At 34.4% G+C, this 72089-nt stretch overlaps 5 protein-coding genes and 1 pseudogene across 10 annotated transcripts; 3 read left to right on the top strand and 3 right to left on the bottom strand.

The window, feature by feature from the left end:
- The first annotated feature begins 6252 nt into the window (after positions 1 to 6252).
- LOC145636576 (berberine bridge enzyme-like 10 pseudogene) lies at positions 6253 to 8118 on the top strand (annotated as a pseudogene). The gene is made up of 2 exons (XR_014114140.1): positions 6253 to 7069; positions 7303 to 8118. The product of XR_014114140.1 is annotated as a berberine bridge enzyme-like 10 pseudogene (transcript).
- Positions 8119 to 23828: 15710 nt separating this feature from the next.
- Positions 23829 to 29654, top strand: LOC145635738 (uncharacterized). Its single transcript, XM_081687079.1, has 8 exons — positions 23829 to 24172; positions 24275 to 24396; positions 24687 to 25794; positions 26326 to 26417; positions 26837 to 26911; positions 27002 to 27063; positions 28336 to 28405; positions 28513 to 29654. The coding sequence occupies exons 1-8, from the start codon at positions 24052 to 24054 to the stop codon at positions 29323 to 29325; spliced, it is 2463 nt and encodes an 820-aa protein (XP_081543205.1). The 5' UTR covers positions 23829 to 24051; the 3' UTR covers positions 29326 to 29654.
- A 755-nt stretch (positions 29655 to 30409) lies between these two features.
- On the top strand, positions 30410 to 32555 carry LOC145634411 (putative glycerol-3-phosphate transporter 5). Its single transcript, XM_081685832.1, has 2 exons — positions 30410 to 31442; positions 31548 to 32555. The coding sequence occupies exons 1-2, from the start codon at positions 30473 to 30475 to the stop codon at positions 32081 to 32083; spliced, it is 1506 nt and encodes a 501-aa protein (XP_081541958.1). The 5' UTR covers positions 30410 to 30472; the 3' UTR covers positions 32084 to 32555.
- A 2017-nt stretch (positions 32556 to 34572) lies between these two features.
- LOC145635737 (putative protein phosphatase 2C 27) lies at positions 34573 to 37835 on the bottom strand. The gene is made up of 4 exons (XM_081687078.1): positions 37443 to 37835; positions 36361 to 36564; positions 35871 to 36082; positions 34573 to 35361 (listed from the first exon to the last, which is right to left on the bottom strand). Exons 1-4 carry the CDS (start codon positions 37578 to 37580, stop codon positions 34797 to 34799), a joined length of 1119 nt encoding a protein of 372 aa, XP_081543204.1. The 5' UTR covers positions 37581 to 37835; the 3' UTR covers positions 34573 to 34796.
- A 3936-nt stretch (positions 37836 to 41771) lies between these two features.
- Positions 41772 to 47156, bottom strand: LOC145635736 (small ribosomal subunit protein uS17x-like). Its single transcript, XM_081687077.1, has 6 exons — positions 46999 to 47156; positions 46850 to 46890; positions 46665 to 46765; positions 42357 to 42501; positions 42170 to 42259; positions 41772 to 42066 (listed from the first exon to the last, which is right to left on the bottom strand). The coding sequence occupies exons 1-6, from the start codon at positions 47008 to 47010 to the stop codon at positions 41976 to 41978; spliced, it is 480 nt and encodes a 159-aa protein (XP_081543203.1). The 5' UTR covers positions 47011 to 47156; the 3' UTR covers positions 41772 to 41975.
- A 2120-nt stretch (positions 47157 to 49276) lies between these two features.
- Positions 49277 to 62632, bottom strand: LOC145635734 (ubiquitin-like domain-containing protein CIP73). Of its 5 annotated transcripts, none has more exons than XM_081687076.1 (16): positions 62388 to 62632; positions 61105 to 61234; positions 60869 to 60986; positions 59254 to 59334; positions 54018 to 54139; positions 53846 to 53917; positions 53067 to 53234; positions 52743 to 52812; positions 52467 to 52639; positions 52063 to 52227; positions 51903 to 51974; positions 51700 to 51814; positions 51215 to 51613; positions 50055 to 50461; positions 49909 to 49983; positions 49277 to 49641 (listed from the first exon to the last, which is right to left on the bottom strand). In XM_081687076.1, exons 2-16 carry the CDS (start codon positions 61222 to 61224, stop codon positions 49633 to 49635), a joined length of 2166 nt encoding a protein of 721 aa, XP_081543202.1. In that variant the 5' UTR covers positions 61225 to 61234; positions 62388 to 62632; the 3' UTR covers positions 49277 to 49632. The 5 variants fall into 5 exon arrangements, with proteins under 5 accessions (XP_081543202.1, XP_081543200.1, XP_081543199.1 ...); XM_081687074.1 differs by having other exon boundaries at positions 51230 to 51616; positions 51700 to 51829; positions 62388 to 62631; XM_081687073.1 differs by having other exon boundaries at positions 51700 to 51829; positions 62388 to 62630.
- Between the last annotated feature and the right edge of the window lie 9457 nt (positions 62633 to 72089).

Below are 72089 nucleotides of genomic sequence, written 5' to 3'. Positions count from 1 at the left end.
GTGGTGGCGGGCGGCGGTGTGGCAGCAGCAGGCGGCAGTTGGAGGTGGCAGCAATGGTGGTGAGTAGTGAAACTCACGTAGGAAAGAAGGAAAAAAAAAAGAAAGAAAAAAAAAAGAAAAGAAAAAGAAAAAGAAAAAGAAAAGAAAAATAAAAGAAAAATAAAATAAATAAAATAAGGGAGAAAGAAAATTAGACTAACCTTTTGTGTGGGGAAAATTTTGGGGATGTATGGTGTATTTATAGGAGAGAGAGTGGTGTAGGGTAAATAGTAAAATTGAGTCTCATAAAATTAATGGGCCAATTAGGAAAGTAAACTGGGTTAGGCTTTGATTGTTTGGACATGAATTATAGAATGAATGTATGTATAAGAAATTTGTACCAAAATAATTTTCGACCCAAATTAAAAATTGAAACTTTTGAAATTAAATTCCGGAAAAATACAAATATATATTATAAATGAAATAAAATCCCATTTATAAATTATTTAAAAAAATACGGGGGATTACACTATACTCCCAGTAAAACTAAAAATAACATAATTAATTAGCAAAGCTCATAATCCTACCCCCACCGTTTAATCCATAGATTCACCAAAATCAACATCAATTAATTATCATAATAACCTATCCTCACCACAAATCACATAATAGAAAATTGAATCAACAAAACAGTTGGAATTTGTAACACAGAAAAACCTGTATTTACTCCCGACAAAACGCCCAATTTTGGTAACCCTAGAAATTTTAAAGAACGACGGAATTTACACAAATTGAAAATACCCCTTACCTCTCCTTCCATTCACCGACTGTTAAAACGCAGCAGCAGAGTCAACCCTCGGAGTACTGGAATCGCCTATCGCTCGGAGTACTAGATCGCCATTAACAGTGAGGAAGCTCTTATTCTAAGTTCTTTTTTTTTTAATGTCGGGGTGAAGGGTGAAGAAGCTGCTAGGATTTTTTTTTTTTTTTTGAAACAAATCGATTCATTAATAAAAAAAACCATCCGGCATCTACAAATGAAATCTAAATTAACAAATACATAAAATTGAATCAAATTAGGTTTTCCTTCATCAGAGCTACGATCGTTGAAAAGATCTTGCACTGTGGTACATCTCTCGCACACATCGCTAGAATATACAACCTTTTCGGAGAGACGATCTAACGATTTGTTGTAGCCGTAAGGATGATTCTCATCTGATTCGCCTGAAGGCATTTGAAAATTTGACAATCTTTGCGATCTCGAACAAATCTTTACCAAAGAACTGACAATAGGGCAAAAGATGATTACTTTTTTTATGAACCCTAACACACAAACAAACCCTAAACAAAAACAAACAACTAAACTAACGAAAACTAACGACTCCACCATAGGGAGACACTCCACCATAGGGAGACGGACGAATATCTACACTACTTGTGTAGATTTATTGAAATTCAAATTGCAAAACTAAATAAAATTATAGGAAAAGAGTCGGAAATAGTCTAATTTCCGAATAAATTAGACTATTTCCGGCCTAAACGGCCAAGATTTTGGAGACTAGAAGAGAGGTGGAGAGGAGAAGAGAGTTTGGGTGTGATTATTTAACTTTAGTTGAATATTAAGAAGCTGCTAGGATAATATTGGATAAGTTGTTAAAAAATCAATTATTTAGTGGTCCCAATTTTAAACGTACCATAATTTAACGACATCCAACATACAAGGCAAGCCTAGCCATTTCAGTGTAGACACCCATTTGTGTCTCCCCAAAACCAAACCCAGTGATGAGTACCTTTCACGTCGAATCATAATCGAATGAAGCGAAAGTGTGGAAAGTCTAGTGTTGCGTAAAGTTTTATTTTCTTTTCTCTTCTCTCTGTTTTTGAAAACTTATTTTAAGAAAACACTCAATCCAGTTTGGTTGGTCCATGATATGGGTCCAATAGTAGTGTCGTTGGATGGGGCTTGCAAAGACCTTTCCAACGATATATTATAAGCCCAATTCCGATGAATATTGAGGAAATTATGGCCAATTTACTAAACTGGCCCGGTTTGAGCCTTATATGCGGCCCAATGATTTAGGGGAGGGCCTAATATGATTTATCATTCCTAATGCAATTAGAAATGATTTTAGTCTTCTAGATTCTTCTAGAAGGTTCTTTTCATTCCTAATTCAATTAGCATTGATAAATTGACTTTTGTTGACTTTTCAGAGTTTTAATCAAAATCAAATAGCATTTTCGAGGAAATTATATGATTTTATCCTCCAGTACGGTAAACTTATCTGATTTTCGAAAACGCGTTGGAAATAAGCTTGGCGCCTAACCCCAGGCCTTGGCGCCTGGAACCAGGCCTAGCGCCTGGCGCTAGCCATTGGCGCCTGGCGCTAGTGTTGGTGCCTGGCGCCAGTTAGCCAAGGGTGGCGCCAACTCTGTTTTTTATGCTCAGACTCTTTTTTGTTTATTTTATCTTTTTGGCTGATTTTCTCTATAAATATCGTATTAAAAACTCCGTTTTCATTCACCAATTCTCCTCATTCACAAATTCTCACCTACAACCAATTTTCACCAACTCTCATCAAGATTTTCTTGATTATTCTCTCTCTCTCTTTTTCTAAACTAGCCTTTTTTCAAATACAAAATTCCGCATTCGCAAGACTTAGATACACCTAGCCATATTCGAAGTTACCTTCGCCCTAGACGTGAAAGGTTTAATTTCTGAGGGTTTGGTCCCAAATCTCTCTTTCAATTACTTAATTTAATTGTTTGATTATTATTTTCCTTGAAGTTACTAACGCGTGTATTTTGTTATTAGAAAGAGGTACGAAGCATCAAAGTAAGTGCTTTAATTGTTTTTATTGATATTATGATGTAGAAATCATGTTTACATTGTTATTATGATATTCCTAGTATCATGTCTAGGGTAATTTTAATATTAAATATGATTCCTGCGATGCTTCCTACGTTCTTCTTAATATTTATGATTGTTAGTATCATGTTAGGGTTAAAGATTTGATTTTTATTGTTTAGTGACATGCTAGGGTTTGTTATTAATCTTGTTAGTATCATGCCTAGGATCTTGCTATTTTTATTATGATTTAATTTAATATTAACATGAACATGATTATGATTATAATTGTTATAATTTATGATGATTATGATTATTATTATTATTATTATTTTGATGATGATTATTTTATGATCATGATTTATTACATTGCTTGATGCTTATTTATTATTTATTGCTTGATCACACTTTTATGCATGTTAAAGGGAATTGGTACTTGTAATCACACTTAATAAGATATTTAATAATCTTGTTAGGGTTAATCTTGATTATAATTCAAGTGATCGCCAATAATAGATTTATTTGTGCATTAAATTCAACCAATATAGATAAACAGGTTTAGGGCTAAACTTATTGATTGCATGTTAATTTAAAAGCGCACATGAATACGATCATAATAAAGTAGAGGCCTATTATTAGGGCAGGTTCAATCTCTTTTAGGTTGGATTTGTACCTTCATCCCCGAACCCTTATTTGGTTCTAGACCTTATGGAGTTGATGATCTCTTGGATCGTTAAGCAGTGTAACCTTCACCTCGTGAACGGTTTACAAGTTCCTAAAACTTGTTGGCGACTCTTTTGCTCTATCTTCTTCCCTTTTGGACGCCACCGTACTTTAGTGTATGATCACAGTGGGGTTCAAGCTAGTGGGATTAAAGCTTGAAATTTATTCCCTACAATCAGCAATGCCCCACAAGTGCCTACTCAGCAGCTCACAAACAAAAAAAAGTTGAAAATATTTACAACACTGCCATTAGAGAAACAAAACTCGTTTCTCACGAGTAACTGGGGGCGCCTCATATATAATCTAATATATATATATAAAGGGGAGTTTTTCCCCAAGTTTTTAGAGAGCCACGTAGGATTTAATTTTCTTAGCGCGCCATGCAGGATTATAAATTTAAGTTGTAGCCAATTAAATGAAAGATTATTAATTTCTTTTACAATTAAATAATTCAAATACCACGTAAGCAATATTGACGAATGAGATTTTAAAGTTTAAATTAATTAATTACAAACTATTATCTTTTGAAATTAGGAATTTTATCTAATATTTTAAAACTAATATAATAACAATTTTAATCACATAAATATGAAAAATATTTTTTATAAAAATACTAACAAATCGTGCATCGCACGGGCTTCATCTAGTTATATATATGTGCATGTATAGTTTAGCAATTGAACAATCTATTATTCTATAGGTCAGAGAAGTGGTTAATGTTGCTGTAGCCCCACTACATGTATCATCATATAATGAAGGATCAGTAAAGTAAAGTAAACGTAGTAACTTGTGGGAGTAAACAAAAACTAACATGATTAAGTTAATTAAGAAGTTAAACGGCTTGTTTGGTAAATGACTTTTCATTGGCTTTTGACTTTTGGCTTTTTCAGTTGTTCAAATATCCAAAATTTGTGTTTGGTAAATGACTTTATCAGCCAGCTGAAAAGCTGGCTTTTAAGCCAAAATGAAAAAGCTACTTTGAGTAACTTTTGGCTTTTAGCTACCCAAGTTACTAATAAGATCTAACAGTCAATTTTAACATACATGTTTTTAGACTAATAAAAAGTCAAATAGCCAACAAAAAAACTGTTAGTTTAAACGAATACTACAAGAGGGGGGGTGAATTGTAGTTAAGTTCCTAATGATTACTTTTGCAAATTTAAAACAGAATATAAAAGGAACTTGATAGTGCACACACAGTTTTACGAGGAAACCTTCCAAGGCCCAACTGGAAGTAAAACCTCGACCCTTCTAAGGGATTTCAAACACACAAACAATCCACTATAATAGGGCAATGCAGAAATTACAAACCTATTATAATCCAAACCTTTAAACACAAGTTCCAACTAGAACTTGTAGCACGGTAAGACTCAATCCTACCCAATTCAAATCCCCTGACTTGAATTCACTCGTACTCTCACAGTACCAATGTACTCTTTTTACAAAACAACTTCTACTGTATGTGATAACAAATCTCATACACTCTCACCCAAATACCCAATCAATTACAGTAAAAAATATGTCTAGAATATGTTAGGCAAGCTATGCATAAAACCCGAAACTAATATGACAAGATAAAGCTTGGCAAACTTACACTTTGATAAAGCTCACAAGTTTTTCTTTATGCATAAACTTACAAAAATCGAAAGCAGTTTTACCTCTACTATTTATACAAGTATAACTTGTATAGAAAGTAGGTTTTCAAAAGATAAAGATGTTAACTTTCCTTATCTCTAAATACGATTTTTGGTAAATCATTTTGTTAAAGAAAAATCCTTTCCGAAAAATAAAAGAAGATATATATTGGAGAATAATATCGTTTTGCAACTGATTTTAGGAAAATAAATTAAAACAAAATCTTTTTTCCAAAATCTATCTTTTTATATTTTTTTCAATTTTATCTTTTTGCCAAATTATCTTGTCACGTCTCTAATAGATTTCATGCATATCTTATTAACATATTTAACAATAAATCTAGAAGATAAAATCTTAACTAAATTAATATCTCAATGCCGCGCTTCTATAATTCTGAATATCTTGGGCTTCACGCAGGCCAGGAACAAGTTCCTGCTGTCACTTGGTCTCCAGTTCACAATTGGAACTTCGCAGCCTAAGTTCCTTGTAGAACTTACTGTCTTCAGCTTACAACCTTCAAGTTCCTGTTAGGGAACATTCCTGTTAAGGAATTTAGTTCTTGTTAGAGAACTCTTCTTCTATTGATTAACTCTTTAAAGATTCTTCAAGTCTTCATAATACAAGATGTTCTTCCTTCACCAACATCCATTTCTCCTGTACTTAAACACTTGTAAACCTTTAGTTGAGTTTGCTTTAGTTTAAGTTCATCATCATCATCAAAACTTATAAGCTTCAACAAAAACCTATATAAACAGCCAGTCAAACTAGTGAATCTAACCAGCCGACAGCCAATAGCCAACAGCCAGCAACCAATTGTCAAACAAGGCCAAAGTTAAGAGATATGAAATTGTTAATTATAATGTGATTATAGGAAAATCATACAATAGTCTCTTGGTGACTAACCCTCGTGCAGCACATGGACAAGAGGAATTAGTAGTAGATGGGAGCTAATGAGCTACTAATCATTTATTTAATTATTTTGGTACAACTACTACTACTCGTATCTTTTTATTTAAATGTAACATATATGTATGTTCCGAACTGAAAAATAGTTATTAACTCATAAAGTTATGGCAAATTGGAATTTGGTGTCACACATCATCATTTTTATTCTTGTTGTCGTACCATCATCTTCATCATTAGCTAATAATATTGTTGTTGATGATACAATCATCGATGCCTTTATCCAATGCGTAGGGAAGCAATCCCGTTCTTTAAGTTACCCTATCTCCGATGTTATATATACTCCAACTAACTCCTCCTTCCAGGAACTCCTCGACAACCGTATTTACAACCTTCGATATCAACAGTCCACCACTCGCAAGCCCTTGCTCATTCTAGCTCCTAAGAGCGAGCTGAATGTGCCTGCTGTGGTCACTTGCGCTCGAGCCAATGGTCTTAAGATCAAGACTAGGAGCGGGGGCCATGACTTCGAGGGGATCTCTTACACGGCCCCCTTTCCTTTCATCTTACTCGATTTGTTCAACCTCAACAATGTAGAGATCGACATCAATGACGAGACGGCATGGGTGCAATCGGGGGCTACTTTAGGCCAGATTTACTACCGTATTGCGGAGAAGAGCCCTGTCTATGCCTTTCCTGCAGGAGTGTGCCCCACCGTCGGTGCAGGGGGACACTTTAGCGGGGGAGGATATGGAGCCTTAATGAGAAAGTATGGCTTGTCTGTCGATAACATTGTCGATGCTCGTGTTGTGGATGCCAATGGGAAGATTCTCGATAGGGAAGCAATGGGCGAGGACTTCTTTTGGGCCATTCGCGGTGGTGGAGGCTCTAGTTTCGGGGTCATCTTGGCTTGGAAGCTTCGTCTTGTTCGTGTGCCTCCTACCGTCACTGTCTTCAATGTCGACAAAGATGTCAATACTCCAGGTACGTGCTATAATATAGGGAGCAATTCGTACATGTTTGATACTACAAGGTTATTGTTATCACTCCTAGGTACCTTATGCTAGAAGTTGTTGAATTAGTACGTACTTTCTCTTATAATCACAATGTAAATTTCGTATTTGCATTATTTTAGTAAGTCTCTCATTAATTTTATATACTTGAAATATATACTTGTACTATACATTTATTTGACAAATTTTATTATATCTTAACAGGAGTAAATCACATCTTATACAAATGGCAAAACATAGCTCACAAGCTCCCCAAAGATCTTCTGGTAAGGGCAGAATCAAGCGTCTATGCAACTACATCGGGTAACCTTTCAATAAAAGCGTCCTTCATCTCGATGTTCCTTGGAGATAGAGAGAGCCTCCTTGAGATCATGGACAAAAGCTTCCCTGAGCTAGGAATAACGCGAGAGGATTGCAAGGAGATGACATGGATTGATTCCGCCATGTTTTGGCATCACATTCCTCAAGGCACCCCTCGCGAAATCTTACTAAACTACGACATAAAACATCCATTTTATCGTAAGATCAAGGGGGACTTCATCAAGACGCCAATCCCTGAAGCAGCTCTACCCAAAATTTGGGAAAAGATCATGCAAACGGGCGTTGTGTATATGGAGTGGACTCCTTTTGGAGGAAGGATGGATGAAATCGACGAATCTGCAGTCCCTTTTGCTCATCGAAAGGGGAACTCGTTTATGATCTTCTATGACTTGTTATGGGTTGAGGATGGCATGGATGAATTTTACTTGAATAAGGCTAAGGAGTTGTATGAATTTATGGGACAGTTTGCGTCTGATTCTCCAAGAGAAGCTGTCCTTAATTATGTGGATTTGGATATTGGATCTTCTTGGGAGAAATACTTCAAAGGTAATTTTCCCAAGTTGGTGATGGTTAAAACTAGGGTTGATCCTACTAATTTTTTCTCCCATGAGCAAAGTATCCCGACACTCTATATGTTGTTGGATAATACGGACTTTAAAAAAGGTTACAACAATCTTTTACGTTTGCCTGTGTAATAATTATTTTACTCCTATTACCTTATAAATTTACTATTCTCCTAATTCTTAATGCAATAAGAAAAATGATACAATCATTTGGTATTATATTACATACATATGTAATATGGCACTTGGTATTAGCTTACACTCGTATAAAATATGCTATATATTTAACCATAATATGTTTGAATTAATAGAATAATGTATTCAAAAATCTACAAAATATATAATACTATTGACCCTGATTCTATAATGGCTTGATTTCATTCATAGTATATCATTGGGCAATATTAGCACATGAATAGTTATTTTTATATTCCAATATCACGTACTAAAACCAAAATAATGGGGGGTTGCACATGATAGATCACAAGGCACTAAACATGAGCTGATGAGCATGTCTTGCGGAGATTGAACGTAAGTGCGGCCCATGTTCGACTAACTAATAAGAATAATATCGTGGAAGTTTATACTTTTCAATGCATGTCTATAGATACGACATGTGTATATATTTTTTGTTGATGAATTGCTCTTATTTTTGTATTCTAAGTCGTCCGTACTCTATAGTCTATTACTTCTGTCTTTCATACAAACATTAAGTTAATCTTTGGTGTGTATAACTAGGTTAAATTGTTGGAATTATTAATTGAACATCGAGAGTGGGATTAAAGCTTGCCATTCTTATGGAGAGGGCAATAGAACATTGGACTACTAGCAAATAAAGAAGTTGCCCAATCTATCAATGCAAAGAAGAGCTTATTCAAATTCCACCCTTGGACTTATGCCCAATGTTATTAAAATCGCGATTTGGATCGTAGAATCGTACGATTCTACGATCCTAATCCACCTAAACGATGTAAATCGTTGGTAGAATCGTTGTGCGGTGAAATCGCTCATAGAATCGGTAGAATCGGTTAGAATCGGTGGAATCGGTACCGATTCCACCGATTCTACCGATTCCACTCCTGCAAAAAACCTGATTTTTCAATACCCATAACTTTTGATTCCGAAGTCGAAATTAGGCTTATAATATATCATTGGAAATCTCTTGAAGTCTACTTTCTAATAGAATTGGTTTCGTACCCATATCATTTATATAATTTATGTTATAAACTAAAGAGTGTAAGGGTGTCATAGTCGAACCTAACTTTAGTCAATAACATATATTATTCAATCTAAATCATAATAAAGCTTATGAAACATCAATTTAAATAACTTTTAAGATTCCATCCAACCAAATAAATTTTTTGGGCATAAGAATGTATTCACGAGTCTTATTCACTCAACTTTGGGCATATAAAAAGCACTTTTATAAATGAGTTTGTTGTAGTTGTCATTCTTTAGCTATCTCGTTAAATGACCTAACTTGACACTTAGTTTTCTATTATTAATGGATTTTTTTATTATGCATGGGTCTAGGGGAAACAATTTTACGAGTCAACAACGTTATTTTTTCATAATTTAACCACAATTGTCGTGTACTCTCATGGTTAAAAATGTGTACCAATAATAGGACTTTATAGTTTATAGTGTACTGTTTGAGTTATGCGCATGCGGAATTACTTCAAAAACTATTTTATGTTTGTATTGTCGATATTATGTTATTAACAATACATATTATTATTATTTTCATTGCTGTAAAATTATGTATATAGTCATTTGTTACATTTTGAAGCCCAATTTTACATTTTGGTAGAATCGTACGATTCTACGATTCGATTTTACCGATTCGATTCTACCCCACTCACCGATTCAAAGTAGAATCCCGATTCTGATAACTTTGCTTGTGCCAAATCCTTTTGTCAAGAGATTGTTACATATCTCGGGTGCATGATATATCCATGAGCATTTTTTCTCATTTTGATGATTGTTTTACATTTTTTATCATTTTGATGATTGTTTTACACATAGATGTGCTATAAAATATTTCACACATCATGGAAATGACAATGTCACAAATAGCGCAATTTCTACCCTACTCCTGGAGTATGTGAGCATGATACTCCAGGGTCAAACGACGTCGTTCTGTTATCCCTTCCTTCTTCTCTGTTTTCCCCTTTTTCTTCCGCTATACTTTGTTTCCTGTATTTTCTTTCAATTTCTGTGAATTTCTTCACCCTTGTTTTCCACTTTTTCTTCATGCTATTCTTTTTTTCCTCTATTTTCTTTCAATTTTTGTGAATCCAATCAATTTTTTTATTCCAATTGTAATTTCTGAAAATTAAAAAGACACTAATTTAAAATAGAATAACAAAAGATACGGTTTATTTGAATATCACATATTCACATGTTTAAAACAAAATAACTATAGACTTTAAATAGAATAACATCAATTTGTGTATGAAGTAACTCAAAGTTTGACCTAAAATAACACATAACTTGATAACTGAATAACTTAAACTTCTATTGAAAATAACATAAGATATTAAAAAAAAATAACAACTTAACTCAAAGGTTAAGTAGAATAATAAAGGATACATTAAAATAACAAAACAACATAAAGTTAGGATTTCATTAAAATAACACATGATAAAAATAAAATAACATTACGCTTAAAACAAAATATATCATTTAAATTATGAAACAAATTAAAAAATGATGTTTTAGAAGAACGTTAAATAATTCCGTCAAAACAAATCTACTTTCAAAGGCTAAAACAACACATGATGATCAACCCAAAATAACATTAGATTTCAAGTAGAATAACATTAGATATTAAGCAAAATAACATCATTTTAAAGAATAACAGTAACAAATTAAAACACATTTTAGAAATATAGATCTGACTTCACAATCAAAATAACATAATATGCAATGTTGAATAACATAAGCCTAGAAACAAAATTGATCAAAATAACAAGAACTTATCTATAATTTTTGTTTTTAAATATACAATTTCATCTAGTTTTTCATTATCATTTAATTGGTTTGCCATACTTGCTTGTTTTTATTGCAAATTTCATGTTATAATTGTACAATTGCAAAATAATTTATAAATAATTAAACAAATACTTACTTCCCTTGATATGCATTTCGATAATTTATGTTGTTTTTGGACATGATCTTGAAGTTGAATTTGACCTTTAATGGACAAGAAATTTGCAGGACTAGTTCAAATGGGGAGAGAAAGTGAAGATAGTGGAGAAGAAATGAAATGATTTGATATTTTTTTCATCCACCTTTACAAGTATATGGAGTTAGTTTCATGTTATTTGTTTTTCCTAAGTTGTTATTTTGTCAAATTTAGCCTTACATGCTTTAATTTCGTTAATTGTGTTTTTATCCCATTTATTAGATTGGGCTGGGCCCTGGAGTAAAATCCTAGGTACTCCAGGAGTACCTAATACTAATTGCACAAATAGTTTCTATTTAGTTTTCATATGTTTCTTTTTTAATTTTCTTGTTTAGCTCTTTTTTATTTTCGTTGAGGTCATGTCTCCCCCAGTATCCAAAGAAATATTAAAATTCAATCCATTATTATTTACTCTTTACATCCTTATCTCAATTGAAATGAAAGTTGATATATTAGGGGATGTTAGTTACAAGTATATTTTTTGTTTACGGTTGTTAGTTTATTAAATCAACATGATTAGTACGTGTATAACTAATTTTTAGTTTATGATTCTATTATTTATGACTTTCAAAATCATATATGTAACCCAAAAAACCGAAAATAGTTGAGAGTGATACTAATTAAACATGTCTTTACATAGATACTTTCATTTTAATACACTATATACTTGTAAATGGACCAAATGTGAATGTATAGATTTAAGTCAAATTAATACTACCTCCGATTTTTTTTAATTGCAACTTGCAACTTTGTAATATTTTATATCTCTTAAATAATACGGAGTACCCCAAAGTTACAAATCGGAGGTAGGCTTTCATTATCAAAGCAAATTACTCTTGATATTGAATTGCACGATTGCAACACATTAAAGTTGCAGGAACTTCATTTCCAAGCTAGCAAATTACGACGTACGGAGTATATGATAATATGATTGATTATCAGATTTTTCATACAGTACTAATTTTCATTTCACACTAATAAACCACTCGAAAAAAAGCCCGTAAAAAACAAATACAGTGCATAAAGAGTGATATAGGAGTTGTAATATTCAAAATAATTGACATATTCAATCATGCATACCACAAATTCCACAAAAAACTAGCAATTTCATGCTATAATTAAGGCAAAAGCATGGGTCCCATTGCTATAATTTGCCCCGTTAACTAACGCTGTCACTGTATTACAGATCTCATCGGCTTTTGACGCCTCATAATTCAAAATTCAAAATAAACCCCCAAAATTTATAATATAATCTCAATTAATCAGATTATATTTAACTCGATCATTAGCACAACAAACATACAATTATGTAATCAATCATAAGATCAAATGACCAATAATAATTAAAAAAAAAATTAGGGTGAAAACTCAAAAGTTGTTAATTAGGATTACTAGAGAAGAATGTTGATGATGAACAAGTGCGTGGAAGAGGAGGAGAGATACCCTTATCAACGGCAGGGGAGGATGAAGGGGAGGGATTCGCTGAAGCGGATGCAGAGTACAAAGCTAAGGACCCTTCACTCCATGACCGTTTGATTGGGTAGGAGACTTTGGGTGGCTTATGATGGTGACACTTGGCACCTCCTCCTGATAAACCGTGAAGAGCGCAGGTACAGTTCTTATGGTAAGGTCGTCGATCGATCTCTAAGTGGGAACCGCTAATGGATCCTTCAAATACTCCGCGGAATAGTAGCCCTCCGTCGCTGCCTACTCCGCTTCCCGCCATTAATCTGATCTGACCTAACCTAACCTGACCCGACCCGACCCGACCTGAACAAACAAAATAAAGGTTGTATTTGGATGTACGAGTATTTTTGGTTGGGGTGGTTGGTAAGGAAACAAATAAGGTTTCTTTCCCTCTCCGGGAAAGTTGGGAAACTTGCGGGATCATACTAGTCTTTATAGACGGGAAAAAGCTGTTGCTATAACAAAACAAACTCTAAGCACATGAAGAAGGTAAATGACCACATTACCCATAATCTAAGGCGGAATTAATTTACGGGCCTTTGACTACATAGATGATCATAATTAATTGAGTCATTTTTAGTCTGATTATCGGTCTCACTCGAGCTCAAAGAGATTTTTAAATTACTTGTTCAAGTACAATATGTGGTTCCTACAGGCGGTGGTACCTTGCATCGTAAAGTCTTTTCGCAAAAAGAATATATTACACACATGTAAAGAACATACTGTTGTAATGAAAAGAACATACTATTAAAAAGTAATGAACACATATCTAAAGTAAAAAGAACATATTTATATTAAAAAAGAGTGAAAAGAACATATGTTCATGTTCTTTAATTATCAGTGTAATGTACTTATATTTGTGATATAATGTTAATTACTTATTGTGAAATGTTCTTTGATTTTTTTTTTAAATTATGGTGAATATACATAAATCATGTTCATTACATAATATTTTCATGTTCTATATAAATATTAGGGATGTTCTTTAGATGTATAAAAAAACATAAAATTGGATGTTCTTTACAAAACAGTTATATGTTCTTTACAAAATAGCTTTATGTTCTTTAAAAAACTGCTACATGTTCTTTTCGCGTTTTTTGCATGTACCTTGCTAGGTACAAGCGACTGTACCTTAAAATTTTCAGTTCAAGTATAACTCGTTACAACTTTGATTGACTAGTTCGAGTTTGTTCAAAAAAATGTCATTTGCCTTTGAAAACTGAGCTCGAGTTTCAACAAGACAGAATAAAGCTAGATTAAACAATAGAACATAAATAAACTTGATGATATTACATTTGTTTTAAAAAAATATATATATCTTGCTAAAGTTATACTGGGATTATTTTGAGTTTGAACGACTATTTCAAAACAAGTTATAAATGGAACAATGATAAACTTATAACTTAATTTAAGAGAAAAATTGTTCACGGATATATTAACAAGGCGAACATAAATTGTTTGAACTTGAGTCATTTACTTAATCAGATTTAGATTTTTGTTCAAACTTGTTAGTGTGAACTCTGTACAATAAGAAAATGAAATTGCAATATAAAAGTTTAGTGTTTGTCATGACTTTACAAGTGCTAAAGTGTTTTTTTTTTTTTAAAAAAAAAGGATAAGCACAATACTTCCTTTATCCTTCTTCCTTGCAATTACTCTAACGCTGTAGGAGATATTAACTTTGGATTGCTTGAGTTTATTTAATAGTATCTTCATTAACTATAGACAAAGTTGGCTTCTTTCAAGTGCTAATCGACTCATCGTCTTGAATAGTAAAAAGGTAGAGATCGAATCAATATTCCATCTTCATAAATTTTTAAAATGTCACATCAAAAATGTGATTAATTACATTAAACAGGAACATTTTGGAGAATTGCTTTTCACCTCGCGTGGAAGGAAGCTTCTTATGATATATTCTTTTAGTGGAAATTGATTAAAGTCTTATAGAAGAATCATTAATTTGGATTTTGTTGAAACAAAAAAAATAAAACTTTTCTAGAAAGATGTGGACTATTAATCTCTTACATATTTAAAGATTAGATACATTTTTGTGTTAGTGAAGCTTTTTCCAATTGAAGTAACGTTAGTGAAGAAATTATATATTATAGTAATTTGTAAAGGAGCTACATTTGCTTATAGAATCAGATTTGTGCTTGTTTAATTCTATGCATACTCTATTTGCATTTTTCTTGTACCTTCTAATTTCGTAACCACTGCAGCACCCGTAGCGTGCAATTGGGGAAAATGAAGATGCAAAAAAGATAAATGGGAAGAAATTAATCAAGAAGAGCTAGCTGCTTTAATTTAGTGCTTTGTAATTGTTAAATTTTTGAAACAATGTGAAGTGGGTCTGGGCAACCCGAATAAGGAGGAGGAGAGTTTGGTCCACAAACTAGGCTTTGGAGTTTCCATACTAAAACCAATTGACAATAGTAGGAGGTACTTCTCTACCTTATAAAGTGGAATCATCTCTCTTTTTTCTCCAACGTGGAACACTCATAAAGTCATAAGTGGGTTACAATGGGTTTCAACAGTAATCATGGTATGATTCAAGTTACGTAGCTTTCGCTGATGTACTTGTACCACGGAGGCGGGGTATTGTTCTTACTTCTTTTCTATACTTGTTGCCTTGTTGGAGCAATAGGGCAGGGTCAAATTAAAAACCCAAAAACTTTGAGCTTTGAATTTTTGTGCCAAACTCGAGTTAGGTACTTACTGAACTAAGATAAACTGAAATGAACTGAATTGAATAGAGATGAAATGAATATTTTATGAGAGAAGGAAATTAAGAGTTAAACTGAACTGAACTGATTGGAAATGAATTGAAGTGAAATTAAGCTAAAGAGAAGAAGCCCTTATCGTTCTGTGGCAGGGGGCCTAAGCTAATGTCATAGTAAAATTAAAAGTTTGGAGTAAAAATTGTGTAACATCTTCAATGTTGATAATTTTGAGTTTAGCACTATTTAGGTAAGATTATCATTTTCAAACTTAACCATCAAAATATAAATGACAGTATTTTCTAAAAATGTCTCGAACTCTCAACCACCTAGCTAGCTCCATACAACTTGAGTATATATAATTAATGTTGATACTTTGATCATTTGATGCCAGGTTTTTATATTGTACTATATTACTTTCTCCGTTTTTTTTGGTTGGAACGTCGTGCATAAAACGTTAGGAAAGATGACGCATGAAAATAAAATGAAATTCATTGCAAAAGATGGTACATCATTCATTGATACAAGTATTAGTTCATCTGTTCATGTATCAACGCAGTGAAAAGAATGACTAATGTAACAATTCAAAAACAAAAAAAACAAAAATCATGAACATATATTTTTTTATTTACATGTTAATAACTACAAAGAATGAATAGAAGAAAGAAAAAGGAGATTACAACGGTATTCCAGGCAGTAGTAGTAGGTACATACATAAGATATAGGACCCCTTCTAAAAGAAAAACCTGAAGACAACCAAACTCAGCTAACTAATTAATTTATTTATTTTTAAATTAAATCTATTACTGATGAAAGATCTGAGAGGAGGAAGAAGAGGAAGAGAGAGAAAGGCTGGCAAGATTATTGTAGGAAGAAGAATTAGACAAAGAAGAGGAAGACAAGGCCAAGCTTCCTTCGCTCCAGGTTCGTCGAATAGGGTAAGTGACATTTGGTAGTGAAGAAGAGTGAGAACAAGCAGCTCCACCTCGAGAACGATGAAGAGCGCAGCTGCAGTTACGGTGATAAGGACGCCGTTGAATCTCGCTGTTGCCGGAGATGCTGCCGTCGAATACACAGTACTGCATGAACATCCCTTGATCTGAGGCTGCCATTGTTTTTGTTTTTTTGGGGAGGAGAGAAATAGTCTGTATATTTATTTGACTAAATTATTGTAGTTAAGACTTAAGAATATTTAAGGGAAGGTGGGTTTGTTTTATAGAGAAAGAGAAAGGGGAAGGGAGTTGGGAGGTTGCGAGAAATTATAGCTGTCGTACTACCGGAACACGCCTTTTCTTTTCTTTTTTTTTTTTTTTTTTTAAATCTGCTTTTTTCGTTTTGTTGTTTAGATTTTTTTTGGGTTCGTTCGGTTTAAACACGGAGTATATTACTCCATGTCTTTATTTACTTTTGTTTAACATCTCTTCATTTTGAAATGATTAAGGGTCTGTTCTCATACATTGAAATTCAGTTCAACTCAGCTTCTAATTTCCTTCTCTTATAAAATATTCATTTCAGTTCACTTCAGTTTAGTTTAGCTTAGTTTAGTTCAATTCAGCTCATTTCAGTTCAACCAGCTCATTTTAGTTCAGTTCAGTTCATTTCAGCTGAGTTCTGTCAATGAGAACAGGCCCTAAGAGTCTGTTCTCTTCACATTATTTTCACTTCAGTTCAGTTCTAATAAGCTCAGTTCAATTCAGCTCAGGTCATTCAATTAGAACAGACCCCAAATTAAGGTTATGTTTCATTCACCTTAAAATATAGTAGTAATACTCTATTGAGAATAAAGGTATGTTCACATTTACTGAACTGATTGGAGCTGGGCTGAACTGAACTATACTAATTGGAGCTGAAAGAACAGAACTGAAATGAATATTTTATGAGAGAAGGAAATTAAGAGATGAACTGAAATGAACTAATTGCAGCTGAACTGATTTAAAATTAAGGTAAAGTGAACAAGCCATAAGTAAAATGTACCTACAGTTTATTAAAAATAAGCATATTTCAATTAAAAAAAAAAAAAACAATTTCAATTCACTTAGTGATTAATAATACTTCGTAGATAATTAGTAAAAAATAATACAACTTCAAGACTACTGGCTTCACAAAATACATACAACTTCATTTGATTAGCTCAACAAAAAGAGTCATTAACAATTTAACACTACTAATTTCGAGTAATAATTGACAAAGCGGCAATAAATTACACGCATACAGTTTAAGGTTTTTTTTTCTTATGAGTGTGTTCTCTATGTCAACCAAATAAACACCTAATTTTTGTATTCCGTAATGTGTAGATGATAGATGTGGCACTTCAAATAGAAGTACTACTTACTTAGGTAGTTGATCCATAAAGAACTAAACCGATGTCGACATTGCATACGGAAGTGACGGAACACTCGTCAAAGATTGAGCACTTGATACAAAACGCAATGCAGAATAGTTTTGAAACGTAAAGTAAAGAGAGAGGTTTGAGTTTTAGGGAGAAAAAGTTAAGTGAAGTCGCCCAACGGTCCCCTCACCCCAAATGGAAAGAAGAAGTCCAAATTTGAGAGCTGGAAAGCCGGGCCTCCAACGGGTCCGGGCCGGCCATACATCTGTCACATGAACCATATTATATTGTTGGCAGTTGGCTTTGTCCTTCATTTCCACCATCTTAAACTTTTCATTCAAAGCCAGGCTTTAAATATCTCTACTAGACTAGTCCACTCACTCTGCTTGTTACAATTCCTTTTTTTTTTTTTAAAAAAAAAAAGTTTCCACCTTTTTTTAAGCCTCTCAATTTAATCGGTATATTTGTCAACACAGAAACTTCGAAGGATTAAAAAAAATTGATAATTACGGTATAATTATACGAAGTATATTAAAATTATAGTTTTAAATTTTAACAAGTGACATCATGGTTGTGTTTACTCTTACATAGAATGTATAAACAAATATTGGTTAAAATAGTATATAAAAATAGTGCAAAAGTAAACATGAGACTTTGTTTTAAAACCCGAAGGGAGTAATGGAAATTTATAGCTAGGTTGGATGAGAAATGGAGAACTAGTTAACTGATGAGCTATTAAAGGGAACTTCCATTTATTGAACCCACTTTGTGTCCTTCACTTGTTCCTAGACTTATTTATTGGACGGTCCAATGAGGGTTGGCAACCATGAGACTATGAGTAGAGGTGTCAATTCAGATAATCGGATGGAGTTTGGGTCGGGTCTATTCGGGTCGGGTATGTTCGGATTGGATATATTCGGGTCAAAATTATTCTTTTAACTCGGATCGGGTCGGGTCAAATTCGGGTCGGATCAAATTCGGGTCATGTTCAATCGATTCCGGGTCGGATATGGGTCGGGTCAACTTCAGATCGGTTCACTTCCGGTTCGGATTAATTCGGATCGGGTTCAAAACGAGTTTTAACTGGGTTATTTCGGGTCGAATAGATTTGGGTTAGGTTGATTTTGGTTCGGATGATTTCGATTCGGTCAAGTTCGGTTTAATTAAGATAAGGTTGATCCATACCGTTAATTCATTATTGTTCAATTTCATTTCAATTCCTTTTTGTGTTTGGCTGGATTTTGGTCGAGTTAACCAAATTCATATCCAAATAAGGTTATTTTTTAACTAGAGTTATTATTGAATTTTTACTTATTATTGGGTTAATATCAAGTCGTATCATATATTTTTATCGTTTAATTATTAATTACGAAATTTTAGTTTTCTCATTTGATCAAGTTATGTGTAATTTTTATTTTTAAGGCAAATTGAAATTGAATAATTATCGATTACTTATCATAACTATATAAATGAAACGATAAATAGTGAGCTAGTGATATACTTCGTATTGACAAATGATAGTTATATATGGTGGTATATAGTATACAAATAAGAATGTCATCTTTTTAAGGTTATTATAAATTTTCAATTGTACAATCTTCAATGTCATCTTTTAGATGAGACGAATATAAAGATTAGAAACTAATTTTATATAATTGGTATGTACATGAAGTAAACTTGTTACTCCTGATTTTTTTTTTTTAAGTAAATAAGTTAACTTATTAATAATTACTCCGTAGTAAATATAGTAGTATAAGAACTGGAATAAAAAAGTCGATAATTAATTGTGGTCGGGTTAAATTCGGATCGGGTAAAAATCAAATCAAGTTAAAATCGGGTCGGGTTGATATTAGTTCGGGTCAAAACAGATCGGATTAGATCGGTTATTTTTCGGGTTAATTTCGGATCGGGTTGAGCTCGGGTCGGGTAAAATCGGTTTGATTTAAGTTCAGGTCAGGTCAAATTGGATACGGGTTGTGTTCAGTTCGGATCAAATCGGTGCCTAGTTAAGTTTAAATCGGGTCAAGTTTGGATTCGGGTCGAGTAATCGAGTTCGGTTCGGTTACAGATCGGGTTTGGGTCTTGATTTTCTCAGATCAAATCGGATCGATTACAGTTCAAAACAAATATTTTTTTGGGGTCGGTTCGGTTTTGACAACTCTAACTATGAGAGTTATAAACATGTTGAAGGTTATGTGCTACGGAGTAATTAACAAAATTAGTCTTAAAAGGTGATTTTTATGCATGATTTCAATATATTTAATTTACTAATAATCATTATTATATGGGTACTTTGTGGCATGTAATTTCTTAACCTTCACTTTTATGGGGTATGTATGTATAATTATTTAGAATCTCTATTGTTGTTTTCTCTTTAGGCATATCAATTTGACAATTTTTCTATGCAAGAATTTGTGGCTTGTTTGAACTCCTTTGTTGTCCAATGCAAGTTATTCTAATTTGAGCACTTACTCCTCATATTTAATAAAGATTTGGTCTTGGGATTCAACCTCCTCTAAGATTATGTATGGATCAAATCAAATTTTACACCTTCCAATTAGATTGTCATGCCTATTTTAATCTCTCTTAAATTTCGACATGACTTGTTACCCAAATAAAAGAAGTTTTTATCTAAGAGAAATGATAGTCCTTAACAAAATTAATCTATCTTTGGGGCGTGACATTTATGTAGGTAACTTCTTGTAAACTTGCTAGCTATTTCTCAAGTTATCTTATATACGAAGTAGGTAAATTCTATTATTCTACTCTCCTCTCCTAAGTTACTTTATATATATTTATATTTTGAGTATACTTTATTTTCGAACCTGAACTTAAGTAATCAAACCCCCAATTACCTAGCAAAATAAAAACTTTTGTTGGTGTTGATTAATTAAATTCTACCCTCTTGATATAACTTCAAAATAGAAAATAATAATAATTTTGTAGATATTCAAGCTTGAGTTGTCCACCTTCCCCTAAAGAGCTTTATATTAAACCCCTTGTAAATTGTAGTGAATACCCGATTAACAGTAACACAATAATGGGTCAAAACTTGAGAAAATGTGATAATAACACCTAATTTTTTTTAACGGAATTCAAAGAATGGGTATTAATCTTCATTTCGACACTTTTTTTTTTCCCAAAAATGAAAAATACGGGAAAAAAGGCGGTAATTGGAAAAACTGAAAAAGTTGTTGAAACTGCCCCAGAACACGGGAAAAAGGTTTGGAATGGTAGTGGGATGTAATTTTGACACTTTGGTACATTCCATATTACCCTTACTTCTTGTTTTTCGAGGTTGTTTTATACCGGGAATGTGCCAATTGACCCCGTGACATGGTGATTGAGGGACCGTTTGTGTGTAATTGATGATGGATTATGGGATGAGATGTGATACTTAAATTATAAACATGAATAGTATTGATATAATGTAACTATGGATAATCATACTACTACTATTCACATGTGTGTTGATTGATGTGTCGATTGATATATATATATAACATGTGTTCTTTTTCAATTCCAAACCATAGCGCGAAGTCACATCACATCACTACTGTCAAGTCTTATCATATTATGACATCAAATCATTATAAATATAATTACATAATATGACATCATTATACTTATATGACATTATTATTGTCGAGTCACATCACTTCAATATACTTATATGACATTATTATTGTCAAGTCACATTACTTCCATCATTATTATATGACATCATTATTGTCAAGTTACATCACTTCAATATACTTTTATGATATCATTATTGCCAAGTAATATCACTTCCATCATTATTGTCAAGTTACATCACTTCAATATACTTCCATGACATCATAATATACTTTTATGACATAATTATATTTACATATGACATTATTATATTCATATGACATCATTATTGTCAAGTAATATCACTTTAATATACTTTTGTGACATCATTAAATTCCAAAATTTCAAAATAGAAACATAATTCATTTCTGGTACTTCATAGACATTTTTATAGGTGTGTTATGGTTTCAAACCACCATATATGACCCCGGGAGTCACCCCACATATTCAGTTCAGTTTTCGAAAAAATGTCAAAAAATGACTGGAAATCGTGTATTATACCTTCAATTTTGGACAATTTTTCTCCTTTTTAGACCCGGAAATAAAAATTGTCGAGATGCTTTCCATGGACCCTAATACACATTGGGAGTCCAATTGGAATGGGTAAAACCATCCAATATACCTTCAAACAATCAATTTAACCGTTTATAACTTGCACTGATTTCATAAACTCGAGGCTACTAGCAGGGGCATTTATGGCAACATATAATGATCATTTATGGTTCCAAACGACATTATATGACCCTAGGATGTAACCCTTGGTATCTCGAGACTTTTCAAAACCGGGTCCTGAAACCTCTGAAATTGGCCAAAAAAACGTGTATTATAGCCTTCAATTTTGCCAATTTTTTACCTTTATTTTACCCGAAAACAAAAATTGCCGAGAAGTTACCTATAGACCCTAATACCCTCAGGGAGTCCAATTGGGTGGGTGAAACCATCCAATTTACCAGTTTCCGTACACGCCACTTGTATTTGCTATAAGCTTTCATGGGGCCTTTATGTAGCCGACTTATGGTTGTATATGGGTCCAAAAAACATCATATGACCTCGGGAAGCATCCCGTAAAATTCCGTGAATTTCTGACACCGGACCCGGACACCTACTAAATTGCTCTGATTTCGTGTATTATAGCCTTTAAATTTGGCTTCCATACATCATTTTTTCACCTGTTAAGATTATGCATCCAAGTACTTCCATGGGTCCCCAAAGGGCCTTGGGAGTCATGGATGATTCCCAGAACCATCTCATTCATCCTTAAAAACCATGTCTTAAAGCAACGATGACATACCCTCAAACGACAAAACTAGTTGTTTGTATGCCTTGTCCTTGGGTGCACATGTCTTGTGCACATGCCACACGGCCCCTTGCACCATCCCACACCCCAACACTTTGACTTTGTCACTTGTCTCAATCCACTACTTGACATTTTTTAGCATATAAAAAGCAACGCTAACCTCGTTTTCCAATCTAAAAAAGAAAAAGAAAAATATGGGTTTGGTGGCACCACACATATATCAACAATATATTTCAACATACTTATAGTTTTCCAAACATGGCTTGTCCATAAGCCCAAAACCTCAACAAAACGGGCTAAGCCTTATTACATCAATTACCCTAATTAGTATCTCGAGACTTTTCGACACCGGGTCCCAAAATCTCTGAAATTGGCCAAAAAAAACGTGTATTATAGCCTTCAATTTTGCCAATTTTTGACCTTTATTTTACCCGGAAACAAAAATTGTCGAGAAGTTACCTATATACCCTAATACCCTCCGGGAGTCGAATTGGGTCGGTGAAACCATCCAATTTGCCTTTAAGCATCCAATTTACCAGTTTCTGTACACGCCACTTGTATTTGCTATAAGCTTCCATGGGGCCTTTATGTAGCCGACTTATGGTTGTATATGGGTCCAAACAACATCATATGACCTCGGGATGCATCCCGTAAAATTCCGTGAATTTCTGACACCTGGTCCGGACACTTATTAAATTGCTTCGATTTCGTGTATTATAGCCTTTAAATTTGGCTTCCGTACATCATTTTTTCACTAGTCAAGATTATGCATCCAAGTACTTCCATGGGTTCCCAAAGGGCCTTGGGAGTCATGGATGATTCCCAGAACCATCTCATTCATCCTTAAAAACCATGTCTTAAGGCAACGATGGCATACCCTCAAACGACAAAACTAGTTGTTTGTATGCCTTGTCCTTGGGTGCACATGTCTTGTGCACATGCCACACGCCCCCTTGCACCATCCCACACCCCAACACTTTAACTTTGTCACTTGTCTCAATCCACTACTTGACATTTTTTAGCATATAAAAAGCAACGCTAACCTCGTTTTCCAATCTAAAAAAGAAAAAGAAAAATATGGGTTTGGTGGCACCACACATATATCAACAAATATATTTCAACATACTTATAGTTTTCCAAACATGGCTTGTCCATAAGCCCAAAACCTCAACAAAATGGGCTAAACCTAATTACATCAATTACCCTAATTTAACCCAAAAAAAAAAAAAAAAAAAAAAGGGTTGAATATTCCATATTCCGTTTGGGCTTGAACGCAAGATACCTTGAGCCCCAAGGCCAAAATCCCCAATTGGCCAAACTAATTCCACAAATCATCAATTTCCCCTTTATATCTCAACTCTACTACAGACGCCTCCGCAACTCGGCAGCGACTCACTGAGTCACCACCGCATTTCACAAAATCCCAGAAAACCGATCATCAAAGTTACGAATTTTCAATGGGCGGTGGTAAACGAAAACCTGTCAACAAATCAAAGCCCAGAAGAAATCAATCCCTTTTCGTTGAAGGTGGCATTTTAGCTGGATTGGATTCCCCGCTTTCTTCTACTCCTCGCCGAGGTTTCTTCCTTATTCATCTTCTTTCTGATTCAAATCATTTCTGGCTTTTCCTTTGTTTCAGTTATTTTGTTTTTTTGGGAATTATTGAGGGTTGAATTGCAGGCAAAAATCCGAATTTAAGATCCGGGAATTCTAGAAATGGGTCGATTTCTGATTCTAAGGCTGCTGTGAAAAAATCCCCACCTAATTTTTATCGTTATGATTACCCTTCTATTGATTTCAAGGTATCATTTTTAATCCTTTTTTTTTTTGGTACTGAAATCTATTTCTGTTTTGTGGTGTTTGAATGAATTGTCTGTTAGGTTAGTGTTCACTCCTAAAAATTAACTTATGGTGTTATTGTTAAAACTTGATTGTATTTTAGCATTTGTAATACTGTACTTGATTTTATAGCTCAATCTATGAAAATGTATGCTTTGAAATTTTTGACAACTGATTGGACTCATTTAGATCAAAATTTAACGTTGTTGGGTATTAATTCAACGTCTAAATTTGTAAATTTGTTATATGATAGGCTGTTGGGCAATCAGAATCTTGCATTGGGGGAAAAGATGAAGAGGGTAGATCAAATGGGTTGCAGCCAGTTATCCTATTAGGCTCGAAAGAAAACAGGGTTGTTGCTTTTGAAGACGTTACGCCATCAATGGGGCCTTCTGAGGTGGAATATCATTATGAGTATAATTCTGATTTTGTATTGGGTGAGAGTTCTCACAGTGGGTTGGGGTTCGCTGATGAACAAGACGAAACCCCTTGTGTTACTGAGTTGTCATCGGGTATGATGGATGAAGAAGAAGACGGAGAAGAGGAAGAAGAAGAAGAAGAAGAAGAGCAGTTGCACACAGGATTGGGTTTCTCTAATATCCTACAAAATTCAGCTAGTGGAGAATTGTCACAGACAATTGTCCTTAAGGGAAGAGAGTGGAGCAATGATTTTTCCACCAATGAGATTGAGGAGGATGGAAATGATGAGGGCTCTATGGATCAAGATAAAGATGAGGATGGTTCTGGTTTCCTTCATGATTTTTCAGATAAGACACCAGCATCTAAAAAAAATTCTGCATTTGTGTCAATTGGAGGTGTGAAATTGTACACCCAAGATATTACTGATGACGATGAGGAGGAGGAAGAGGAGGATGAAGAGGATTCATCTGATGAGGGGAGCTCTTCTGGATCATCTGACAGTGACTCTGAAGGTAGCTCAGACTTTGATTCTGATATTGATGATGCCATCATGGATGATTACTTGGATGGAATAGGAGGAAGCAGTCAAATTTTAAAGTCCAAGTGGTTAGCATCACAGAATCTTGATAATCATGTGCTTGGTGATGATACTGATGATGATTCTAGCAGTGATGCTTATGGGGAAACTTTAAAAAAATTGAGTGGTGTTGCTCTTCAAGAAGCATCTAGGGAGTATGGTAGGCAAAAACAGCGTTCAAAAAAGAAGCCTCCAGTCAAGTCTAAGTCTAAGGGAACTGATGTTGATTGGTCTTCAGCTATGGATGATTTGATGCTAGTTAAGGATCCGAGACGGCAATCTGCAAAGAAGAAGCATGTTGCTCAATTCCCTCAGTCATGGCCTTCAGAAGGGAGGAAAAGCAAAAGGTTTGGGAGGTTTCCAGGTATTTGTCTTTCATCGTGAATTAGGGATTAGTAGAGTACGCTTTTAGCGCATATGACTGGTGGTATAAATGTTAGTAATGGCATGTTAGTATTGGGACTATAGGTAAATTTTGATGCCAATGTCCATCTTAAGTATTATTGCTTTTTCTTCGTAAACTTATTACCCTTTAAGACAGTAGGCCACCTCTAAATTGACAATGGATGCATAATGGTAATTTACTGACATATTTTAGTATTACCACATTATTTATGTGCTGTTAGTATCTTTATGTGATTTGTTGTCTTTTTATTTTATGGTTAATAATGAAGACATTTGTTATTTATGCTGGTTGATTAGGCAACAAATTCGGTTCTGCTATTTGGAACATAGTTTGTCTTCCGATAGATACAATGGTTGTCCATTTCTTAAGAATTCTATTATAATTTATAACTTTATAAGTATCATAGAATATTTAGTTTTTCACTGAGTTGTTAGAATTGCATTCAAGGTTATTTAAACCTTGCTACTGTTCTGATAACTGATTTTCCAGGTGAAAAAAAGAAACACCGTAAAGAGATGATAGCGGTGAAGCGTAGGGAGAGGATGTTGCGTCGTGGTGTTGATCTTGAGCATTTAAACACGGTAAGCTATATATCTATATGAAAATGGAGTTTTTTTGGAGGGGATTTTCCCTCCTAAACTGTACTCTATATGGTTAATAATTGACTATTGATTAATATGTAGGGTAATCTTCTCTATCTTTTGTGGGTATTTTCTTATATATTATTAAGTAGCTACCTCTTTATTGACTTTGGTGCCTTTCTTCACCAGCTTTTGGTAAAGATTGGCATTCATGAGCTGATAAGATTAACAATTTAACATTCATACTTAATTTAACTATACAATAAATTTATGGGTGCTTATAAGAGTAAACTTAACATTAATGTCTGAATATCATTTGATTATAGTTCCTTGTTTCCTCTGATATTGTAGATTTTTGTAACAGTGATCTTGACATATGTGACCTTTCCTGCTAACTATCTAAACGTTTTGCTCTGTAGAAGCTGAAGCATATGGTTTTAAGTAACATAGATATGGTATCATTTCCTCCCATGCACCCTCGGGATTGTTCTCAGGTTTGTTGACCTGTACTCCTTGGGTTCTGCCTCCTATATGGCTATATTCCGGGTATTTTGATTTAATAGGAACTCTTTGGGTACTTATAGGTGCAACGACTGGCTGCAATATATCGTTTAAAAAGTGGCTGCCTAGGTTCAGGCAAGAAAAGGTATGCTCTGATTTCTGTAATATTTTGAAAAGTTGCTGGCTTTCCTGATCATTTTTAATTTTAGCTGCTGTTAAGGGTTAAGCACTTAAGCAGTTTGAAGTCTGAGTCATCTGCTATCATGGACTTGTAACTGTAAGGAACCGAGTTTCACACAATAATTAATTAATAATTTAGACAAGATTAAGGCAAGCTTGAGTTTTGATTGATTAATTAAGGAAGGAATTACAACTACTAGGATAGGTGACAACTTTAGGCTATCAATCTCAAGGGTAGCTTGAGGCTACTACTCTACAATGAGTTCTCTCAATTTCTGGATAAGTGGCTACTACTACAAGCCTTACAATTTATACTCAAGCACTGCAATTTTCCCTAAACTAATTACGGTTGACTTCTACAAATTGGAATTCACAATCTCTGTCATAGTTGCTAAAGTGGTGTCTCCTCCTTTTCAAGCTTGTCTCTTTCCCGAATTGGCTTGCTTGACAAAGGCTACTGCTTCCCCTGTTTCTCTAATTCAGTCCCAGCTTCCTCTTGGTTACCGTTGAATTCGATTTGCTTGTGAGCTTGATCCACTTGTGCCACGTGACCCTTTTTGGCCCTACGGTGATAAACCTTAATGGGCTGGCCCAAATTCGGATCCATCACAGTAACTTTGTAAGCTAGTTAGTCCAATACAGTAAAACAAGTAAAAGGACTTAGGCATCACTAGCTTTGTGATATGTACTTGTCTACATTGACTTGCATTAGGTGGCAACTTTTTTACAGTGTTTGTAAAGACACTGTCCTCCTTTCTTGGGTTTGTAGTGTAGAACTCTGTTTAAACCTAACCTTGAGGCCTTTTTTTTACACGAAATTTGGCATTTTTTGGTCGTTTGTGATGTGCATTATCTGCTACATGAGCTTTTATGCACTAATAATTATTTTGCATACACTAATAGATTGCTTATGTAATTATTTTGTTTATTGATGACATGTCCTTGTGGATATGGAGGGACTTTATTGGAAATTTTAGCTCTCATATTACAGTTGATACAAATTCCACTTTTATAAAATAGTTGACTTATGGAACGTGTTAGAAAAATTATAATCTGTTTGGGATAAGTGAAATACATTGACCTACTCAAAATGGTGCTGCAACTATACTGTCTGTTAATATTGACTGAAGAGAGTGTCAGATGTATCTTAATACTTGGACCTATTTGTCTATGCCCGTCCTATATGAACTTGGTGTACTTTGATCTATACTTACCTTGGCAATTGCCTTTTGTCTAGGTTTGTAACTGTAAGTCGAACACAACACACCTCTATGCCATCTGCAAGTGATGAAATTCGTCTGGAGAAGGTAGGTTCATCTCAGCAGTCTGTAGAAATTTTAACATGAATTTATCTTCTCATTCCAACACCGGTTTAACATTCTGATTCATGGACTGGTGCAATTTGAATCCACAGCTGATTGGATCCAGCAAGGATGATGCTGATTTCCCAGTGGTTAATACACCTCAAAGTGCCCGCGCTCATGTCCGTAGTGGGTCTGCTCAGAAAAAATTTACTAAGAAATTGGCTGACCAACAAGGCAGCTGCAGCAGCAAGAGTGGGAAGATAAGGAGTGGGACAAAGCCCGGAGGATACAATCAACCAGTGTCATTTGTCCCCTGTGGTGTAATTCAACCGGAGATTGTCCCTGTCAGCACTGTTGAACTAAACGACAACTCTCCTCAAGAAATCAAAGCTGTAGACAATTCTCCATCATTGATTGGCTCATTTGAAGTTCACACCAAGGGTTTTGGTTCAAAGATGATGGCTAAGATGGGATATGTGGAAGGTGAAGGTTTGGGGAAAGAAGGAAAGGGGATGGCTTCACCCATTGAGGTAATTCAACGACCCAAATCTCTAGGGTTAGGAATGGCATTTGTCGAAAACAGCAGCGAAACTGTGAACATAGCTACAAGTGGTGGATTAGCTAGGAATTCTACTCCAAATGTCAGATCAGCGAAGAATACCACTCCAAAAGGTGGATCAGCAAGGAATTTCACTCCAAAAGGTGGATCAGCAAGGAATTCCACTCCAAAAGGTGGATCAGCTAGGAATTCTACTCCAAACATTGGTGCTTTTGAGAAGCATACTAAAGGGTTTGGCTCAAAGATGATGGCAAAGATGGGATTTGTTGAAGGAATGGGTTTGGGCAGAGATTCTCAAGGCATAGTTACCCCATTGTCAGCTGTGAGACGCCCTAAAGCCAGAGGCTTGGGCGCTGAAGGTTAAAGGTCATAAGATTTCATGTCTAATAGTTTGTGTTCAAATGCTGATTTGCCCAGTCTCTCCCACTGCTGCTGCATTACAGCGCTGCTTATAGCTTTGTCGGATGATCCCAAAGTCATCGATTGAGGTCAACAAATATAATGATTTTTTTAGTTATTTAACAGTGAACTGCCCTTTGGTTCATGTACTCTTATACTCTTAGATAGCTTGTAAATTGATGATAAAAGTATGTGATGCTTGGTGCATTTCAAGTTAGTCTGTAATCTGATGTAAATTAAATGGATTTTAAATCTAATAAAGCAATAAAGGTATCTTTTTACCACCAAATAGAATTGATCCTTAAGGGTCTGTTCTCTTAGCTTATTTTTAGTTTAGTTTAGCTCCCATAAGTTCAGTTTAGTTCAGCTCCCATAAGTTAAGTTTAGCTCACTTCAGTCAATCAAAACAGGCCATAAGTGTGTCATGTAATAAAATAATAAGGTTCATGATTACAAAAAAATAAGTCATCAATCCCATCAACATGAGCTCATGAAAACTTCAGTAAAACAATATACTCTATCTTTTGTTTTTTTAGGAAATATACTCGGTTCAATTCCAATCAATTCTGTTTAGTTCCTAATTTCCCTCTCTCATAAACAATTCATTTCAACTCAGCCCCAATCAGTTCACCTCAATTGTTTTCAGTAAATCGAAACGGGCCCTAAGTCTACTTTTGAAAGTTTGTAACTTAAACCTTGGTCTTGATCCAACATAGATGCATATAAATATCAGATTTTATCAATTTAGCATAATCATACAACACGGAGTACATGTTTTTTTAATTCATTGAATGAAGTAATTTTAGGTTTTTATTCGAAATAATTTCAATTGCAATGAATGAATAAGCACTATTTATTTATTTATTTATTTTTGAAAGGAAATAAACACCAAACTTATTTCATTGGAAATTTGGAATATTGGAATTGGAATGAATAAAACTGAGCACCAAACTTGACTAAAAAAACAAAAAAAAAATTGCAATAATTTGGGAACAAATACGTGAATCTCCCACTTTCCAATTTCTAGTTACAGTATGCACCAGCAAAAAAGAAGTCGTTAATGTCACTCAATTGGTATTCAACAACTGAAATTGAGACAACAAATCGTGAAAATGGCACCCAATTCGCCGCCGTCTCTCGGTCATCTCCTCCGAAAAAGCTTGTTATTCCAGCAAACAGTAATCTTGACCATCACCTTCTTCGCCTACGCCTCTCTCCACGCTTCTCGCAAACCCCCAAGCATTGTGAAATCAGTCCTTGGACCTGAAATCTCCAGAAATGGCAGCACCCCACTTGATGATTTGGCTAATTCTGAAAAGGGTTGGCCTCCTTTTAATGGAACTCAAGGAACTCATCGATTAGGTGAGCTTGATCTAGCTTTCTTATCTTCTTATGCAATTGGGATGTTCTTTTCTGGCCATTTTGCTGATACTCTTGATCTTAGATTGTTTCTTTCATCTGGGATGTTGCTCAGTGCTCTTTTTACTGTGGCTTTTGGATTTGGGTATTGGCTTCAAATTCATAGTTTCTTGTATTTTGTTATTGTTCAGATTTTGTGTGGTTTTTCTCAGTCTACTGGTTGGCCTTCTGTAGTTTCTGTTGTCAGTAATTGGTTTGGAAAATCTAAGAGAGGTTTGATCATGGGGGTTTGGAACTCCCACACTTCTATTGGGAATATTATGGGTTCGATTGTTGCCTCATCCATGTTGAAATTTGGGTGGGGTTGGTCTTTCTTTTGGCCTGGATTCTTTGTGTTTTTGATTGGAATTCTTGTGTATTTGTTTCTTGCTGTGAGCCCTGAGATTATTGGTTTGTCACTTCCAAGCGAAATCGAGTTGAACCCAATTGAGGCTTCTGATCATGGGGAAGCTGAACATTTGGGTCTCCTCCAATCCAAGGATTCAAATCCCCTGGAAGAAGCTAAGCCTCTTGAAGGGGAGGAAATCAATTCTTCGGATGCAATCGGGTTTATAGAAGCTTGGAAACTGCCCGGAGTTGCATCTTTTGCAGTCTGCCTGTTCTTTTCCAAGCTTGTGGCCTACACGTTTCTGTATTGGCTACCATTCTATATAAGGCACACAGGTAATAATGCTCTTAATTTTTGAGTTTCTGGTTTTGGTGTTTCTCAGTGCAGATGATTAGAATATTCAGTTTTGACATGGATTTTGTTTTGTAATGGAATTGAAGCTGTTGCTGGTGTGCACTTGTCTCATGAAACTGCTGGATTGCTATCAACCATATTTGACTTTGGTGGTGTTCTTGGAGGTGTTTTGGCTGGTTTGCTTTCTGACAAACTAGAAGCTCGGGCAATTACCTCTGTTTCATTTCTCCTGTTATCGGTTCCAGCTCTTGTTCTCTACCGTGTTTATGGGAGTAGCTCAATGTTTGCCAATAACATTTTGATGTTTCTTACGGGCTCACTTGTGAACGGACCTTATGCTCTCATAACAACAGCTGTGGCTGCTGATCTTGGGACACAGACTGCAATAAGAGGGAATTCACGCGCATTGGCTACAGTCACGGCAATAATAGATGGAACTGGTTCTGTTGGGGCAGCTATTGGTCCAGTTCTAGTTGGTTATATTTCCACCAGTGGTTGGAATACTGTTTTTGCAATGCTTATTACTTCAATCTTCATAGCAGCACTGTCCTTGGTACCTGCTGTGAAGTCTGAGCTAACAGAGAAGAAATCTAGATTACAAATGAACGAAACAGCTCATTAATCAATCGTATCGATTTCCTGTTGTATATCTTGAGTAAGGTGCTCTTACCACACATCAAATCGACAAGCATGGAGATTTTTTGACAATCCATGATTGCATCACATTGGCTGCAAAGTCAGGTGTTATTCCATGTATCCCAGATTTTATACTGCAAAGAGGTGTGTACATTTTGGTTTTTTTTTTTTTCATACAGATCGTTTCCCTCATGAATATTTCCCGAGGATAGCTTCAGCCATTTGGAACATTTCTTCATACACTGGGATGTCTGAAATTGCAGTCTGTATCACATATTTTTTTGGAGAATTTATATTAATAGAATTGAAGCACAATACACGCATTCTTTTTAGCTATCAATTTCCTATCGGTTTTTGGACAGAAGAATTGACATAACTTTTTAGGTGTTGATAATGATAACTCTTGATTATTGTGAGTTTGTGACTTGTTTAGTATTTACTTAAATTCACAAATAAAATTATAATGTACACGATTTTGTTACATTGGATTAATACTTTTGAGACTTTGCGGTGCTTTCACCTTGATTAACCACTTGTCCATCTTTGTTGTTGAGCCTTGAGCTCTATTTGTTTCCGAATGGTGGGTACATTATACATTTAGCAACATTATATGTCCCCAGATGCCTCCCTTCCATCACCTTAGTTTTCGACACTGGGTCTAAATAATCCGGTTTCATGAATTGTATAGCCTTCAAATTAGCCCTCGAAGAGTTTTTTGAACTTGACAAGGTCCTTCCCGTTACTTTATACAAAACATCGGGATGGCAAGTTGGTGATTGGAACCATCTCTTGCACCTCTTGACTCAGAATGCGACAAAGTTTTGATGGAATTTCAAAGTGGCCTTGAAGTTGAATTAAACTCATTCTCTGGGGACATTAAAGCTGGTTTGAAACCATAATTAACTAGCCTACCAATATCTCTTTGCAAAAGCCTTACACTGATTTGGTGCGAATTTATGGATAAAAAGGTTTTGCGTGAAACCGTTTCACGTGAGTCCGGTTTATAATGCACACTCATCCCCACCCCACTAACACTTCTTAGCCACTTGTCGGCAACCGGCAACCAGCAACCAGCAACCACCATCCCCATCCCCATCCCCAGGCTTATAAATTGATTTTTTTTTTTTTTTTTTTTTTTTTTTTTTTTTTTTTTTTTTTGTATGATCGGACTCACGTGACTCCGTTCTACACAATACTTTTCCTTTATGGATATTCAAAACTCATTTGCATTGTTAGTGAAGACCGAAGAGTTGCATGATAAGGTTCATGCTAAATTATTTATAGTCTACAAAAGATAACCTACACAATATAAATCCTAAATATAATATTATAAGATCTATATGGAAAATATATCACAATAATATATTTTCCTATATTCCTAATTATTATCCTAAATCTAATATTATAAGATCTATATATATCACAATAATATATTTTCCTATATTCCTAACAGTTCACTTACTAGGGACCAAAATGGCTTCCTGTGGTCCCCACAAGACCATAGAAGAGTACCATCCCCTTTCATTTTCATGACTGAAAAAATAAAAAACTGTCAAAAATCAAAGGTTATAATCCACGCTTTCAGACCAAGTTCTAGAAATTTTATCAGAAAGAAAATTTACACAAGGTGTCCCTGCGGTCATTAAAGTTTGTTTTGTACCATAACGTCATGAGAATAAATTCGGTTCAATTATAGGGTTCTTTCAAAAATTTGTTGCTTTAGTTATCGAGTGCTGCAAAAGATAGTTCCAACCACTCAAATGGCCTCCCCAGATCTTGTAGATCCTAGAGAAAAACCTCGGTCTCATTATGTTTCAGGTCCGAAAAAGTCGAATATTGCCCAAATACATAGGCCATAATATATGCTTTCCGATGAATTTCCCAAAAATATTCCAAAAATGTAGTAAGCACATAGGGTGTACCCCGGGCACCACAACCTCTTCATGGCGTGCCGAGGGGAATGCTAAACAAATGTTTGACAATTTTGGAAAGACCACCTAAGGCATAGCCGGTGGAGAGCTTACTAAGGTAAGCAAATCACTCTTTCTAAGAATTCATAGCAAGGTGATGGTTGATTCTGTGAACGTGATTTTTGTTTAAATATGCAATGAAAATACAATAATGAGCAAAGTGCAGACTTTAATGTCTGCAGCCATGTAAATATGTAATGGTTCTGTGCTCGAATTGCAGTATTCCAAGGAGGGATTATTTGAGATGTCACTGACTTTAGCACAAACTTCGTAGAACTTAAGTTTATGGGCTATATAAAACAACAATGCCAAATTTTAATGCACACTTAATTTTGCCAATTGATTCCAAGGATAATCATAGTGAGACTAGCCCTTAATCTTGATCTCCCTGTCCAAAAACAATCATATATAACATGATTTTACTGTAACATTACTGACATACATTACTCTCTCAAATGTATCACTAAATTTTAAAATTATGGGCATTTTGAAAAATTCAATCATATTATTTCATAAAAATGTGACTATTGTATTCAGATGGAATGAATATGAGCTAAGATATTGAATATTACTATTCAGGTATGTTCAGCTAACTCGTGTTCAAGAATAGTTAATGTACAGACATTACAAATAGAGCTAGAAGCAGGCTGGGCAGCTTAATATAGCAGCTCAATAAATCAGTCCATATTTACTGATCATTCTATTTCTTATAAAGTAACATTAGTTTGTCTAACCTTCCAGTAAATTTCTAATGTTCTGAAGCCCCTCAGCAGAAATGCTTCTTCTGAACCTCATTCTCTGTGGCACAATTGCTGGAGGTGGATCCAAGTGAAAGCTTACAATAACAACTGTCAAATTATCCTTTGCCTCACGCTTAATCGCTTCCTCTACTACTTCCTTACAGCACAGCTTAATATCATTATGCCTTTGAAGCCGCTTTCGAACAAAATCCACCGCATTTTGGTTGCTGAAAACATCCCATATACCATCACATCCAATGATCAAAAACTCATCTTCCTTGGTCAATGTCACAAGTTTAAGTTCTGGCTCCGCACTCAGAGGTCCACCCTTGTTATCAATGTCTTTCATTCCCTCAAGATGCCAATTTCCAAGAGCCCTTGTTACACCCAATTGCCCGTTAAGATACCCATCTTCATCAAAATATCCTCCCAGCGATTCTACCCTCATCAATTCATTTCTACAGCAGGCCCTGTGATCTTTAGACATCTCCAAAGCCATTCCACGTCGAGAAAGAACTGCTCGGCTATCTCCAGCATTTGCTACAAGTAAAGATCTGACCAAAATGTCACATTATTCAACACACAAAGAATTGAGGAAAGCACATCATAAGCTACAGCAACAGCAAAAAACAGGAATAATGAACATCAAACATGGGATATAGCCTAGGGAAGTCAAGTCCAAGATGTACATAATCTCATCTCCTACTCTTCTAGTTGACTCTCACGGTCTCAACATTCAAGATGGTTTCAAGAACAAGCAGAAAAGTAGGTTCTAAATATGTGTAAAAGCAGAAGCACAATTATACACGACTGCTGACCCTATAAGATTCACCAATCACTGTGCCATACAGATTCCCATGACCCATGGGATTTTTTCTGGCTGCAATGCTCATAAATCATCAAATAATCATACTATGGCTCATCAGCAACACGAGGAATAAAAAATTTCTAAAGAAGAATATTGGAACTATGGATAAGTAAAAGCAGAAGAACAGTTTCAGTTGATAAAGATCAAATAACATTCACCAAGCAAATCCGAGATAAATGAACTACAGTAACCTACCTCCCAAAGATCATTGCAGTGATAGCAGTAGTTCCAGAAGATAGGGAATTCCCAACAGGACATGACTTAGCAAATGCAGTATCAGTCTTGATGAATGACCTTGTGATCACTTTCTCAAGCTCTAAAGGGAAATCAGCATCTTCAACTATGACTCTAGGGAGATGTTCACGGACAAATTGTGCAGCAGCTTTTCCTCCATGACCATCGAATACCTGTTCATAGAACTCCTGTTATACACTGCTCGACGCAAAATATGCTAAGTGCTATGCATTACCATAAATTTATAATTACAACAAAACCATTTCAACTCTAAAATCACTGTGATTTGCATAATCCTAGGACTGCAAGGAGAAAATTCCAATTTCTAGCTATCTGTTTCATTATAAAAGTAATTATTTCTTTTGCCAACTAATCAACTCATGATCTACTGAGTATTTAGAGTAAAATAAAGATGTTTCCTCAAGATTAATTGATAAAGTAGGCAACTTACCCCATAGAAAGACACAGATTCTTCATCAACCATTTCACTGCCCAGATTCTTGGCTAAATCAGCTATACAAACATGTGTATCTTCCATGTATTCACGTCCTCCAATATCAGACCACTCTCCTGATCGAAGGGTAGGAAGGAACTCCATTGCCAGATTCGGACTTTCATCTAAAACGACTGTTCTTTCTTCACTAATGCTTTCTAGCTGAAGTAGTTAATTACAAAATAAAAATGATATTAACACATAAAAAGGGGTTCACCATTAAGCCAAGAGTTGATGCTACAAGAATACTACAGCATACAAACAGTATGTGATATTACAGCATACTAATACCCAGTACATAATGTATCGTAAGTAGTAAATACCCCAACAATGATCACTTAATCAGACAATTAAAACGATAATTATCTATCTTGGCCCTTTGATCATCAACCATTACACCAACAATTTTGTAAAGGAGGCGTAATTATTGATGATATGGGGCTGAAATGTCCCCAATATTAAGCTACAAACAAATGAAACAGTATTTTACCAAGGAAACTTTACAAAAATTTCAAATGAACATCATATTTCATAGTTTAAACAATTGAACTCCCACTTCCATTCTATCTACCAACAATATGAATTGGTTCCAATTGCTCAAACAATAAACTAGATCCTGAATTACAAGACCAACAACAGAACAAGTTTATCTAAAACAAGTCAATTAAATTCAAACCATAAAACTTGGAATTATGTTGCATATACTCAAATTGACAGCAAAAAAAAATTCAAGAGGAAAATAAACAGAAAAACATACCAAATTAGTGATTTTCCAAAAAGGGGAAAAGGGAGGAATTTAGACCCACTAATTATTGATGCTTACCTTATAAAAGAAGCAAACTTTCTATTCGTTCATATAAATTAAAAAAAAAAAAAAAAAAAAAAAAAAAAATCCAAAACACCCTTACTACCTTGATCACCAATGCAAGTAATCCAACATAGAAATCAATCAAAAAAACCATATTCATATTTATATACAATGAAATCAAATCAAAGACCCAACAAAATAGAAAAAGAGGAGAGAGAGAGAATGTTCTTACAGCAGGAGAAGAAACAGAGTTAGGAGTAGCAGCAGAATTCTCCAAATCCATCTGGGTATTCAATAAATTGTTGTGATTATTATTGTTATCAGTTTTGTGCAAATGTTCATCAGTTGACTCAAAGTCTTGCACGCACATTATATAATAATACAAGTATGCAAGTGTTACAGCTGCAACTTTGCAACTTGTAATTCTGCTGATGCCAAAAGCAACGGACCTGGATCACTTGCACTTGCAGTTGCAGAAAGAGAGAGAGAGAGAGAGTGCCTAAATAACAGGAGAGAGAAATTGAGGTGAAATTATAATTGGGGTAGCTCAGCAGAAAAGATTCTGAGCATATTTCATGACATCTTTTTTTTTTTTTCCAGAAAAATAAAAAAGAAACAAAAAAATTGTAGGATGCTGTCAAGTTTAACAGAGTTTGGTAGGTGGGTTGTTTTCGGAACAGGACAGAGAATTTTGTAGAATTTCTGTGTTTTTTTTTTCAGATTGTTTTTTTCTGAAATTTGAGTTGGGACACAATTTAATAAAAAGATGGTCACCAGTTTTTATTTATTTATTTATATATTTTTTTTCAATACTTGTATTACTATTTTGTATTTAATGGGTAGAATAAACATAACATAATAATTTTTTAAATAAAGTTATTATAAAAACTATTCTGAATAGAGTGCGTATAAAATTATAAAAACACTCGAATGATAAGATAAATGCTACGACTTACGGAGCAATAGTTTATCAGATTTTTTTGATACATAATCAAAATATTGTGCTAACGCTCTTTTTAGCAATTTGATTTTATAATAATAGTCGATCGAGAGTAATGAGTAATTGACTTGCTTTAATCATTTTTACCAAGTAATTTGTTTGTCATTATATTTAGGGTTGAGTAAATCTAAAAAATGAGAGTAATCTCTTAATTTGTTTATGATGTTGTTTGTCGGTCATCCCTCTTTGGCTGTCCATTGAACATGCACAAGTTGACAGTCCTAAGATAGTAATAAGCAACATGTTTTTTTCTCCTATTAAGTGTTCCTTTGAATAGTCATGGAACTTCTTTAAACTTTACATTTTTGGTTGTGTGTTGAAACTAATTTCAAGCCAATATTACTTTTATTAGACCAAATCAAAGTCTTCATTAAATACGGAGTAATATAACGCAGTTGTTGGGGGTGTAGGGGTTCATAAAGATAATTAAACAATTTACATAGTCAAAGACTATATAACATGCAAGTTGAAGTAGGTATTCAATAATTAGAATACTTCTTTAGAAAATTAAAAATTTATGAAGAAAAATTAGTTGATCATAAAGAAAGCGTGGCTTTTTATTTTTAAAACATGCATTCATTCCAACTTCAACCACAAGTTGGACAATGGACATGGTAATAGGAAAGAGCCACTCATAAATCACAACACGTAGTACTTATTTTCATTTGGCGTTATTATTCTAAGCTAATTGTTGCGTGTACAACCCATCTTTAAGCTAGGAATACTTTGTACTAATACCAAGATGTTTCTCCAAAATAACATATAAGAGTCTACAAATAATTTTAATCTTAAAACAAATCTAATTAATATTCTACGTATAGTATGTCTATTTATGTATGAACTCGTTGAAAATATCTTGTGAAGATATATCTCTTAAGACTTGTACTTTTCATTAAAATATATGGTCCAAATATTAATTAGGTAAAAGAGCAAAATACTTCCAAATAAAAGGATTAAAAAAGAAAAGGGGCATATGTAACCAAATGCAACACGTGATATTTCATTAGCACTTCCAAAACAATAACTTTCCAACAAAAATGAAGTATTAGTTGGTATTCCAATATCCACCCAATATAATTAGCCTAGTGTGAGAAATAGACAATAGAAGGCATTAAACTAAGATGATTAATTAAGCGCCACAAATATTGAAAAAAAGCTTCATCCAATTGTTGCGCAAGTGTTGTCCTTAAACAACACATTTGCACATATGGTGCAAACATCATCAACGTCGTCAAATATTCCCTTTTCTTTTTTCTATTCTTACATTATTTTCTTTTCCTTTTTTTTTTAAATATAATATTATTTTGCTTATTTATATTATATTACGTATATTAGTTTTTATTACTTTCTCTGTTCTGTTAATATTGCAACAAGGAGGAAATTACGCATCCCAAAACACATTTTATATGCTAAATATCTACAATTGTGTAAGTGTAAAAATTATAAAAAGTTGATATTGTGAAAGTATTATATGAGACGAATCCAACAAGATCCCACTTGACTATATTTTGCTTAACGTAAAACTCATATTATATGGTCAAACAAGAGTGATGAATAGTGCAAAAAGTCCATTGTTGCAATATTAATAGAACGGAGGAAGTATTATTTAAGGTGAAATTTTATTCCTCGTTTTGCCTTTTTATGTTTTTCCACCCAATACAAACTTTGACAAATGGAGAGCATCATTCCATCGAGTCATAAACATTATACACAAGTGTCATCAGCAAAATGGACTTTTTGTTTACTGAAATTACTTCTAAATTACTCCCACTATTTCTTAATACAATACAAATAGTTGCCTATATTTAACGACACTTGTTTTTCTATGTATAAGACTATTTTGTTAAGCTTATCCATAACTATACATAAAACTTGAACAAATTATGATGATTTATATCATCAAATCATTACTGATTAGCTAGTTTTTAAAAGTACTCCGTACTATTATAACAACAAAAAATATTACGAATGTATATGTATGTGATCTAAAAGTACCAAATTAAGGGAGAGATATATTTCCTAATAAGAGGTTTCAATCTAGAAAGATTATTGTAAATAGCATGGGAAATCCAAAGAAAATAAAAATTGATTGACTAACATCATCATGTAATCTCATCGTCAATTAAACTACTTCGTATTAAAAGTCAAAACTTGTAAAACTTGACCATAAAAGTTCAAAGTAAGAATAATAGTTAATGGAACATTTTGTTGATTTTACGATCTTATCTACATATAGGCGATTTAGCAATATGCTCGATGCATAAAATTTAATTATTTACTATTATAGGAAAAGGGGAAAAAACCTAATTTACCCCAAATATTTTAGTCCAATATGATGAGCAATGAATGCATCACGGGTCATAAGTATTCGTCATTGGTTATTAATGGATAAAAATAATCAATTATGAAAAATCAAAGTTTGATGACGTAATGCAAATACGGGCCTCTTATTATAACTAACGGAAAAGCATGAATGATGATATTTTGCCAAACAAAAATGGACCGTGCATTTATAACATATTTCAACGTGGAAAACGAGTTTTACTTGTTGTAGTACGAGTATTATCGAAGCGATGCAACACGACTTTGTCAATCAACTTTATAATAATCATAATAAAAAATACTTGTGTATAATTAATTGTTATTGTATGAAATGAAATGGATATAAAGATATACGAGTAGTAATAATTTAACAGAAAATAAGATGACTTTTGACCATTAAAGAAAAATATATGTGAGGTTATCAACAAAAAAAAACACTAAAAGAAAAATGCTTAGAATGGTCAAAAGATAATAATGCAGGCAACGGATAGTTGAAATGATGCCATTGTTCTCTGTAGTTGGTGGCTGACTAGCTTGCTTTCGCTTCTACTCCTGATAATAATGAGCTATTTCTTTGATTCAATGCTTCAATCATCTCTTTTTTAATTTACATACAGCTAAAGAACAGCTACCAATGAGATCTAGAGTGCTTCGGCACTACGAAAACAATAATTTCAGCTATTATATATAAAAAAAAATGGAGCTATTTGAGCTGTCAGATGAATTGACCAAATGAGATTTAGGTCAAGGCATCTGCTCCAAAATTTGGTTGATTTGTAGTTCTAGTTTATCTGCTGGTCTGTCAATAGTTCTAGTTTATAAGCCAAACGCTAACAACAAATAGGTTCAGGTCAGGTTTAGTAAACTTAGTTCTTCTACATACCGCTCAAGTCTAGAACTCGTGCACAAAGAATAGAAAGGTGGTACTTCAAAAACAAATGTAGCAACAGGCAAGTTCTGTAAGCTGAGTTTTTCTACATGTCATTCAAGTCCAAAACTCGTGCACAAAGAACAGAAAGGTAGAACTTCATTCACAAATGCAGCAACAGCAGGCAAGGATAACAACATTACTGTAGCAACCAAACTAAAGGAAAAGGAAATCCCAACATGCAGCAATTTGAGGAACTGGGGTCCAGAGTTCAGCTATTCAGAATCCAAACCCAAAAGAATAATCAACCATAATCTTAAAATGGTGTGGGAGAAGTTGAAAGGGAGTCATTGAAACTATATTGCCAAAACTTACGGGAGGTCCTAAGAGAAAACATTTGATACCATAAAGATGTTTGTACTACAATTTCCCAATATGATTTTAACAAAAGAAACATAGTATTCAGTAATTATGAAAATGCTTCAAGTATCAAAATTCAAGGGTCTGCAAACAATACTAATTTCCAAGCCCTGTGATAGATCCTAGCTACATCACAATATCTATCCAAAAAAACCTTAAATTCCGGCAAAAGCCTTCTTTCCACCAGCAGCAGCTCCAGCTGGAATCACCTTCAACACATTGAACCTCACTGTCTTTGAGACAGGCCTGGATAATTATCAGGGAAATATGATCAAGTTAAACACTGAGATCTGTTAGAAATATACACAAATAACACAATATCAACCAAAGTGCTCCAAGAGCAACTGACCTGCATTGACCAATGATAACATGGTCTCCTTCCTTGACACGGAAACAGGGTGACACATGTGCAGGGATGTTTGAATGCCTCTTCTCGTACCTGCAAGCAACACATACCAGCAAAAAAAATAATAAGAATACCGAACAATCACATATAACACAACAGCACACGGGAGAACAAAATAGCTAATACTTACCTTTGGTACTTCTTGATGTAATGAAGGTAATTACGGCGAACAATAATGGTTCTCTGCATCTTAGCACTGTGGCAAGTACCAGCTAGAATACGGCCCCTGATTGAAACAGAGCCGGTGAAGGGACATTTCTTGTCAATGTAAGCTCCTAATATCGAACAACAGTACATCAGTTATGCATGAATGACAATTAAAAGTACTCAATGGGAAAAAACAGGTCTTAGGAAGACCAGTAAGCAGAACAATACAAAAGAAACAGTCCTTATCAATATGATAATTGGAGGATTTAGTTGAAACAAAGCAACGCACTGCCTGAGTGCAGATGCACTTTCTTGAATAATTTCATAGCATCTTGCCCAAGATGCACCTCAAAACTAGCTTTTGTAGGATTAACACAAAGTAATGCTATTGAGCTAAGATCCAAAGCTCAGGTTGCTCCCGACTATTTACTCGGCTTCTGCGCTCAATTTTGATTTTTATAAGGAGAATAGTAGGAATTCTCCCATTTTCCATATAAATGAAGCAGTACAACAAAATTAAGTAAAATATAAAGGATAGGTGTAACAAGGTCAGAGAACATGATAAAACTACAGAAAAATATAGTTTAAAGGAATGATGCCTTCTTTCCTTCCCATTACTCCTAAAACATCTTGCTGACTATCCCATAATATTTCCCATGAAAACTTTACACAATATATCATATTCCCACATCATATGCTTGGTATCATTAGCTTCTTATCAATGCACTTTAACCAACACCTCAGAGGCTTTCTCTGAAATAAACTTTCTTACACAGCATATAATCCCAAACGATTCCAACATACAACAAAATATCCTCAAATTTCATCACAAAACATTGATAGATAGCTGTATCATATCTACTTGGGCCCAACAAGTATAGGAAACTTTAGATTTTCATTCAGTCCTTAAACATGGGAAAACGACGCTTGTGTCCCTAGTATCAACTCTCAAGTACTTATTAGATTTACCCATAAATTTGCAAGAAAGTGATTGTTTCCTTTGAATCATTCTTTAAAAGAGCTTGATATTCTATCAAAAATAAAAAAGATCAAGAGCTTGCTCTGCTATCAATTAGTTAAAGAGCTTGCTGTGCTATCAACAATGAAAAAGTGAAAAACTAGTACAAATCAGGAACTGAGTTGAATCTAAGTTGCTTCTCCATAAATTTTACCCTCTCTAAAGTGCATCCATTGGCATCCTTCTTATCTCCTCAAACTAGAACATTATCCCATGTATAAATCAAACTATAAATTCTTCCCAAAGGTCAAGATACTTAGTTCAGGTAACATAGCATTAACAAAGTACAATCACACTTATTTATCAAAAAAAAAAAAAGTACAATCACACTTAAGAGACCATTTAAGAATCAACGTGATCATGTCACATAGTAGCAAGATATCGATGCCTAGCTCCACCTAAAAGCATTGGGTGATAAATAGCTTTACATTGAATCAACAGCAGCAAATATGTGTCGCATCAGGGATCATGTCTTTGATTGAATTTAGAACGATTAAGAAAATATATAAGATCAAGAAGGAAGTAACAAATCTCAAATTTCTATAAATAGCCTAAACCAAAACCCAAAAAGTAGTCCTCTGTCAAGACAAATGTCAAACAACCACAAGATCTGATTACTGATTACAAGAGATCATTATAACACAAGCATATCAAAATGGCTAGTTTTCCCATACACAACAATGCTCAAGTATCAATCAGTCAACCATGTCATAAAGAACCAAGACTAACAATTCTAATACACAGCTAAAATAAAGGCGCCTATGTGTTGTGTTCAAGAAAAAAAAATCCAACGTGTTTCAACATCAAATTTCCCCAGATAAGAATCTTAAATCAGCTTTCTCCATCCATTCTAGAAATAACAACAATACATGTTAAAATATCACAATAAAAACCTGATACTGGGATACACTCCAACATTTACAGTTCTTGCAGATGCAACAGTGACACTAAAATTCATTTCAAGGCTTCAAGCTAATTACCACTCATATAAAGTAAAAGTCTGTAGAGCCTTATTGCACAAAACTTATGGCCATCAATAAAGTGCTTACAGATTACACACCCCCCTTAATACCAATATCATCTATGATGAGCACCAACTCTACTTAAGATACAAATTTCATTCCGAAAACTTGAGAACCTCCTCTCAAAATGACCAGCTCACCAGAAAGTTGCTTTCTCCCAAGGGCATCATTAAAGTTCATAAATTTCTTTCTTATAACCACTTCAAAGAACCCAATCAAAGTTTGCAACTTATGTCCAACCTCATTTCTATGTTAAAATAATAATAATTACTTAAACATTTTCATATCCGGCACAATCAAGTTTACTTTAATCAACACCTCAGAGGCTCTCTGGAATAAACTCTCTTGAACAGCATATAATCCCAAATGATTCCAACATACAAAAGATCCTCAACTTCCAACACAAAACATTGATAACCTATAAATTTTCATTCAGTCCTTTAACATGGGGAAACAACTCTCATGTCCCTAGTCTCAAGTACTTAATAGATTTTCACATAAATCTGCAAGGAAGTGATTGTTTCCTTTAAATCATTCTTTAAAAGAGCTTAATGTGCTATCAACAATAAATAGTTAAAGAGCTTGCTCTGCTATCTACAATGAAAAAGTTAAAAGAGCTTGTTGTGTTATCAACAATGAAAAAGTGAAATACGTGTACAAATCAGGTACTGAGTTGAGTCTAAGCTTATTCTCAATGAATTTTAACCTCTCTAACGTGCATCCAAAGGCATCCTTCTTATCTTCTTAAACCAGAAGATTATCAAATGTATAGATCAAACTATAATTCTTCCCAAAGGTCAAGATACTTAGCTCAGGAAACATAGCACTAACATAGTACAATCACACTTCAAAGACCATTGAAGAATTCACATGATCACATCACATAGTAACAAGATATACAATAAATCTAGAGTGTATTGTGAAGCATCATTTCTACAATATTGATGCCCAGCTCCACCTAAAAGCAATGGGTGATAAGTAGCTTTACAAATCAACAGCAGCAAATATGTGTCGAATGAGGGATCATATCTTTAATTGAATTTAGAATGATTAAGAAAATATATAAGATCAAGAAGTAAAAATATCACAAATTTTCTATATATAGTATAAACCAAAACCCAAAAAGTAGTGCTCAATGTTGAGACAAATGTCAAACAGCCACAAGATCCGATTACTGATTACAGATTACAAGTGATCAATGTAATATGCCACAAGACACATAAAATGGCTAGTTTGCCAATACTTGCCAGTTGCCACAACAATGCTCAAGCATCAATCAGTCAACCATGTCACTAAGAACCAAGACTAACAATTCTAATACACAACTTTTATGGCTAAAACTAAAATAAAGAACACTGTCTCATTTTAAGAAGAAAAAAATCCAATACGTTTCAACATCACATTGCCCCAACAAATAATACAGATAACAATCTTAAATCAACTTTCTCCATCCATTCCAGAATCAACACCAACACATGTTATAATATCACACTAAAAACCCGATACTAGGAAACAATCCAACCTTTACAGATCTTGCAGATGCAACACAGTGACACTCAAATCCATTTCAAGGCTTCAAGCTAATTACCACTCATATAAGTATAACTCTGTAGAACCTTGTTGCACAAACCTTATGGCCATCAATAAAATTCTTACAGATTACACACCCCCTGAATACCAATATCATCTATGATGAGTGCCAACTCTACTAAAGATCACAAATTTCATTCCGAAAACTTGAGAACATCCTCTTAAAATGTCCAGCTCACCGGCAAAAGTTCCGTTCTCCCACAGGCATCATTAAAGTTCATAAGCTTCTTTCTAATAACCCCTTCAAGAACCCAATCAAAGTTTGCAACTTATGACCAACCTCATTTCTATGGGAAAACAATACGAATTACTTCATTCAACATTTGCATATCCGACACAGTCAAGCTTACATTTTTCATTATTGTCCCATGTTTTCGTATTCATCAGTAACATTTATAACAGCCTAGATACTGTATAGAAATCCATCACAAAAGAACATACAGCATATTGCATCTATAATACCACTTTAGCCTAAAATTTTATACTTAACATTAGTCTCAGAAACACCCACAAAAACCCCAATCCACAGAAGCAAAAATTAAACTTTTTTTACATCCTGAAGATAGCAAAATGGCAATTGAATAACAAACAAATTCACTTAATTTGAACATACTAACTCTAATGCACCTTAAACTCAACCTAAAAAAGGAAAAGAAAGAACCTTCAATAGCTTCTCTGGGAGTCTTGAAACCCAAACCAATACTCTTCCAGAACCTGTTTCCTTCTTTCCCAGGTCGCTTTCCCTTTCCAGTTTTCTTCGAGCTGCATTTTCCATAAAATTATCAAAATCAAATAATTTAACTTAATTAATTGACAAATCTAGCATTTACAGAATTTGAAGATTACCTCAGAAACACTTTAGGCTGCTTCAAAAAGGCCTTCTCGGTCTATTATATAAATAGCGAAATGTAAATTAATAAAACTAAAACTATTAAGAATATAAATACTAATAAGATCGACTTCAAATAATCGAAGTAAATAGATAGAAAAAGTACCTGTTCCGCCATGATTGAGTGGTTGTAAGATGAGGTTCAGAGGAAGCAATGGAGGCGCCGCAGAGGAGAGAGAGATTGAGAGAAAAGGAGAGAACAAAGAAGAAGAAGAAGAAGAAGAAGAAGAAGTGGCTTAAACCCTAGTCGGATTTTAATTGGTTCCAATCACTTTGAAATAAGCCCAACAATTTTAAACATGGACCAACTTCAAAATTCTAACAATGAGTTAGTTTTTTTTTTATTTTTTTTTTATTTTTTTTTTATTTTTTATTTTTTTTTATTTTTTTTTTACAATAAGTTGTATTGTTAGTTGGGGAGGAGACACAAACAAAAATTTTAACTAACCTTTTTTTTTTTTTAGCCTTAATAGTATTATTGAGAATTTGAGATTTTTTTTTTAAAGTAAGGAGTATTTGGTATGCGGGATTGAGAGTTTTAATCCGAATTCAAGAAAAAAACTTTGTTTGTTTGATAGAAATGGGATTAAAAATAGGATTGGGAATGAGAATATTTAGGAGAGAAATCTCACCTTTTATTACCTAAGGGTAGGTAATAAATCAATGAGAATAGGAATAAATTTAAAATAACATTTTTACCATTAATGAAAACAATAAATGGAAATTTTATTAAGGGTAAATTTGTTATATATTCACTATACGTTCTCACTCACTATCCAAACAAGGTATTGACATATTTTCATGAATTTCCAATATTTAATTCTCAATCTTATTCCCAAACTCTCATTCCCACATTCCAAACGCCATGTTATAATACTAGAAGTATATACAAAAGACACTCTTATAGACAGGAAGCATGTACTACGTATAGAAGAAACATTTTGAAATGTATTTTCAAAAATAATATTAACACATATATAGGGTGTACTTGATGGTCATAAAAGTTTGTTTCAAATCATAACATGCATACACCACGTTTTCAGATTAATTTTGAAAATAAATTCAAATGTAAAATGATCATGTGAGGTGTTCCCCGGGATCATAAACTTAGTTTGGAACAAAAAAAATATTTACCATCCGCTTTAACAAGTCTAAGAGATGTGTTGTTTTCAAATTTAAGACTTCTTTGAAATTCTATTGCATTTATAAATAATTCCATCCTTGTTTCAAAAAAAAAAAAAAAAAAAAAATTCCATCCACCCAAATGGCCACTTAGGGTCTCGTGGAGTCGTGGGATCCATGGGAGTACCCAACCTCTTGTTGAGATAAAAAAGTGGGACTATCCGTTAAAATGAAGATTTGCTTATAAGATTTACTTTTAATTTTTTTTAATTTTAAGAAACTTACAAGATTTACTTGACTATAGATAAATTGAAGAAAACAATACCGAGTAACAATAATAATATTAATAAATAAATATACTCCGTATAAAACATCTTACTCTTCACTATCAATATAGCAAGCTGACAATGCCTTACGAGTTACTTCCTCTGTTTTTATTTACTTGCAACATACCATTTGACACGCATTTCTAGGGAGATAATTAAACTAGGTAAATAAATAAATTGATTCACCAAGGAGATAATTAAACTAGGTAAATAAATAAATTGATTCACCAAATTTTACCACCAAGAGGAAGTACAATTGTATGATGTCCTTTCCCAAGTCCAAACTTTTCATGTCAGGACTCAGGAAAACAAGCAAGCATCCCCTGGCAAGTAAGGCGCAAGCAAGGCCATTTCGATCTTAATCAGCTTCTCGTAGATTGTCAAGATATATAAGATCCATGGATTGTAACTTTCCGTGAATTTGTGTAGTTTCCTAAGTTTTTCCAAACCAATCTACAAATCACTGTTGTGAACTTGTCCAACGAGCATTTACAAGGATCATATTGAGACTGGCAGATCAAGTCCCAGGTGCCAAATCGTTACAAGAAATGAGAACGTAAATCATCAGAATGAACCACTGTATATTTTGAGTAGCACCTACACTTTCCTCCTTGATATACAGCCAAGAATACGAGTTATATGACTGGTGTCAGTGGCCAGACAGTATGATAATAAGAAATCACCACTGATAAAATCAGTCATACGTGGGCATTGCAATAAAAAATCAAGATAAATAATAGAATGCTAAAGATTAACATAATTCATCAACACATCTGAATGCTAGTAGATCTAATCTTCTAAATGAAGATTCCACACAAAATTGTAAACCTCTAGCAAAAAAAAAAAAAAAAAAAAAAAAAAAAAAAAAAAAAAAAAGTAGTAAACTTGAAATGAGTTGCCGAATGAAGCTATATATCAGTAACCATCATTGATCCATGAGCTGATAATGGTGTAGAAATTACGTTGAATTACCTCAAAGATAGATTTAGAGAGTGAAAGATGTATATCTGTATATAATCTGTGCATTGCATGTACAAAAAGGTGTCATAAGAGAGAATTATAAAAATAAAACAGGAAAAAGATGAACCTCTCTTCGGGTGCCTAAACTGATCAAAGGCAAAAACCAAAAATTTAATCAGCATAGCCAACATCGTGCCTGCCTCTGATGAAGTCTATATTACTTCAAGAAACTCGAATGTGATTCCTTGCTCTCTAGTACTGCTCAACAAGGCTGACCCCTTCCACTTTATCTTTACGCATCTTACGACTTAAACAGACTTCCTCGAGTAATATCATTCCGTCTGCATCAAGAAAAAGATTAAATAAAAAGGTAATTATGTTACTTCTGGGTGCTGATGAAACACTGGTCATTCCGATTGTAGTGAGTGTGCAAGTGTGTGCAAGTCAGCAAGTGTGTTAACTCTTAGTAAAGTAGGATCTTGGAAAAAAGACGAGATTTGAAATATAATCCGCAATCTTCATAGTTGTCCAATGATCATATAGAGAAGCTAAGTCCTTCCAAACTAATAAATCAAAATTCAAATTACAGAAATTGGTAACAGTATCACCTTTCGGCGCTTGGGATTGGGACCAGGATTAGCATCAGCTTCCCGCCGCGATGTTCCAACTTCATGATCCTCTGCCTGCAATACAATAATGTTAATTAGCAACAATTACAGGTAAGAACTAGAATCACAAGAAAGCGAATGCTCACTGCAGTTGAAGAAGTGGAGCCGTTTCCGTGATGAGAAGCATCTGCCGCAGAGGAGGAATCATTTTGCACTGTTCCAGAGTTCTGTGAAATCATAGGCATAATCTGTTCAAGCATCCTAGACAAAAATATTCCTTCCTCAGTAGCTGTAGGTTCTGCTTCCTGTGCACCCGCATTGCTAGTCCTTTCTTGCTCAGTAACAGATCCCATACCTCCTCCCTGTGAGCTGACGCTTTCTACCTGGAACTCACCGCCAGGGAAGAGTCCTCTCAGAAATTGAAGAATACCTGGAGGAATCTGACCCTCAGAATTCTGATCGCTTTGAATTCCTCCGGCAGACAGAATGTTGATGTCAATGGTGCGAGATGAAATTGACTCCCTTAATCCGGCACTGGACGCTGGAGCCCTACCTGCTCAAAGAACACAAACAGGCCACATAAGTAAACTCATTTACAAGATATAACAAGGACCAAAAAAAGGATCCACCAATTCATTCCTGTTCTTATAGACATATAGTACATAAAATGCAGCAACAACCAACCATTCCATTGAGAATCCAATTTGCACATCACTGGTAGCAAAAGCTAGCCGCATATCCCCATATGCTTACTCAATCAAGTATCCCCCATTGTATTATATTTTATCATCTAGCAAGATTTTTTTTTCCTAATATTGTTTATTAAAAAGTTGTAAATTCAATGTTAACAAGGTTTTCACATCAAGGACAAATGTAACCTATTAGTTTGAACAGAGGTAGTAGAATGCCAGCATCAGCCAGTTTTCAAATACTCCAAGCCCACATCAAAAGGCATACTAAACAAATTATACCACCATGGGAAGAAAAAGAACCTAAACTGTAAACTATTACAAGCAGTCAAGCACTATATTTGTAAAAAAAATCAGGGCTGGGCCGCCGGCCCCCTGTCTACCCTTAAGAACTTCCGCCTCTGCCTCTATCCTCTACCCCCACCCCAGCGTGCTCATTGTCCCAGCCTCTTAGAAAACAACTTTTCATATATAAATTTATGTCATACAAATCCCCCCCCCCCCCCCCCCTCTCCCAAAACAATGTTACAACATGTGCATACTGGCATACTTCTACTAGCAGACTGTATAAAATTGAAGCCAGAGTACTGAATAAAAAACAAATAATTTCTAATTACCAAGCCCAGCAGGACCTTCAATATTTTGCTGCAAAGTTGCAGAGTCAAGACTGCTAAGCGGCTGTGTCTGGAGGCCACTAGAGTTATGTTCATTGGACACTTGATTTCCTGCTTGACTGCTCAAATTCCCAGAGGGCGAATACCTTCCGAGAACAGGATATAATAATCCTACAGAACCACCAGAAGCGTCTTGAGGTGAGTGATTCAAATCAGGAGCAGCAGCCATCATTGTTCTAAAAGGCAAAATACGAACAGCTGGCCCACTATTTGAAGATGGGATGGTTGAGGTCCCAGTAGAAGATTGGTTGATTGGAGCTTCTCCACTGTTATTAGTTGTAGAGTTCCTTTGACCTGAAGATTGCTGAGTACCAGCAGGTTCATTTTGATGAGTCGATGAGCCTACTGGCATATGAAACATTAATTAGTAATACTGAAAGATAATGCGCAGAATTCACATGCACAAGAAAAACAAAAATGTGACAAACCTCTTCGTATTTGTATATCTATGCGTCTAGGAACAAAACCAGTACTGACTCCATTAATCAAACCAGAGCCAGACTGTGAGGTTCCTGAAACAGGGGTACCAAAACTTGCTCCAGGCTGAAATGGGAGAGGCTGTAAAAAGCTATGTAGTCAGAAAAATGTTAAGATATATGGACACAGAAACCTGTAGGTGATTAGATAGTACCTGAACCATAAGTGGATTAGGCCCAGATGAAGAAACAAAAACTGCAGGGCCAGCATTGACTACTGCTTCTGACTGCAAACAAGCACATATCACGAGGACACATTCAATAATGGGACAAACAGGACATGGAATCTGCAGAAGATAGGAAGTCATGACTCACAGGTGATCTGCCAAGTCTCAGTGTTGTGACAGTACGACCAAGCTCAAGAAAGTATGCACCTAGATTCTGCAAAAGGATTCCATTTCTCAATGCACCTGATTGAGCAGTAACCCTCGCCCCTGGATCAGTCATATTCTCCTGATTTTCGAGCTGCCTTCCAAGTTGCTGCGGACCAATTTTAAACTTTGCATTGTAATAAAAACTCAAAAAAGTAACTGGAGCAATAAAAATCTTCACCTAGTTCTGAGTACCAAAAGAAAAGAGTGCAACAAAATTTTAACATCACAAAATTTTAGCAACTGTGAGAAAAACAACCGTCACTCAGTTTGGTCACAGACACACTTGACTGTTCTAAACATATAAATACTTCTTGACAGATGGTTTGATAGAAATATAGAACATACAAGCAAACATTCTTCCACTTGTTCATTGAGCATCTGCCTGGTAGCAGACAGCAATCTCGCCAACGACATCGGGGAAGGAAGTCCTTCTATCACATTCTCTGATTGTGGCAAGGAACTGGATCTACCTTCGTTCTCATGACGAGAAATCCCACTGTCAGTTTCGCCAACCCTTCCTGTTGGGATAATTTGGAGATTACATTATAAATTAGCCTAGAAATAAAATAAGCAACTCAAAATTTAAAAATACTTAGATGAAACATAAAAATAAGAACCAACCACTGTCCGTAAATTCCTGTCTCATATGACTTAAATACTGTGATAATGTCGCAAGAGAATCAGGGATTACCTGCATACCCAAGAAACATGGCAAGTAAGAAAAAAGAAGAAAAAGAAAAAGAAAAAATAACTAGTTCCCTATGAAACAAGAACAACAAGTGTGATGGTATCAACAGTGTAGAGGGATCCAGATGTCAGCTGGAGTACAGCAACAAGGAAGAGTAAGTATCACACTGCCAGCAAGGTCTGCAGCACTCAAGATATAAGCAATCTTAACTCGAGACATATTTAAGCCACAGTTGACAAAAGATTAAGCAAAAGTACCGGGGCCTGTAGGGACCCAAATGATAACCCCGCAGGGATCCCAAAAGTATTATGAAGTCTGGATCCGTCATTGGAGCTTCTCATCCCAGATTGTTCAGGTGGTGTGAGGGTTGTATCTGCAGTGCCGTCAAGAATAGGAGTCTCTCTAGGTCTATCACCAACAGGGCCCTGCATGAACAAAGCCAAATTTGATAAAACAAGGAGAGCACAGATGTGCACAACACAGGGAAAAAGAAAAACAGTACTCTATCTATCTCGGTAAATTTGTCAAGTTTATTATTCTCAGCTAATATGAGTCTTAAGTTTTGTTAAGTATCATAAACTTGAATAAAATATAATAGGAAAGTAAATGCACATGCCAATTTTTTAGTTTAATGGATTGTAGGAGACAATGTCTACTGACTATAAATTTTCATTTACAAATAAATAAATTCTTTTAAAATGTTGATGATAAATGCAACACGAAGTTTCCTCCTATATTTTTCCCTCCTACACTCTTACCAGCTTAATGGGACGGAGGAAATTATAAAGAGAAAGAAACATTATAATCAAAGAGACAAAGACCCAATTTTCCTCCTTTAATACAGTAATACTTCACCCTTCCTGTCTTTGGCAGTTCACCCATCAAAGAAAGCCACACCGCATTTGGTATGGTCTTCAATCATTTTGAAAACATTAATAACTCTTATCTTAACATGGCCTGACTACTCATATTAACATCATGTACAGATGTTACACATTTTTAAAAGGCTTTGGATCTTAAAACCAGCAAATCTTACCCTGATACCAGTTCCTACATTGCCATTTCCAGGATTCGTAACGCCCATAGAACCAAGAACAGCTGATATAATCTACATAAAAACAACAAATAAATTCAAGAGGGCAGAAATGGTCAGACAGCACATATTATGAGAGTAAAATATCCAAGTCTCGAATAGAGCATAGCCTTACCCTATTAACATCTGGAAGTACTCTGTCCCCTTGTCCAGGAGGCATATTGAAAGTTTCAACAACAATACCAGGAGCAACTTGATAATATTGACCATGATTACCGCTTGAAGATTGATCAACAGCTGCAAAAAAAATTCATTAAAATTATGTTGTGATAATCTCTTAGTGGGATAACAGAAATCAAACGGCGCATCTTGCGCATCAATAGCAAGACAAAGGAGCATAACCATAAAGCAAGCAAATAGAATTCGTCATGCGAAGAATCCCATTTGAGAAATAACATCAAGTGATAACAAGTATTGATATCTTAAATCAAAGCTTCACAGTAGAAATTTAAAGCTGATTTTTTTATTTTTTTATTTAATATGCTTCACAGAGGAAAACACGAAGGAGTTACGATAAATTAAGTTCCAATTGTCTCAAGAAAGTAATTGTGATATTATCCTAGTAAAAGCTCATGTCACAACAGTACAAGGCTGTTAGTCAATATATACAAACAATGAAGTGATTGTTTAATTGAGCATAAGAAGCAATAGTTTGCAGGAAGTTGTAATGCCCAGATGTTGTTTGATTAAACATAGAAAGTCCACTTACCTAGGGGGTAGGGGTGGGGGTTTTAAGGTAAGCAACTACGTGGGAGCAAAACATTCAACTAAATAGCAAATGCGTCCATGAGTACATACGGGGTTACAATAGGAGGAACACAATGCTCCCATATTTGCTCAATAGGAGGATAGGGGAGGGGGGTCACGTGGGATGTGAGATAAGAAGAAAGCAAAACGAAAGAGAATGGGTGGGATCCGGTCAACTTCAAAAGAGGTGTCTAGTAACCAGCTGTCCCCAACTCTACCCCATTTTATTTAAAAAGAATATTTTTTTAATTTAGCCAGAGAAAAGTGCTCAATTTTTATGGAGAATCCAGAACCACTTGCCGGAAAATGTTTAGAGAGCTTTAAACTCGGTGTTTTTTCTTCGGATTTTTGCTGGTAACGTTTGATGCGACCGAATTTCAGTTCAAAATGGCCGTATCGACCGAAATCGCGGTGTATTGTAAAGAAGTGTGCTGAATCGGTAAATATCGTAACGGTAAGTTTGACATCCGTTACATCTCAGCCGATTCGCGACGTAATGGCTGAGTTTTCGAACCATGATTCAGTCTCCACAATCTGCTTCCCAAGCTTGTAGAAATGTTTTTCACTCCACCTTGACAAACACTTTCCCACGGTTGCCACACTCCCGATCACATTTAAGCTCGTTGACCCCTCCTATGCGCCTTTAATTACCTCCTCACAGCCATCATCAATGAGCCAATACGTTTCAAATTTGAAGGCTTTTTTTTTTCTTCTTCTTTTTTGCGCCAGTGGCATCACTTCGAAGCAAAATGGGAACATGGTCAGATTTGACTCGCATAATGTGTTAACTAAAGCTCCACCAAACATCGAGCACCAAGACACCGAACCAAGAAACCTGTCAAGTCTCTCACAAATCCATGTTGAGGGAGTTCTTCCACGCTCCCAAGTGTACCAAGTACCACTATAGCCCAAGTCCCTTAAATCACATTCCAGAAGCACTTCTCTAAAATTATCCATCTCTTTTCTCTCCCCCAATGCACCTCCTTCTCTCTCATCAAAAGAAAGGAGTTCATTGAAATCGCCCCCCCCCCCAAAATAAATAAAATCGATACATCATCATCATATAAGTGCCGAATAAGTTGCCATGTTTGAGCTTTCTCTTCCGCCTTTGCCCACCCATACACTCCCGCAAACCTCCACTTCAAGCTACCTTCACTCCAAATATCCCCATATATATGGTGATGTGAGGAAGAAACTAGCCTGAAATCAACACTTTCCCTCCAATAAATGCACAACCCTCCTGACCTACCTCTACTAGAAACACCAAACGCTCCTTGAAAACCAAACGTCCCTCTAAGATCCTCTACAATTTTATTTTAAACCATAGTCTACGAAATAAAGAGTATCCCTGGGCAATACTTGTGACTCCACTAACGAAGTCGCCGAACTGATTGGGGGTTGGTCGCTACCAACCTCCGCCATTGGCCCCACACCACTAGAAAAATTAGTGTAAATTTTTTTCTTCCCAGCATGTAGTTCTTGCTCCACCATTTCTCCTCCCTCTCTTGCACGCTTCCCAGTCTCTACCACTTTAAACTCCTTGTTTTTTACTCCCCCTCCCTCTCTAGCTACTTTTTTCCATTGTCTCATCCCCTCTTTAGCCCCCACTTCTTCTGGAATACACAACAATTGAGCCTCATGAACCCCCTCCCTACACTTACTACCCTTATCATCAATCGAAACACCTGCTTTTGCGTTTTCTACCATATTTGCTGCAACCTCTCCCCTTTTACTCTCCTCCTCGGGCCTCTTGCTACCATGATCTTTACCACACACGTCCTCATCTTCCCCTTCAATGCTGATAAACTCTTGTGAAGTAGCTATCAGCGTCTTCGCATCATTAACACCACCTCCCAGCTCACCTTCTACATGAGTTTGCTGCGATGTTTTGGTAATGAAGAGCCTTCTTATTGCTCACCTTCATCATCAATAATTTCATTCTTCGTAGCTTTCCACGGTGTGGAAACTCGCAACCTTTCAATAAATTTTCTCGTAACGACATTCTCATCACTATCCTTCTCACCATGGCCTAGCAAACCACAGATATAGCAGAACACATTGATTGGAACCTCCATCATACCCCTACCAATCCTAGTTCCACTGTCTTTTTTGAGGGCTTGTTCACATCAACACTGACTCGGATTTTTAGTGATTTGTTAATTCCTATCACATCAGATTTATCCATAGCTATAATGGTCCCAATTTTGTCTCCTATTCTCCTAGCATTATTCTCAATTCTACCCTTAAAAGGTAGGTCATACACACGAATCCAGAAAGGCACACAATGGAGAAGTATTTAAGAGAGCTTAGAGTTACCTTTTGCATCATCTAAGATCATGACAAGGTGATCGAAATGCCAAGGTTGAGACTCCATAACGAATTGCTTGTCCTTCCAACGATGAAATTGGAAATAAAAAATTTTCTACCCAATAACGTTCGCCTCACAACCATGTTTAGGGTTCCAGAAGTTTTTCATCGTGTTTATCAAAGCGTTTGCATTCACGTTGCGGGGTGTATGGATATTTCCCACAACAGCAAATTCGATTTGATCCTCCTCTACTCTTCCTCACTCGTCCACCCAATCAATCTCACCCTCCTTGTTCAGATCAAACAGCGCATCTTTATCTTTTTCGAGACTCGCCATATTATTGAGAAGGGAAATCAGTGTAAGAAAGAGAAATTAAAAAGGCAAACTTATTGCCATCCATAAAGTAATATTTTAGAGTAATATTTGTTTTTACTCTAAAACTTAAAAAATCAGGATGGGGTAAGCAACTACCTCCATAAAGTGGAAATTGATCCTTCTACGTAATACAGCTTTTCTGTTATTGCCATCCAAACAACTACACACTATTTCACTAACATCAACTTCCCATATTTTCAATGTCAACCAAACAAGCATTACACTTAGCAGCTTGAAATATCCCTAGAAGTAGGCAACGTAAAGCCTGCGGCTCATGTCATGTCATGCCCCAAATTCCAAAAGCTCGGTCTAGGCACCACCTCACGTGCCTATATGCCTAGGGGGTTATTTCATTCATTTTTACGTGATTTGTCATACCAAGGGTGTCAGGTAGTATTGTATTGTGCTTTCATATTCATGTGAAATGTTACTATAAGCTATAAAGAAATAGGAAATATTACTATATTTTATCATCAAGACACAATACTATTACACAAAAGAACGTAGTATGGATTGCAGCAATGGTGGCGGCTTTGTCATCATTGCACATTTGTAACAATTTACTTAAGCGTAACGGAAACTCTTACAAAGTTACAATTAGAGGCCCTTTATTTTACATAGAGGAAATAAATAATAATTCATTCCATTTTCAGATATTTGGTATACCAAAAAAACTAAAGAAGAGGTCTTGGTTTTTAGCCAACTGCTTCTCTTTGCATTTCCATTGTTCATCCGTAGTAGCATAGTTCAAGCCACCACCTTCTTCTGCTCAAATCAACCATTGACCATGAACCCCGAACCCAACCTTCTTTAGCCTCACACCATATCCCTAATAACTGATATCACAACCACATTTCCTAGCTTCAGCTTGCACCACAACACCACACCTTTCTCTTTGAACACAACCATGGCTAAACAATTTTGACAGACATTGCCCCATCCTTTCTCACCATCACCACCCCCCTCTCTCTCTCTCTCTCTCTCTGTTCTTGTGGGGGTGATTTTTTCTCTCCCTGTGATACTTAGTTGTATTATGATAATAGTGGTGGTTGTGGAGGTATGACTTTCTCTCTCCCTGTGATACATTGGTGATTTGTCCTATGATAACATTGGTGATTTGTCCTATGATAACATTGGTTATACATCTTGGTCACTTGTACTATGTTAACAGTGGTGACTCGTACTATGATAACATTGGTGATGATAGCATTGGTGACTTGTACTGTGATTGGTGACAAATATAACAATCCCTCCCCTTCCTTAAATTGTATCCAAACCTATGTTAATCGGACACGGCTAACATTGCAAAGTGTCGGACCCTTTAGTGTGCACTCGAACACTTCCATTAAGGGTGGAGAGGAAAAAAGAGGAGAAACATGAAAGAAAAACACATCTTGTTCAAAGACCACCATTGATATTAAGAAGATGGAGAGAAGAAGACCACCAATTATTGGGAGAATTTACCAAGGAAAGAATTAAAAGAAAGAAAAAAAAGGGTGGACGCAATGAAAATTTTAAAGCTTTTGTAATATATAATTTATTTATTAAAATTTTGGGGACGAATTGATGTGTCCCTGTACCCATGTCCAAATATCGGATAGAGTCCCCGTGTCCTAAAATTTTGGAACTTGCCGGATCGGACACTTGGACATGTGTCTGTGTCCAACACCCGTTCCCGAGTCCATGTAACATAGATCCAAACAAAGTGTAAACTACTCAGAGCAAAGTTTGATAATAGATTATTCCCCCCAAAAAATAGAATAAAAAAACTGTAAGAAATAAACAGATAGAAGTCACAACACTCCTACCAAAAGCATAAACAAGAAATAGATAAAGAGAACTAAAAGAAAGCATATTCCTTTTGACATGAGAAACATCGCAAGAAGCCAAAACCATAAGCAAATTATTAATGCAATCAAACCTGTATCCGTGGGTAAGCTCCCAGATGATGATGCATTTGGTTCTCGAACTACCATGTGCAGAGTATGACCATCTTCCACATCTAGCTTAAGTTAAGTAAACTTGATTATGACAACATTTAAGCAAAGAAAAATAGAGTTATACACTTGGCTATCCCCCAAAAGTCACACCAACTTAAATGTCTTAAAGTAGACATATCCTTTTTCTTTTCATGTTAGCATTCTCATAAGTTATAACATCCTGCATCTAAGATTAGTATAATAAGTTAATAAATGAGATATTAACCACAGATTTTCAAAGATCTGTACAACAATGCATCACAATCAAATGGTACAACTTAGCAGTTTTACTACGCAAAATGTTTTGTCTGAGATATTAGCCAGAACATTTTGCTCATGAGTTGTACCCCTGACACCCTTACAGCACTTTAAATTTACTCTAACAACGAAACCAACTAAAAATAAGAATTACCATACTTCAAAATTTTGCTCTTTAACCAAAGGATCTTCCTAGACGTGAAATGAAGGCTTATGCTAGGAAGAATGGCTTCTTAGAACAAATAAATAGAAAAAGATGCTAACTATATCTGATTCTGCCTCTAAAAGGTATAGCCATTCAAAATATTTCCTAAAACAGGAAATCTAAATTCCATCACCTTTCACTTCATATCCATAAAAGAGAACATCAAAACCAAAAATACCTTACCATTACCTTCAACTACAATATGGTCATGATCACATCACATTCACATTTCTGATTGGCCTACAATCAGAAGCAATAATTTATTGAGAAAGAGTGACTGAGTGAAGACTAAGATTTGACTTAGCTAGATGACACAAATAAATCCTTGTCCTAAATAACTTCTGCTCCCTAAGCAACCGAATTGAAGACAATGTAGAGCTTTGCTCTGTATAAGAAAATAATTGCAAATTCCACAATCCCTGGCGCAAAACTCCTCACAGAAAAATATTTGGAAGGGCAACAAAAATCTGCCCTGATGAATCTGTTGGAAACATTATAGAGATATATTTTCCAGTGTCAATCATGTCTCTAACAAAAGCATTTCAGATAAGTTTGTTAATTAAATCCTGTCTTATGCCTCGCACCCACTTAAATGGTCATAAACTCAACAGATACAGGCTTGCTATCACCAATTGAAACCCACATATCAAGCTCAATTTACAAACTAGCAAGATTCAATACTCCAGATGCTGGACACAGGCAAGAGGAATTATATATCCTAATATTTACAGAGATTGTTGGTCATTATCAAATGATAACTTGATAAGTGCACTGCAGTAATTATATCTCTAATGCTGCCCTCCCATTTCTAAAGCCTTCTTGCTGCAAGGCTTGTAAGTATAAAGGAATATGAAGTCCTAAGGGTCCCCAACTCCCACATAAATTTGAAGTCTGCATATGAACTGTAATAAGCAATATTAAGTGTGAAACCACAATAAAAGCAAAACCCACTACCTTTGATGAATGATGATAATGCCCAGGGCATCACAGAAACTAAGGTGCATAAGCCAAGAATACATAAGATTTTAGAAGCAAATGACCTTCACACTAAAAGATAATAAAAATACAAATAAAGCCACAGCGAGTGAGGATACGATATGCAGATAGCAACTGATCATCTTTAAGAACCTTTCCTCGACATATAAGGCGTTGATGCTCCGTTACAACACCAGTCACAGAAGCAATACGTTCTTTCAAGGCAGGTACAGGCATCTGACAAGCACAAGCAAAACAGAATAGTAGTTAGACACAAAGAACCACAGTGACTTAAAGTTGAATTAGCAAATAATAGCTATGAAGCGATCAATAGAAGCAACTAAAATCAAGTTACCTGTTTATCCACCTGCAAGGTATATGTTTGAGAATCCATTGTTTTGATTTTGATCTCTATAATGGTCCCAGAACTACCAGATTCGTCCATCGCTGACACCTCATTAGCACTGTGTGCCATCCTTGACAAACTACAACAAACATGTCAAAATTGAAATTAGCAGAAAAAAAAAAAAAAAAAAAAACAGATATATAGCTAATTTATGGTACAATGATCTCACTACGTTAATAGTTTGAACCATAGTAATAGCGTGGCCTAGCAAGGAAGTAGTCAAGACAAAAACAGGAGATCATCTTTACGCAAGACACAGAAATCAATTTCCAACCACAGCAATATCCTAATTCTGCTCCCACTACCAATCCCAATATACACCAAACCCAATATTGATAAATCCTCTCCTCATCGTACTCGTTTTTGTAATGTATTCATGTGATACAGTGCCAGCGCATAGCAGAAAACAAAATTTACATGACATCGGAATGCATAAACTTACAAAAAGTAAAGCCTATAAGTAATGAGCAATTAATCACTCATTGAATCAAATAACAATACAACATACTGAGCTAAGACGAAAGGAATGCTAAGTAGCCATTTTAGTTGCCATGCCAGTAACAATACCCGAGGAAAATCATAATGCTAATCACTAAAATAATTCACTCCAGCATAATTCTATCATCCTCCAACCCCATAAGCCAAAACAAAGCCGGTGGCAAGGTGGTGCTCTTATAATGAACAAGGATTCTTAATCAGCACAAAGCAATCACTTGAATCACATTGTCAAGATTTATATGCAACCCAAGGATTAGCTCAATCATTCAAACACCAAAATAAACACTGAACACTAAATCAAATCATATCATTTCAGAAACCCTATATCTGCTGCCACTCCTAACACCACCCAACATCAAAATCACACTAACCAGAGTAAAAAATGATAACAAGAACCCGCAATTCAATGCAAGAACCAAAATTAAATTGAAATTCACACTTATAATCTACACCCAATAACCCCAAAAGGTGGCAAAAATCAAGATTAGGGCTTTTCAGAATCAATCGGCAAAAACCCCATATAAAAATTCGAACCCACCAAAAATCATAGCTTATACTCTTAAATAACATAAAATTGACAGCAATCACAATCACCATATTACAACCCTCAAACTTTACCAAGAAAATTACATCAAACGAACAAAGAAACTAATCAAGAAATGCAAAAACAAACCTAAAAAACCAAATTGAAGAGTACAAAAAAGAAATGAAAATTTCACGGAAAAAAAAAAAACCTTGATTGATGAGTAATTCTCTCTCTTTCCTAAAGCTGTATGTTGGGAAGTAGCAGCAGGAGAATCCCTTCACAGAAGACGCTTATCTGGCGTAAGCGTGGCAAAAAGGGAAAATACAATAAACTCCTCTTCAACCTCAGATCAAGTCTCCACCGTTGATCCAATTTATCATTCGGCGGCTACACCGGTAATCATGTGAGTTTAATACATCGTATCATTATGCATTTTTTTCCGCCACTTTATGTATTTTTTTCGTATTATTTTATTATTTCACTCTTATTACTACGTATTTAGAAAAGTTAAAAAAAAAAAAAAAAAAAAACAATATATTGTGAGAGAAGATTAACCTTCGAAGTTAATATGAGAAATCAACTTGGATTTTCCCTTTATTTTTTAGGGTTTGGATTTGGCCGGCTTAAATTGACGCGATTCAAATTACTGTATAAGGTTTTCTTTTTTATTGGAACAACATTGTTTATTGAAGTCACAAAAGCTCACAGACTCACGAGAAGCAACATTTCCACTTTCGTTTTATTACTTATTCTAGAGAAACTAATATGTAAACGCTAAGGTTATTTATCGTATCTAACTAGCAATGTTTTTAGGCGAATATGGAAGGAAATGCGATTTCATTTTAGTTTCCGCTATCTGTTTCAAACTAGAGGAGTCATTACTTATTACTATAATTGTGTTTGTATTTGTCTAAATAAATTTATTTCCATTGAGTTTAGCTTAATGTATTTAATTGTTTTTAAAATAAATCAAAAAAAGTTAAACCAAATAAGGATATTAAGATAAGAGCATTGACAGATAATTTTGGGCTATCTGTAAGGGAGTTTGCCAATCATTAGCTATTGTTTACTTCAGTTTATTTTTTACCAAATCAGAATTTTTATTTTTTAATTGATTTTTACTTATTGCAATTGATTTCTATAAGATATAATTGTATTTTTTTTTTTTTTTTTTGAGGAAAGATATAATTGTATTTTACCTACTTATATCATGTAAATGAAGTTTTTTTTTTTTTTTTTTTTAGGAAATGTAAATAAAGATAATGATATTGTTTGATTTTTGTTGACCAAAATTTATTCTTATGGAATTAATGATATCGTATTAAAGGTTGGTAAACACATGACCTTAAAATAACGTTGTTTGGTTTGCATGCTTGATCATTATAATCACATAAATATTTTCAGATCACTAGCTGTTATAAACTTATAATTAGTCATTTAGCACCAAATGACTACTAATCCATGAATTTCCGACCACAGTTTCTAACTCCGATCCCTAATACCAAACTCTAACCTCAAATCTCAATTGCTTTTATATTCATTAAATCTAATTCACTAAAGAGCTACAAGTATTTGAAAAGTTTTTATTTGCTTAAAAGTTAATGTGTAATAATATTTAACATGTTTGCCATGGAGTTAACTCTATTGCAATAAACACCACTACAAGCCTACAACACAATTAATTTTGCCTAATATACCATGATATACGGAACAGGAATTAATAGTAAACAACAGTTGACATGTCATACAAGTAAAGTTATACCGAAAAAGCTTGCAAAATAACTTCACATACTCCTAGTAGTAAGTAATCAACAAGTTTTTTGTTTTGTTTATACAAAAAATTTGTGGATGGATAGAGAGGATAAATCAAAAAATGACATGATACCTTTTGTACCAATTAAGTAGTCCTTATTTCCTTTTCAATGTTATGAAATTTCCAAATGATAGTCATTTAAATGTATATAGTTTTTTTTTTTTTTTCTTTTCTTTTCCTAAAATAGGGGGCAATCTCGGTTGTATATGTACAATAAATCTGTTGCATTCATTAATGTTATAAAGATAGCATTCTAAAACGGAAACAAAACCCAAAAAAAAATTAGAAGCTACATTCAACAAAAGAACATATAACTTAATTAGTAATTGCCAAAGACATGTGTGTAAACGGTAAACCACAACACATGCGTCCCATGACCCATGCTAACAAACGCGCTGAAAAAACATTCATATTTTGTTCTTCCTTCATTTCTTTAGTTCCACAAATTCACTTTCTCCATTCTCAATTGTTTCAATTATCTTGATCTCTAGGGTTCAATATCTGATCATTCATCAACCTTTGGCGATTTCAAAGTTCAGTCCTCACATTTGGCTAAGCAGAAATATGAGTAATGTAGTTGACAACCACAACTATAATCTACACTCTAATGATACTAGGTTGATATGGGCTAAATTAGCAAGTAATGTTTGTCATAAAAATGATTTGATGGGTTGGTTCACTACTTACTGAAATGTGTTATCAATTCAAAAATGTACCTTCCCCTTATAATAACCATAAGTGATCCATAAAATACGGTCCACCATAACCTTAAGTTTAATTGGGCCACCCACATACAATTGCATTTATCCAACATACATCATGCGAGCCCACATGCAATTCTTTTTAGAGTGACGACTCGAATAAAAAACCATTGCAATTAATTATCGAAACATGGTGGGCCCTACTTCAAAGGCCCAATTGTTCCCTTCTTACCTGCCTTTATTTAAACTTCAACTATGGCCCCCCCTCATCTCCCTTGAATTTCTTCCAAATTTCCAAACTCAAAAAATATGAAAATATCAATCTTAACAAATAAAATAATAAATAATGATAGTAGTATTCTTGAATTTTGGCCCCACCTTTCATTTTTCACATACCCAACATGTCTATTAAAGCACAAACATATCGTATTCATACTTTTCATGTATCATCATCAACTTGAATGATGATTCAAGCCTTTCAAATCAATTAGTCCCATACTTGATAGCTTAGTATAGTATCCCATGTGTATCAACGAGTTACTCCGTAGAATTTAGTTTTGTTGTCTTATTTATTTTTCTCTAATATTTTTGCTAAGCATTTTCGTGGAGTACTGGAGTGATGAATGTATCTTTAACGAGACAATTCTACATTCACATAAGATATATATGTATCTGTTAAAAAATAAAGTTATGTTTATTTCAAGAAATTAAAGTATGTTGTGAAATAAGGGGGAAAGATGAGAGATTGAGAGAGAATTGATCTGTCTATATTATTCCATATATTAGGGGTATATATACACAGAATATAATAAATAGGGTTTGCTTAGATAACAATAAACTCTAGATCTAGAATAATCCGAAAACTTACAAAGAGGATAATGGATATCCACACAATATTTTCATAACACTCCCCCTTGGATGTCCATTATCGAATACTGTGCCTCGTTAAAACCTTAATAGGAAAAACCCAATGGGATAAAAACCTAATTAAGGAAAAAGAGTACAACATTCTTTGTAATACGCTCGAGATGCTGCCTCATTAAAAACCTTACCAGGAAAACCCAATGTGGGACAAAACCATGGTCAAGGGAAAAAGAGTGCAGCGCGTATTTTCTCCCCCTGATGAATACATAACTTGAGATCTTCTAGTGCCGCAACAATGAATCCAATATGTTGTATATCTTCTCATATGCAGAGCGGACTGGACACGAAACTTTGAATACACGCCTTTTCCCCAGAGGGACCAGCTTCGTGCGAATCAGCGGCCACCAAAATAGCAGAATCGTTAGGCGTTGGCGAATTTTTAAATTCCTCTGGTTACAGCGAGTTGGACCTTTTATACCCCCGGATCAACGACCTATCCTGTCAGGGGCCCAGTTGAACGCTCGAGTATAGATTTTCTATGCTCATGTGAACGGCCGGGTTATCACTCATTGATATGATCTTCGATCCTCCTAAACTGAAATTGCATCTTCAAGTCTTCACGTTAACATGTGAAGTGTCTTCATTTCACCATACATGTGTTTATCTCTAATATCAATATTTCAAATCTCTGTTTAACAGTTGATTTAAAGGTTAAACTTATGCGGTTATGATTTCTTCTGGAAGTCGTTATTGATGATCATTATTTGATCAAACATTCATTAATAATAATTTGATGAAAAACTTGATATTATTAATGTCATTTTTCAATCTCATATGAATTATAATATAACACATGTAATTATATACGTTAATCATGGTTCTTCTGGACCATAAGAAAACATTCTCACGCATAAGTATTCCATTGATACTCTTTAGATGTTTCATAATTGACACGATAGATCTCTTACAAATACAAATAGTAAATCTCATTAACTCTCATATGCTCAACTTCAGGTTGAGATGTCAATGATGTAGTTACATTGAATTTTCAAGAGTTTGTTAGTAATTGCAATATTCAAGAATATAAACTTTGTAGGGCTGGATATTTAAATATGTCGTATATAAGTTCTTCAGGAACTCATCTTACATGATTCATAGCATGCAATTAAATCAGTGTCATCAATAATTATAAGCCCATTGGAATATAAATATCTCTTTCTAATTTTCATCAAAGTTGTAAATATGTCTTACTATACTTTGAATGAACATTCACATAAACGACAGTCATGGTAAGAAACTAATGCATACAATATGAGATATAGAAAACATGATAACATATTAACATATTAAACAAAATATACAGTGAGTAATACATCTAACAACTTCATACATATGCAATAAACCATTAACTTATGACTCACATGTACATGAATATAAGACTCAAAATGATGCAAAACACTGTACAGTGTGGATTTAAAAATCCATATTTCATTGGACTTCGGGTCCATGATAAACTTATGAATTATGTCGACATCAAAATATACATATATTTCAGATCCCTTATTCACTAGTCCATTCCATTATGCATATGCATATTATTCATCGGTTCCATTGTGTACCGGTATCATAAAATTCCTTTAACTTACATTTCGCATGCTATTTTACTATGCTATCTGAATACATTTCTCATTGGTACCATCATAACTTTCTTACATCATAGGCCATCTATTATAATAATTCAGATATCTATACCACTTTTAGGGTATTTCATACACTATGGTATTTATATACTATTACACTATTAGTGTCAACTGCACTATCTTGCCAAATATCATATCTATTAGACATATCATTATATATATATTTTTTAATTGGAACCGATCATACAATCTACACTTCAGGTGTAGTGATTCAAGTATAATTGGCAAGATTCTATCTCAATGTATACACATAATTAATATGACCAAAATGTATCTTCAACGCTATGCAACATGAGTCATAACTGAATACAAATCAAATCATAAATGTGCAACATATCTTGATAATATATATACAAAAGTTGGCATATAACTTTTCAAACTACTATTATAGGGATCATATTTTTTTTTAATTAATTTTTTCCAACTTTTGCTAATTCTTCTTCTCCCCCTGAGTTGGTAAAATATCTCATTTATAGGGGCGTCTTATTATATACCAACTTAGTAGACAAATTTGCATTAATAAAATTCACTTCATTAGGAGGATCACAATCAATATTAATTTCACAGAAGATTTGTATTAAACAAGTTTCATCTCTTCTGGAGAACAACTTCAATGAACGAAGAATCATTTCTTCATTAATTTTACATTGCATGTGTATTTATTATATATTACCCTTTTCATAATATCTTCTGAAAACAATGTCAATGGGGAGACATGGGTTGTGCAGTTGTACGTTTTTCGTTCTTCTCCTATTTCATATGTGCTGACATATAATAGCCCCAATCAAAAGAATTGTTATACAAGCATAAATCACTTGCTCGTAATTCTAGTAGGTGATGATCTTCTGGATCTTTAAAGACTTAAATAGTGTATTTAGTGAGCTTCTGATCACTTGATAGTTAACAATAATATATAAGTTATTTTGGTGAACTTCTGGTCAGCCATTACTCCTTTATATAAAAAATCAAAACATATTAAATCTTAAAATTTCCATCAATACAAATTATTATAACTCACAATCCAAATATAACTCAATCTCAATGTTATGTCTTGCCATTCAATTCATTTTATATATTTAACATTGAGAAAGCGTCAGCACATTATCAAATGAAACTTCAGATTTCCATGACGGGTAATTATTATTAAACCCGGATGGCCTAATTTAATTATCACATCCAATCACTTCTCTAAATTTGAACTCTGGTCAGTTTTCAACACTAGTGATCACTTTATTAAACTTACTATGTGCATGGCCATGAATGTGATGTGATGTTAGAACACCAACATGTGTTTCTTTATACAATTGGCAAGACAATCGACTAATTAATATTTTATCCAATAATTACTTATATATACTCTGCTGGAGTTTTGACTATAATCTTGATACATGTTAATCTTGTTGGACATTTCATACTCTTCTTGAGTCTTTTACATAATCATGGAACATATGAATTTTACTAAAAGTGATTTTATTCTAAAAATGTAATGAGATTTATCATTTCGACGTGCTTTAGGTTCATTAGTAACCGATATTGTCCTTCTGGGACAATAATTTAATTGGAGCATTTATAATTAGTATATGATCAATCATTTATATCCATCTTCAAGATGGTATCATTTAAAAATATTTAAATAATATGCATGTGACCACTTCTATTAAGTAAATAGTTAATATTTGAGTATAAGTATATTCCAAACTGACCATCAATATATTTTATTATTTATATGCAAGAATTACATACAATCTCCCCCTAATCCTTGCATATGGGGGTATGGAATGAATCAATCCAACAACCTTTAAAATCCTTTGGCAATGTCATGTATCAAGTAACGTGTTCCTTTTAGCAAAAACATGCTTATATAAAATTATACTTATAGAACACTTATCATGTTCCTCATGCCCAATAACATTCATCTTAAAAAAAACGAAACATCTTATATTTATGGGCTTAATAAATATTACAATCATCGTTAAAGACCTCAATACATTACTATAAAAATAATCCATGATGTTTAATCCATACTATCATAATCACATAATTTAATCAAATTAAGACTTCTTGAGCAGTTAGCTTAGGCATATTATATAACTAAATATTATGTATACCAGTTAAGAAATTTTCCACAATATTTTCTCTGCCTTTTTTCTTTTATTCCACTTCACTGTCTAAATATACAAGTGATAACAATACTCCATAACGGTGTCCTTGATTCAAGCCAAGGATTACGTGTGCATAATCAATCTACTCCTAGTATACATATATTCCATCTAATTATCACTTGGGATTACGTACACAATATTTATCAATATCTCCTAATATGGTGAAGTATATCCTCTAATTTTGAGATATAATTAGGAAATTATATCGTAACAATACTCCATAATAAATCAAAATTAATTTAAATTTCTTTAGCATTAAACATTTAAACCTATGTAAAAACACATGTCATCTACAATACGTAGTATAAGATATAAACATACCATGAGAAAAATATTATAAATAAAGACTTAGGATCTAGTTTAGATAAATATATTTATAGTAGATTATATATCATGATGATGAATAATAGGTAATCTTAGATTATTAATAATAAACATATCACATAAACATAACAAAATCATGTGATAAAGCTAATTAAGTTTGATAGCAATGAGCCAATGAGTAGGCATAATCACGAAACAATAATAATAGCATAATTTGTTTGCTATACTTTATACAAAACCAAATACAAAGTAAACAATTAGAAGCAACGAAACTTATACAAGGTAAAACTAAGATTATTCTTGTAGTCAACCTAAACCAATGGAATAATTCATTCAACCAAATGCAATTCTAATACTTTGTAACATAGTTTATCACTTGGATTAACAATCATTATTTTCCCAAAATCACACTTTCTTGATACTCACTCGACTTCAAAGGGAACTAAAGAAGTGATGAAGGAAAAACTCTCAGGTTTATGATAGTATAAAAGTATTTGAGTCTTCATTAAATCCCATAACATATATCTAATGTTCAAACTTTAAGAAGGGTTTAATTAACATCTTATATATTTTATTGGAACTTATCTAAATCCAAAAAAATATAATCTACAACTATTAAAACAGTTCATAACTAATACACTTGAACACTCTATGATGGTGGTAAACTAGATACAATTGAAATCAACATGTATACAATAGATCATCACATAATTTGACGGAGATTGATGATGAAACCATTAGCTAATATCATTCTCCAAAATTATAGATATTCAAATAAGACAAATTAGCCGAAACAAAACAATATTAGACATATTCAGATACGACAACTTAGCTGAAACAAATCAATAGCAATATCCCATATCTAATGAGCTTCATATTCCATTCATCAAAAACAGAGCATATAAATTAATCAATCACATGACTAGTCTAATACCCTATAATTAGTTTATTTTAAGAAAGACAATAATTTGACAAATTCAATAAAATATGGAGAAAGGAATATAGGGATACCCGTAAAGTTGCTATTAAACTCGTCTCCTTAGCCGGGTAGGGTTGATTTTGTTTTATCATATATTTTTGCTTGAGACGACACCCAATCGACGAGACAAAGATCAAGAAGGAAGTACAATATATTGCTAAACCCAAATAACTTTCTTGCATACGATGAACTGTCAATCAAATCGAAAAGCAATAATGTATATGTATATGAATCAAAAGAATTATTAATCATTTAGAGCTTTGGTGCTGATAACGTGTTGTGAAATAAGGGGGAAAGATGAGAGATTGAGAGAGAATTGATCTGTCTATATTATTCCATATATTAGGGGTATATATACACAGAATATAATAAGTAGGGTTTGCTTAGATAACAATAAACCCTAGATCTAGAATAATCCGGAAACTTACAAAGAGGATAATGGATATCCACACAATATTTTCATAACAAAGTAATAACAAAACAATAAAACAATATTTACGTAGGCCTTGTTTGGTTGACAAACAAATTCATGGGAATTTTGATTTCCTAGGAAATGGATTTATGCATGCTTGTTTGGTTGACAATAATGTAGGAATTAGAACTTCCTAGCTAGGAAGTTCCACTTCCTACAAAATGGAGGAATTAACTTACCTAGTCCCCCCTAGGTAAGTGGAACTTCCCATGAAAAGTGGAAATTCCCACATCCAACCAAACAATTTTTGGAAATTCTTAGGAATACAATTTCATAGGAATTGAGATTTCATGGGAATTTCTACTTCCCACATCCAACCAAACAAGGCCTATAGGGTATGTTTAAAATGTAATTCTCCTCTAAATTTGGGCAATTTTCCAAGATCGGTTGGATGGAGCTCCATGTGAGTATGATGCATGGGTCAACGGGTGTGAGTCATCACAAGTGATCGAGATTCGAGAACGATACATATTCAAATAAGTGGGCGTCTAAACTTTGCAAGCTAGATTTCCTACACATGTATATAACATGTATCTATTCCATAAAGTATATAATTAATGATAAGATGTATTCTATGTTATATGGATTATAAATAATAGGTATATCCATGCAAGTTATTTTTATTTTTATTTTTTTTTGTTTTGAAATAATTGAAAAGGTAATTGAAGAAGCGGATTGGGATGGAGAGGTGGATCCGGACATGACTTGGTTACGAATGAAGAACTGTTTCCTAAGAGTGGCCAAAGAGGTCTTAGGGGAAGTAAGGGGAAGAACTTCGGTACAGAGAGATACTTCGTGGTGGAATGAAGAGGTGAAAGCAGTAATTAAGCAAAAAAGGGAATGCTATCAAGCCTTAGGAAAATGTAGGAGTGATGAAACCTTTGCAGCGTATAAG

Source organism: Chenopodium album, chromosome 6 (assembly GCF_948465745.1).
Source record: "Chenopodium album chromosome 6, dcCheAlbu1.1, whole genome shotgun sequence".
Classification (NCBI taxonomy): Eukaryota; Viridiplantae; Streptophyta; class Magnoliopsida; order Caryophyllales; family Amaranthaceae; genus Chenopodium; species Chenopodium album.
This window is presented reverse-complemented; position numbering and strand designations above follow the sequence as displayed.

Excerpts from the sequence above, each read along its gene's own strand:
- LOC145635736 (XM_081687077.1), bottom strand. Across the intron at positions 46,766-46,849 it reads CAGCCTAAAGTGTTTCTGAG|CTCGAAGAAAACTGGAAAGG; the intron begins GTAATCTTCAAA and ends TGGAAAATGCAG. Across the intron at positions 42,067-42,169 it reads GTTATCATTGGTCAATGCAG|GCCTGTCTCAAAGACAGTGA; the intron begins GTCAGTTGCTCT and ends ATAATTATCCAG.
- LOC145635738 (XM_081687079.1), top strand. The coding sequence starts at position 24,052 with ATGGGCGGTGGTAAACGAAAACCTGTCAACAAATCAAAGCCCAGAAGA. Across the intron at positions 24,397-24,686 it reads ACCCTTCTATTGATTTCAAG|GCTGTTGGGCAATCAGAATC; the intron begins GTATCATTTTTA and ends GTTATATGATAG. Across the intron at positions 27,064-28,335 it reads CTAGGTTCAGGCAAGAAAAG|GTTTGTAACTGTAAGTCGAA; the intron begins GTATGCTCTGAT and ends CCTTTTGTCTAG.
- LOC145634411 (XM_081685832.1), top strand. The coding sequence starts at position 30,473 with ATGGCACCCAATTCGCCGCCGTCTCTCGGTCATCTCCTCCGAAAAAGC. Across the intron at positions 31,443-31,547 it reads ATTCTATATAAGGCACACAG|CTGTTGCTGGTGTGCACTTG; the intron begins GTAATAATGCTC and ends ATGGAATTGAAG.
- LOC145635737 (XM_081687078.1), bottom strand. The coding sequence starts at position 37,580 with ATGTGCGTGCAAGACTTTGAGTCAACTGATGAACATTTGCACAAAACT. Across the intron at positions 36,565-37,442 it reads ACTCTGTTTCTTCTCCTGCT|CTAGAAAGCATTAGTGAAGA; the intron begins GTAAGAACATTC and ends TAACTACTTCAG. Across the intron at positions 35,362-35,870 it reads ACTGCAATGATCTTTGGGAG|ATCTTTACTTGTAGCAAATG; the intron begins GTAGGTTACTGT and ends CATTTTGGTCAG.
- LOC145635734 (XM_081687072.1), bottom strand. The coding sequence starts at position 61,224 with ATGGCACACAGTGCTAATGAGGTGTCAGCGATGGACGAATCTGGTAGT. Across the intron at positions 53,918-54,017 it reads TACTTCCAGATGTTAATAGG|ATTATATCAGCTGTTCTTGG; the intron begins GTAAGGCTATGC and ends GTTTTTATGTAG. Across the intron at positions 52,228-52,466 it reads AAGTGGAAGAATGTTTGCTT|CAACTTGGAAGGCAGCTCGA; the intron begins GTATGTTCTATA and ends ATTGGTCCGCAG.